At 45.9% G+C, this 72,089-nt stretch overlaps 1 long non-coding RNA gene across 1 annotated transcript; it reads left to right on the forward strand.

Annotated features, from left to right (window-relative positions):
* Positions 1 to 51,034: 51,034 nt before the first annotated feature.
* Positions 51,035 to 60,373, forward strand: LOC126510768 (uncharacterized). Its single transcript, XR_007594488.1, has 4 exons — positions 51,035 to 51,347; positions 51,520 to 51,719; positions 51,816 to 51,944; positions 58,315 to 60,373. It is a non-coding gene; the product is annotated as an uncharacterized lncRNA (long non-coding RNA).
* Positions 60,374 to 72,089: the final 11,716 nt, after the last annotated feature.

Genomic DNA, 72,089 nt, shown 5'->3' on the forward strand with positions numbered 1-72,089 from the left:
CCCTTCTCCTGGTGGCTGTTAATTGACAATAGTGGGCTGGGGCAGTTCCTTCCAGCTCCACGCCGGGATGCCGTGTGACTCGATCTTGCACAGTCTTGTGCCTGTTGTCACACACAGTTGCGCTCTTACCATCTCTCCATCCCTCTGCTTCCATCACCCCGAGCCTTAGGAAGAGTGGCGTGAGGTAGAAATCTCATTCAGGACAGAAAAGTCTACAGTCTGCTACTCTCTGTAGGTTGACCAGTTGTAGAACTCTATTCGTCACCACCTACTGGGAAAACACAGTACTATCTCGAGGGTCAAAGTTCCTATAAGGCAATAATATAAACAAAGTACCTTGGGGGTCTTTGGTGCATAGTAGATGCTTAGTAAAGGGCCGCCAGTGGGGGATCTCTGTATGTTAACAAGCCACGGGCTGCTATCACCTTATGTAAGTCTGCCTGAAAGTCCCTCCCTTCCCCCACAGCCCAGCTGGATCCTGTCTGTCCTGATAACTGTAAACATCGCTGAGAAACTGCAAATGATGTTCTTTGGGGGCAAATTTTTACTTCACCAGCCAGAGAGAGCTTTTCAGAATTTGTCTTCCGCTGTCTCCCGGGAGTACGGTGTTATTGTCAAGGAACTGTGCTTGGTAACAAGATTCCCTCATAATTAGGGAACTTGTTCATTTTTGTGATACTATTTTCCCAGGGGCTTAGTGCACCTGATTACACGAATGGGCTCTCTTTCCTGTCTTGTTTCTGCTATTATTTCTCATGTTTTTCTTCACGCAGGGGTGGGGTAAACGAAGCACACCTATGGACAAGACCTCCACGTTAGAGGCCAGCGTACAAAGCACACAGTACTCCTCCCTACGAGGTAGCCAGCAGATTGTCTGGGAGGATCCACCTCGGCTTCTCCCCAGTCGGAATAACACACTTATTTCATCAGCTGATTTTGTTGATTCTAAGCCGCACAAGGCACTAGAAAAGCTGTATTTTGTGGTCATCCCAGTTTGCCAAGGAAAAGCAGATGACACAGTTGTGTGGTCCTGACTCCTCTCACTGGGTTAGTCTGGAGGAGCGCTGTGTTTGTTTACTTTGAGGGAGAGAATGGCAAGAGAAACAGCAAACTGGGTGTGTTGTGAAGGCTTCCGGCTCTGTTGGAGGAGCTCAGGACACAGAAGGGAAGACACAGGTCCCCAGATGGTTAGGTGGCTTGCTCCCCATGCCTCCTGTGATCTCTCTTAACTTCCTGTTCTCAAGCTTTTTCTCTCTTTAGGTCCAGACCAACTGTCCTCAGGATGCGAGGAGAAGGTTGGGGCCTTGTTGACAGCCATGGGGGCAGATCTAGGTCTTAGGCAGATGGTTTCTGCCGGGGGAGGGGAGGGAAATTCCTGATATAAAACCAAGATAACTAAAAGAGAAAGGCAAGAGCCAAAATCATGCCCGGAATGTAGGGAATTCACAGGGACGAGAAAGAGGGGCGCAGACAATGTACAGACAGATGGAACGGGCCGGCTCCCATCCCCATCTCTGCCTTATTTACTCGGCACAGGAAGCCTCCTCTTCCAAAAGGACAGTGGCAAGCCCTCAGGCAATCCTGGCCACCTCATTTCTGACTGACCGTGAACTTACAGGATCCTACTGCCCGTGTGTGAGAACGTGTGTGTGCTTTGCAATTAAAAAGGAAGTCGGGAGACCGAACAAATCAATGGCTACCGATTCATAATAAGTTCCTCTCTATATATTTATTTATTTTCCCTTTAGCCACTAAAGGAGCAACAGCAAACTTGCAGAGAGCCGTTGTTGCCAGAGGGTGAATCATGGCTATATTGATTTGATTATGTAAAAGCTCAGAGGAACCTCAAGCCAGATACAGAAATATCTCATAGCCCTGAACCCTACGGGACACACACTGGTAAAAAAGCAATCTTTATATTGTTCCTGATAAAAGCATCATTAGTTTCCTCATAGTGAAACCATTTCTCTGCTGATACAGTATATGGTTTTCTTTTTCTCTAGAATCCACTCAGACATAATTAACACCCAGTTACTAGACTTCAGGCTCCCTGGAGTGTCCTGCTCACGTTAGGGAGGGGCTAGGAGTTAGAGATGGATGGAAAGAAAGACTGAGACAGGGTAGGAAAGGAGGGAGAGAGGAGGGGGCTGGGGGGAGATGAGGAAGAGGAAGAGGGAGGTCGAGGCGGGTAGAGGCATAGTCAGGAATCATCCCTCTTCAGTGGTTTTTAGCATCCCCCTGCTTGGTTTGCACAGCTTGGTGAGCGCCGGCGCGGTGGCGCCCTCTGCTGGGCATGTTCATTCTCCCAGCCTTAGAGGCCCACGGCTGGAAAAGCCATATGCCGAGCTATTCTGGTGGAACCCCCTTTCCACACTTCTGCTCTTAGCTTGCTTAAGAATATCACGGCAGACATCGCTTTCCGGGGAGAAGCCTTGACTGGTACCTCTGCAGACACACAAAAGCTGTCGGCTACAGCTGCAGGAGTCCTTGAAGATTCAGGTAAAGCCTCTGCATGAAGCATTCCTGGAAACCACTGGGCAGAGTTTGATGGGTCCTGACATTTTAAGGGCTGAGGAAATGGTAGCTTAGGCTACGAAGTCTCCAGCTTTTAGGGCTTCGTAGCACCCACCTAGGGACCACATCCTGGCCACCTGCAGGCGTGAGGCTGTGACCTAGGAGACCACATACCAGACAGCTCCGATCTCTGCCTGGGCTTCAGCTTCATGAAGAGAACAGAAACGCCTGGTGTGTTTGTCAGCCTGGACACTTCTGAACAAATAATGGCCCTCTCCCAGAAAGAAAACTGTTGATTTTAAACTCTTGCGTTGGAGGGTTTGAACATACACAGCAAGCAGAAACCAGGTCCATTGGAAGTTTACCCTCGCATCCTCTGTTTATGTTAGAAAGCCCAGGCAAGCGCACACATACACACAGTGGCCATAAAAGCATAAATAAATGAATGAACACTTTTCACACATAGGGACGCAACCAGAACCACGTGGCGACAGACTTCCAAACACCAGCGTGTCTTAACACAATCCCACACAAATGGCAGCTTGCTTCTTAGCCTCTGCCCTTAAGGGTCTTCTTCCTCAGTCCCGACAAAGCTGGGGGTGTTTTGAAGTAGGAAATCCCCAGAGTATCTGAAAGGGACCCCATTGTTCAACCCTGGAGGCCCAGCCAGATGTGGCTTCCCAGCCCAGCAAAGTCCCTATGTTCTCAGGGACACTTGTGCATTGAGGAGTCGGCACAGATCACAGGGGATTAAAAAGAAACTTCTCGGGAAGCTTAAGATGAACACTAAGAAGTCTGCCAAACTTGGTGGACAGCAACAAGGGTTCTGAGTCACCAAGCCTGGGGGGGGGGGGGGCTCAACTCAAGTGCTGGTAGTGGGGTGGGCTTCCATCTTTTCACTTGCAAAATAACATTGACAACAGTTTCTGCCTCATAGTCCTTAGAGTCATAAAGGCAGGTTAAGGGTTCAGCAACTTTTAGAATTGTATTGGACATGACAGCCACTATGTGAATATTTGTCAAGTAAAAGTATACGGTCCAGGTTGGTTGGGTAATTCTCACCAATAATCCTGGGGGCCTCTCCTCACATCCCTCACGAGGTAGAGTGGAATGATAGGATGTGCACGTGGTCCCTCCTCCTGTGGTCTTAGGAGTCCCTTCCTGTGTCGCATTGACAATGACTTGCTGGATGTCATACTCATAAGAGACTTAGCCTTTGGAAAGTCAGCTTGGATAGCAGGCTTCACCTGGGTTGCCCTTACACGATTTCCAAGATCTCACTGAATTATGCTCCATTTTTAAAGTCACACAGAGGCAACATTCACTTGCATTTGAAAGGACAATTTCAAATTAATAAATAAACCTATTTTTGCCCCTTTTTAACAATTAGAATTGTAAAGAAGGCCAAACTCTTGACCAATGTAGTTTTTTTTTTTAAATCCTTTTCTTATGGAGGTAACCCCAAAGAGAAAATAGAAGTAAGTAGGTCAAAGGGCGTGGTGAGCTAAATTGGCCAGCAAGTTCTAAACAACCATTGCCCGAGGAGAGAAGTCAGGCCACTGGACGGCAGTCTGCTTGGGAAGCCCAATAACGGTCGGTCTCTTTCCAGCTTGAATACCCTAATCCATCTACTTGATATTCTTGAGAGGTGTGGAGGAGGGAAAATAGATGGCTAATAAAGGCACAGGTCTTCTCCTTGGTCTCTGGACAATTCTGCTCCGCCCTAAATTTGCATACAATTTTCAAAAACAAAATCCTGTAACCAACCAGATTTATCCTTCTTTGAAGACACAGAATATAGAAAGTTGACATCACCCCCACCCCCAGAGTGAGCCTGGGGTTTCCACAGAAAAACCTTGTTTTCATTCTTAACCTCATGCCTCTGAACTACTCTTACTATGGCCCTTAAGACCTTGCCTCATTGCTGAAACCTGCAATCACTTCCGGGTCTTCGTGGAAACAGTAACACAAGCACACATTTATTCTAGAACCAAAGTCTTCCTTACTAGATGGTAATTATTTGAAAACTGTAAGAAATGTATTACCTCCAATATAAGTGCTAATTAACTAAATTATCCAATGACCCACCACCAATTTACTTAATCTCAACAATCCACATAGAGATTTGCTGTGGCCCTGAGGTGACTCCTCCACAGAGAATGGCCCCTGTTGCTAAGATATGTGCTTTATAGCTAGCCGATCAAAGTGCAGAGAGTGTCTGCGAAAAGCTTAGCCACAAACAGAACCAACACGCCTCCACCTCCAAGAGTCCAAGAGCCAGAGGTCGTGGAGGAGAGTGCACTGGAGCTTTCTGGGCAGGATGCAGCCCCCGCGCTCCTGGACACACAGCAGCTGTGGGTGCCTACACATGATCGAGCGGGTCAACATCTCAGCGGAGAGGGAGGAGGGCCGCAGAAACCCCACAGCTAGCCGGCAAATGATTGACAGATGGCGACTTCTGGAGGAGGAACAGTCATTTTTCTTTAAGGGCATGGTCTTTGATAGGTCCACCATGCTCCAGTGGATGTCCCGTCACCTACGAGATTGTGAGGTGGGAGGAGGACTGGAGGTTGATTGGAGGTAAGGGCTGAGAGTGGTCTCTGCACAGAGTTAAAAAGAAGGAAGAATGGGAAGTTAGTATGCTCGAAATGCATTGTATGCGGGTATAAAACTCTCAAAAAGTACCATGTTTTATTGTTTCAAAGACTTGCGCCCCTTATCCCCAGTAAAGAAGACAGAGTTTACTATCTAGAGAGTGACTAGCTAGACATACCTGTGGGACAGGAGACTGGAGGTGGTTACTTCAGCAGGCATCAGAAGAAGCAGATCAGACCATGTGGGCCATCCACCTTCTCTGAGGCTAGGCCCAGGGAAGCCGTGGGCATTTCTCCCTGGCCCTCCCCACTACTATCCCTCAAAGGCCAGTTTCTTCAGGAACTTTCATCTGTGAAGGACCAAAATCTGACTCTTGGTATGAGCTGTGCAAAACTCAGACAGAAATAGTCCATAAAGCCCCATTTCCCAAGAGCGCTAAGAGATTTGTGTGAAAATGCAGTAGCTGTGTGCATCTAAGCACAGTCTTCCTTGTACCTCGTCCATACGGTGTTCGCGCATCTCTTCTACCTCGACTGTTTGGAGAACTCCAGTTCACAATTCAGAGTCCCACCCTCCTCCTTTAGGATGATTTTCATGAGTCTCAACGACCACCCAGGTAAGAAGAGACCCTGTGCTGACCATCCCAGCTCCCCATTCATGCCTCTCCCATCCCAGCTTTACCAGTTACCCTCTCTCCTTGTGTGTGAGATAGGACATGGTCTATGTCCTGTCTCCCAGTTTTGTGAGATGAAAGCAGAGCCTTGCGAGTATGCAGTGTGCACTCAGCAGCTCTTGGCTGTGCTGGCTTGGGCTCTGGTGTAATGTGCTTCTGCTAGGGTCTGCCTGTTGCCTCTGAGATGGTGTACTCTTTTGCAATTCCCTTTAGTACTCCATTGGAGCGGCTCTACTCTCTGACTCCCGTAGGTATGTCCCTGTAAGAAACCTACCCACCAGTTGCATTAACTGAAAGCTGTTAAAGAGTCACAGATTTCTTAAACATCATCACAATCACTCAGTACTCTACTGGCCCTCTGGCGTGGTTTTTAAATATGTAACAACGTATGATATCTTTTATGTCCAGAAGTACACCTGATTAGCACCCCTAAGTGGGAGGGGACTTGTTTCTAGCTAGTGGAAGAGGGTCAGAAGTGACAGCAGGGACTTCCTCTGGTAGTAGGATACCCAAAATGTTATGGTTGCTTCATCGTGCCCCTGCCCTTGATCTCCAGGGACATCTGCTACCATGAATTCAGCATCCTCGCAGGAGGTTCCATGACCAAGAACTGAGACTTTTTTCCAAAGTGGAGTCTTCTCTGCCTGCTGGGGAATCAAATCCTGCCCGCTGTCCAACACACCATCAGATGAGGTGGCCTCTCAGACCCTGGTCCCAAGCCACGAGCTAAGCTGCTCCTGAGTTTTCTGACCCACTGAAGTGGAGACAAATGATGCTCATTATCTTAATCTACCATTCTGGGGTGCTTCGTTAGGTACAGAGGATGACTCCATCTGCATTATATCTTGGGTCAAATTTCTATGTAAAAGCAACATGGGTAGAGAAAAAGAAAGCCAAGAACAAGAACGGACGTTGGACGTTGGGCAGTTTCCTTTAAAATTTTATGTTTAGGGGGACAGGAACTCATGCCATGTCTCAGTATAGTGGGCTAGCTTATCCCCTCCTGGAGCCTCCCATCCCAGAGGTGGCTTGGTCTTCAGAGGGCAGGATGGGTGTTGTCTGATTCTCCCCATGACTTGCTTGCTAAGTTGACCTAAAGCAGTTTGTGACTTTCTCCAGTGCATAGGGCAGAAGAGGTCACTCAGCCAAGGATCTGCTCCCATCTGGACTCTGCTCTATATCCTGACCTGGGGAACGCCATAAACTCTCTCAGAGCCGCGATGATTTTCTTAACTAGTGGAGGGAACAACACACATAGCCTCCCTTTGTGTTGCTTTGAAGGACAAAACGAAACAACAGATGAAAAATTTCACAGGCTGTAGATCTGTGCACCTATGGATATGTCGGGGTTTTACTTTGCTCTGCCCACAGCTCCTACAAATGCCCAACATTTCCAATGTGCTCAGAAACCTCCTGCTGCCACAGAGAATGTCATCTGTGTGCATGTATACAGATCCGAACGTCATCTATGCGCGTGTATACAGATCCGAACGTCATCTTCCTTAGACTCTTGCCTGGCCCTATTTGGCTGTCTGTCATCTCCCACTTCAGTTCTCCTTGAGGGCTCATTCTCCTTTCTTGGCCCATGGAGATCTAGGTTAACTCAGCTCATATTTTATGGCTCGTGTCATATTGTGTGCCCTGGCTTCTTTAGATCAGTGCACATCCTGGGTCTAACCAGCTAGCCTGAGACAAACCATATGATATTTTGTAAAATACTGCTTAAGAATATCTTTCAAGCAGGAGTGGTAGGCAAAGAAACTTCTTCAAGAAGGGGTATGCACATAGATTGGGTAGTCTTAGTGCTGCCCAAACATAACCAAGGGGTGTTTGTTAGTCAGGGTTACTATTGCTGTGATGAGACACTGTGACCAAAGCAACTTTGGGGGGAAAGGGGGTTTATTTGTCTTACACTTCCAAATCACAGTTCATCAGCAAAGGAAACCAGGGCAGGAACCTGGAGGCGGAAGCTGATGATTCAGAGGCCATGGAGGAGTGCTGCTGACTGGCTTGCTCTTTGTTGCTTTCTCAACCTGCTTTATTATAAAACCCAGGACTGTCAGCCCAGAGGAGGCCCCACCCACAGATGACTGGGTCCTCCAGCATCAATCACTAAGGAGGGAAATGTCCTATAGGCTTGCCTACAGCCCAATCTTACAGAGGCCTTTTCTCAGTCAAGGCTCTCTCCTCTCTAACGACTCTGGCTTATGTCAAGTTTACATAAACTAGCCACTACACAAGCTGAGGCAGGTGGCCTCGAGCCAAAGGCATTTAAGTTCCCTTTGTTATCATCATATTTTTTTTAAAGAAGACCTTTAAACTCTCCTAAATTCGGCTTTTCATTGAGCCATGGCATTGTATCAGGGTAGAATGTAGCAAATTGGGAGTCTGTGCTGGGTAACACCAAGCCCTTGGGATGTATTCAGCATCCATGACCAACCACAGGAGTGCCCAGGACCCAGAACAACAACAGAACTTTCCGAGATAGCAGCCGCGTGCCTGCCAGTCAGCGCGACATGATCTACGGATTTGCTGAGCCGGACACACCATTTGGGAGTGGGTTTTTTTGTGTGTCAGGTGATAGGGTCATGCTTTAGTTTGGAAACTCCTTGAAGCCTTAGCATACAGGAATGATGTCACAAAGAAAGGCAATTTTATAACTGTCCGACAGATGATGGAACGGTCAAAGGAAACCAGCTATGCAAATTGTGAGACGTAAGTCACACTTCCATTTGTGCTGTGACAGTGTGAAAATTGGAATTATATTCTGTCAATATGCGGCGGGAGCCAGAGACCACATGTAATGTCTGACGTCCAAATTATCTGCACTGTGCCCCACGACACCCTGGATGTTTCTTCTCACTTAACCTTCAGCGTTGTGTTGAACTTGATTAAAGAATCTAATAGAATTGAAGTGTACATGTGACCATTAATAAACACTGAATTGGCTAATAATGGAGAAATAAATTACATCGCGTATTCTGTTGGCCATCGATTGATTTAATTCTGCCAATTCCACCTCAAAGTCATAGGAAATATTGGAAAATTAAATTTAAAGTTCCAAACATGCCACTATGAAAGAGGTACCCTCAGCCAAGAGACCCAGACTATCATGTTGAATTGTAGGCTTGTTGGGCAAAGTGGTATAAAACTACACGATTAGAAGATCGCATAGGGCTTCCTTCACTGGGAGAGGAGCACGAAGCCCTGCCCTTCACTCAGGAGCTTGGCCGTGGATGCTGCTGGGACACAGAGAGTCGTTTTTCTTTAAGAGCATGGTTCTGGTAGGTTGGCCACTCCTTAGGGTCGACCCTAGTCCCAGCAGTACTTGGGCAGCACAAATTGGGGTCCATGGCTTTTTTTTAAGGGCATAAAGTTGGGTAGGGTAGGGAGAGGAGAGTGGATCTGAGAAGAGATGGGGGAGTGTATTGAATATGACCAAAATACGCTGAATGACAATTTCAAAGATTGTTAGAAATGCTCTTTAAAGCGAACAATACTAAAACATCTGTATCTCATTTTATATCATTTTTAAATTTTTCTAAGATTTTAATTACATCATTTCCCCATCCCCTTTCCTCCCCGTAACCATGTACACCCCGTTTCTGTCATTCACATTCATGGCCTCTTTTTCTTTAATAATTGGTGTGTGTGTTTTCCTAAATATATAAATACAACCTGTTCATTCTGTATGTTACATGTATATTTATATCTTCAGGGCTGCATATTTGATATTGGATAACCAGTTGCTGTGCTCTTTCCCGAGGAAGACTTTTTCTTCCTGCTCCTTGCATTCCTTGGTTCCTACAGTTTTTTGGTTGTTGGGACTGGAGAGATGGTGTAGTGGTTAAGAGCACTGGCTGCTACAGCAGAGGGCCTGGGCTCAGTTCCCAGTACCCACATAGTGGCTTCCATCCATTGCCAGCTCCAGTTCCAGGCAATCCAATGTTCTCTTCTGACCTCCAGCACCAGGCACACACGTGGTGCAGCTACTACATGCAGGCAGGACACTCACACTCATGAAATAAGACAAATCTAAATAAAAGTCAAGATTTCTTCTGTCAGCGATGTAACAGCTCTCAGTCTTAGTTTGTCTATACATAAGACACTGATTTTGACAACTTAGTCTGGAACTTTTGGAAGGATTTAGCTAGACAAGGCCTGTGATATACTTAGCACAGTTCCTGGCACACAATAACCACCCTGCATGAGGCATGTGTTATTATTTTACCTGTTTTTCCTTTTGGAAGGGAAAAGCACTTAAAGAGCAGCATATCTCAGAGGTAGAATTCAAAATATAATAAATAACACAACCCTCCAGCTGTTATTAATCACAGCTTCATTTTACTTTAATTCAGATGAAAAATATATTTACTATTCTCCCTGAATCTGAATGGTAGACACCGGAGGTTTCCCAGGATGGCATATTGGGCAGCCAAACGCCTCACACGTCAGCAACTTGCTCCTTTGCAGTTACTGGTGGAAAAATAATAGCCCAACAGCAGCTATAGAAGCCGCAATAACCTGCTTGACTATTGATCCTTATTACGGGTAAGGATTGGTTTGCCTTCCCAGCCCCTTTCTGGAACGCTTTCCCAATCCATCCCCAAGGGGCATAAGAGTGTCACGGTCCATCAGCTTGGGCCTATGGAGATTCCTGCAAACAGGAATTTGCATTGGTGCCCTGATTTCAAAATTATAATGTGTATGGAATTTAAAGTCTTTATTTGTATTTATTGTGAAATAAAATAGTATTCGTCTTTGCCTTCCATGATCTGAGCATACTAACTGAAACATCTGTTCTAGTTAGAAATGGCTTCAGAAGCAAGGGTCAGAGTGCTCGGCTCCAGTGAATTAAGCCATCAGTGCCTCCGTTATCACTTAACATATGTTAGTGGCTCATCCCTATCACCAGGAACCCGATTCTTCCTGTCTGACACTGATCCACCTTCTTAAATATATTGGCTTTCTGTGATGGTCTCCTTTGATTCATGATCACAGGATGACTTCCGTTGCTCCAGACATCATCTCTCATATAATTACCCCCCCCCCAAAATGAACAGCAAGGGAGAACCCCTCCAACACATATACATTTCATCCTTTTGGCCAGGATTTGTTATGACCCTCCCTAGTCACAGAGTAGCTGGAATGCGTGTCCTGGCAGACGGGAATGGAGTTTCCATGCCCGACTTAGACTGGTCATGACTCATCTCCTGGAGTTGGCTAATGGGGAATGAACATATGGGACTATCTAGAGGAAAATAATATCTATCGTCTGCATTCAGTTTGAAAACACCGAGATAGGAAATGTTACTTTTCCTGTCTCTTTGGAATTCTCTCTCACTACAACTCGTAAGTCAGAAAGGAATCCTGTTACACTCCTCTATACAGAAAAAAGAAAGCATTTCCCTTCCCAATAGACGAGCCTTAGCACTAAACAGTGACTCAGAAGTTCCCATAATTCCAAACCAATTATACATGAAAGGATCTTGCTTTGAGATTCTGTATACACCCTCTAGCGAGGGAGAGAGGTCTGTTGCTAGCTCCAAGAGTCTATAGACAATGGAGATGCAAGAAGTGGTTCAAATCAAAGGCCAACCACGGATGGCTTTTATGAGGCCTTCTATTGATGTTATTGGCCCATACTGAGGCTATGGCTCAGATGGTTGGTCTGCAGAACCCAGGGACAAAGACCACTCTTTTTTTTTTTGACTCTTTGAGCAAGACTGGCTATCTGAAACTGAGTGTCTTCACCCCTGGCCCAGGATCTAAACCGGCCTGTATGCTGAGCTTAGCCTTCCACAGTGGCTGGCTGCCTCCTAGATCAGTTACAATCTGGAATGAACAAGACATTGACTTGGGGACAACATATTCCTGGAGGGAAAAATGAAAAAAAATTAAATGATATAAAATGATAATTAAATGGAATAATCAAAGGACATAAATGTTTTTGAGATTAAATATATAATTTCTAAATGTTGAAATAAAACAGAAAAAATGAAATGTAGGCTGGAACATGGTGAACACTCAGCTAGTGATGTGGAAAATGAGATGGACAAAATGTATCCCAAGACAGAGAGAGCATACATGACAAAATGAGAAAAAAGAGAGAGAGAGAGAGAGTGTGTAATGGAAGATAAATTCAGGAAGCCTTGTAGGGAAACGGTGGCTGGGAAAACAGAGGTACAGTCTGAGAGAACGAATACAGGAAGAAATCCGCTTACTTTAAAGCTTGTTTGCACTTGGAGGTTGAAAGAGCTAAGTGCCTACCAGGTTATAAAGCGATTCTTCTCTTTAGCAGAGAGCAGACACATGGCTAAACACACCTGGCTAACGTTTCTGAAATTAAGTTCTTTGTAGTGAAAATGACTTACTTACATAGACAATAGCATGAAGACCCTTGTTGGATGCCCAGAATCTACTTTAAAAAGCTAGATGTAGTAGGACACAGTTGTAATCCAAAGGCTAGCATTTGGAAGGCAGTGACAGAAGAGTCTCTAGGACTATGGCCATCTCATCTTGCCTGACCTGTGAATCCAGGTCATAGTGAGAGAATCTGTCTCAAAATCAATGTGGACAGCTCCTGAGGAGGGATGACACCCAACATATGTGTGTATAAATACATACATACATAATGCTACATACATATTTCTACAAAAATATTATCTGTGACCATGGCACATATATATATATATATATATATATATATGATACACAGAAGAATTTTTCTATCAAAGAAATAGAAAGAAATATTTAAAATACTGAACTTCGAGAAATATTTTAAGTAAGAATCTTAAAGGGGGAATTTATAAAAATATAAAAGATATGTCAAACATACCAGAAATCATAATTAATATGAATTATTTTCTTATTAATAGACAAAGAAAGGGACAAGGAATAAATATGGATAGGAACAATTAACACTAAGGGCCATTTGGGAAGTCATATAGGAACCTGCTATTGAAGAAACTTCCTAAAATATATAAATATATGAAAGAAATCTAAATGAAGGCACCAATATCAGCGTAGACAATGCCCCAACTAAACATATCATCCCACCAAGGAAACTTCCAGTGCCAGCAATGAGAAATATCTTATTGAGTCATTGGTAAAAGAGACCCCATGGGCAACCCCAAACATCCCAGGCTACTGCCACGGCTATTGGTGCTCTCCACAAACTAATGATAAGACCCTATTGCTGAAGACAACACTTATATATGCCATTGGGCACAGAAAAGTCAAGCTGATGCATTCCTACAGGCTCACCCTTATAGACTAGCTAGCATTCGTGTTACTAGAAGGTACTCTGCATGCTATCAGAAAAGATAGCATCAACTCAGCTACAAACCTGTGACCAAAAACAATGTCCTGTCTGAGAAAACTGCTGTTGCAATAGTGGCACAGACATTATACGAGTAACCAACCAATCTGATTGGATTTAGGGCCCACACCAGCAAATGGAACCTATACCAGACAGTGCTCTTTGGTGGCCAATAATCTGAGACTAAATAGGTAATGGACCTAGTGAAAAACCAAATACTATTGCTCTGCTAAAGGAACATAACAATAAAATAACTCCTGATGATATTCTGCTTTACCCATAGACCAATATCTCACTCAGTTATCATCAGAGAAACTTCTTCCTGGAGTAGATGAGAAAAACAAGGATCCAGAATGGAAAAATGTGCAGAGTAAGAGACTCTGGAACACTCAGTCCTAAATGAGTCTTCGTTAAACCTCTCCCTTAAGACTCAGGAACCTATGTGGAAAAGGAAGCAGAAATGTTGTAAGGGTTAGAGGTTATGGATGACTCTAAACAGTGTCCTACAAATACAATAGGACTAAGAGACAGAGACTGTGCAAGCATGCAAGTGTTTACACAGCTTTAAGTCAGGTGGGTTCACAGCATGGCGAGGAAGAAGTGGACATGGCTTCACACCCCTAACCAAGAAGCTATCTCTGATTCGTATCCACTTGCAAAGGAAAGCATTCGTTTTCTCCAGTGGAGTCCCATTGGAGACTCAACCACACTTCAGGGTAGGCCTCATCCCCAGAAGTGGGGTCAACACAAAACAAACTCAATGGTACATTTGTAGGCTTTTTGTCTCATATTGCTTTTTAGGCTTTTTTGTTTTGTTTTGTTTTGTTTTGTTTTGTTTTGTTTTGTTTTGTTTTTGAGACAGGGTTTCTCTGTGGTTTTGGAGCCTGTCCTGGAACTAGCTCTTGTAGACCAGGCTGGTCTTGAACTCACAGAGATCCGCCTGCCTCTGCCTCCCAAGTGCTGGGATTAAAGGCGTGCGCCACCACCGCCCGGCAGGCATTTTTTTCTTATTGGTCTTTTTTGCTAGTATAGTTTTTTTTTTCTGAGTGAGGTGTGTGTGTGTATGTGTGTGTGTGTGTGTGTGTGTGTGTGTGTGTGTGTTTCTTTTTAAAGAGAGAAAAGGGCATGGAGTTGGGTGGGTAGAGAGGTAGGGAAAAATGTAAAAAAATGAGGGGAGAGGAAAAGTATGATCAGAGTATATTGTATGAATTACTGTTTTTCAATAAAAAGGCAAACAAAATAAACTTTTAAAATTAAAAATAAGATTTTAAAAACAAAGATTAGTTAAAGTTGGAAAAACAATCTAACACAAAATCTCAGAATCATGATGGGTACCATTTATAAAAGATATACCTAGGATAAATAAATAGATAAATAAATAAATGGTAGCTATTGTTATATAGGCTAAATACAGAAAAAAAATTGAATCTTGCTGTTGTTAGACCAGCAAAATTAATGTCAGATAAAGTGGTACAAAGCGCGACCAAAGCATGATCACAAGTAAAATGGTGTGCTTTGAGTTTTTTTTTTAAAATCAGTAAAATAACATAATACAAAACTCCTATCCATGTGAGAATAGTTTTATAAAAATCATAACTATAGTGAGGAATTTTAGCTCACTGTGATCCCACAAATCAACTTTGGCAGAAGAGAAATCATAATAGAAAGGTCGATGGGAGAAGTGTGTTCTCTCAAGCACACAGTGTAAGACATCCCCATGTATATCAGAGTATGCGCTTCTATAAGATGGGCTACAAAGTTTGTTCTTCTCTTAATCTCATTAGTTATTTATAAAAACTTGGCTTTTTGGCAAAAATACAAGGCAAAAATGCAAAATGTCAACCCAGATAGATTATAGTTTCTTAGAATAGTGAGAAAAGCCTATAAACAAGAAGATAAAGAACAAAATTTACTTTGGTAATGCAAAGGAAAAATATCAAACACATTTCCTATTATTTCCAACAAAGAAAACAGTAGAATTGAATGAACAGTAGCCTAGAAATGAACAGAAAGTGACTCCTGAAGACAAACATTTCATATTCCAATGAAAATATAGTTTTCTTAAGAAGGAAATGAGCAAGGGGCTGTGAGGTGGGTGACAACACCTGCTGTCAAGCTTGAAGATCCGAGTTCAATCCCTGAGACCCGCGAGGTAAGGGGAGAATTGAGTCCTGCAAGTTGTCTTCTGACCTCCACCTGAGTGTGTCATGGCATGTACACCCCACACCCCTGTATCCTCATATTCTCCACGAACACAGAATAAATAAAATAGGACTTTTTAAAGGAAGAAAATCAGTGAGCTAGGTAGTGTAATGGCTCAGCATGTAAAGGTGCCTGCTGCCAAGTCTGATGAGTGTGAGTGTGAACCTCAGAGGACCTGCATGGTGAAAGGAGAGAACTTACTTCTGGAGGTCATAATCCGACCTCCACATGTGAGCTACGTACATATACACAGGTACACACACACACACATACACACACACACACAAATGTAATGAAAATTTTATTTTTTTTAAAAAAGAAGGAAGTTAAACATATAGCTTAAGGAAATAGAAAAATACATATAAAATCAACTAAAAAGTTGGATTGGAAATTATATAAAAAGCAAAGTCAAAGTTAGTTGATCTTGCAAATTTATATGACACTACAAATAACTTGTAAAACCAAAGTAGGTTTTGAAAAATATAGATAGAACTGGCCAATCTCTGGCAGTGTTAGGAGCAGAGAAGGAACCAAGCCATGGTCAGGAGAAATCCAGAAGAGAGGGGGCAGGTGCTGAGGACACTAGTGAGAAAGATGGATGCACTCGGACCTCAGCTATTGCTACAGTCTTGGGAAATTTCAAGTTCACTGCCCTAAGAGTAAGTCTATAAATTTGTACTTCTTCTGGAATGAAATCTTTTACAACTTCAGGAGAGCAAACCACAGTGAGTTTAAATAGATCAATGTGAGGAACTTATTGCATAAGTTTATAAAACTCTGTCATAAGTGACATGAGTCTTCTAGAGAGCTTCAAGCATAATCAAATGCCCCAGTAGGACTTGTTTTGGAAGGCAAATCAACACTCCACTCTTAAACACAAACGCCAGCAGTTTAAATCTCCCAGCCTTCACAGTGTTCTTCAGTTGTTTCTGGGAGTTCTCCAAAGGCTTGACTTCTGTGTCCCAACCTGGGGCAGCAACTGTGGCTCAAAGAGTTGGCCCTGGGACTTTCTGCTCTTCGATCTTGCTTTGTAGAGAACGGCCAGCCGACTTCTCGTTTCTTCCAGGCATTTTCCATAATCTTCTTCCCCAGGGGATCTTTTCCTCCCAATCCTCATACTTAGGGAGATCTTATGCTTCTCCTGACTTCAAAAGAAAATCTGGGACCTGGGCCTGAACTTCAGTCCACTCATTCCTGGGGCCATTTGATTGGTTCAAGATGGTAAAGTGATCCAACCAAGGACAAGATACAATGGTATTTTTACTGAGCATCCTGCGGGGAAGAAGTTAGCATCCTTTCCACTGGGCCTGAGTTACTGGCAGACATTTTGATGCCATGTAAAATCAAGTCATGAAAAGTGGATCCAAAGAAGAGTGACTGTGATGTCAACTGGATTCCTGCAACAATCTTAAAGCTAAAACTGGTCTGCTCTTCAGCCTTTTAGTCGTAAGCTCTTGACATCTGTCAAGTTCTCACTACAACAAAGAACGGAATTATTTGATTGGCAGGGCAGTGAGGTGGTGTCTGGGTCTGAAAGCAGTTTGAAGCTTATGTCTACCAATATCCCAGCCCTCCCTGTCTCCGTCTCTCCCTCGCTCCGGTTCTCTGACAGTTTCCCCAGTCATCAGGGCTCATCCAGATTCCATCTATATATTTACTACTACCACGTGACCCAGAAATCTATCTTCCGTGTTTACTCAAATGGAATAGAATCACCACTAGTAAGATATCTTTGTTTCCATAGTCACCAAGTTTCTTCTGAGCTGTTCTGACGGCTTTTGTCTTTACGCTGTCTTTCCAAAGAATTTCAAACTTCCCCCGAAGGTCCCTGGCTCCTCCTTCCAACCAAACTTTGCTTTCCACTTTTTCCAGGGATACCCATTGCTGTCAGAGCTTCGCACCGCTGTACAGAGGAACCTGGTGAATGAGGGCCGTTGGGCAGTGTCTAGGCTCTGCCAAGGCCAGCTCAGGTTCCCTAATTCACCATGTTCTATCTTGTGAGGCGAAAAGGCTGTCTCTTTAGTACTAAAGGCAAGCACCTGCAGAATGGCTTTACAGCAGACAGTAAAACAGATAGGGGAAGGGAGAAGGCCTTTCTGCACTCTCACTGATCATTTTGGTTCAAGCTACACATATGCATTTTTAAGACCTCTAATTTTTTTCCCCAACATTTAAATGTTCTCATCTCACTGACTCAGACGTCTTAAGGATTAATAAACCCTTGCAAATCTGTTCTTGTCGGCCATTTTAATAGATCTGTCCTGCACACATCTTATCCCCACACCCCCCCTCAAAATAAAACAAACCAAACAATAAATCAAGACCACTGAAATGAAACCCAGTCTTACATCACAGAACAGCGGTTTTATGGGTGGAACGTGTGCTTGCTAATTTCAAGAACAAATTATTGTGTTTCATTTAGTGCAGTTCAACTTATACACTTTTAGCTACAGGAAATAAAAAATAAAACCCACAGGCCAGTTTTAATTTGGCCCATTTTTTTCCTTGCACGAGCATCCCCGTGGTACAAGAAACTGGCTAATATCAAGTTCAAAAACCCCTCTCAGTCCTCCTGTCTGAGAGTAAACAGAGCCACTCGAGCTGAGGAGTTAAGTCACCTCATGTCAGAGCGCCTTATGAAGCTGCGATATTAACAAGACTCCTACCTGGCAAAGCCCACATCAATATTTAATAGATTTAGGCTCGCTTTAGCAGCAGGATTTTTTGGTAAACCTGACAAAATTAAACCCAGTATGCAAACCAATCAGGTAGATTCCAAAATTACAAAGTGTGTGTACTATAAATATGTATTGCTCATAAATGGTGAGGTAATGAATAAAAGGAGATCTGGCATCCCTTCATAACCATCTAACTAATCTTCTTTAGTTGAAGCAATTCTGAGTAAATATTAAATCTTTATTAAAGAGTTATGATTTTTTGTTTTTTTTTTACAAAAAGAACCCAACCAAGTGTCTTTCCTTAAGCTGGGAAATATGAGCAATGTTTTGCTGAGTAGAATTTGCTTGGACTCAGTGAGAAGAAACTCCTCTCTGTTCTCTAACCACTGCTTATAAAGAGAAAGGGGAGGCACGGTCAGAGGAGACAGCGTACAGGAAACCGAGGACTCACTAGGTTGAAGTGGTCACACAGAGGCTCACACTGCTGGATCGAGAGGCATTCCATTCCCCAGGACTGGAGAGATAGGGCACTGACTGCTTTCCAGAGGACCCAGGTTCAATTCTTAGCACCCACATGATGCCTCACAACCATCTCTAACTGCCACTCCCAGAGATCCATTGCCCTCTTCTGGCCTCTTTGGGCAATGTGTGCACATACAGACATGCAGGCAAAATATCCAGCTACACATAAAATAATGTTTTGTTTTTTAACAAAGATGAAAAGCTGGGGACCACCATTGTCTTTTTTTTCCCAGATGTCTACTGAGCGGTCACTGGAGTGGCTTTTGTGCATGCCTTCTAAAACTGGCCTCCAAGGAAAAGTCACTCTGTTTGAATCCCTGTGCTGGGAAGAAAACTCCAAACCCATTGTTCTGGTAGCAAAAGATGGTACAGTATAAGTAGCTAAGTCACCTCTGCGCTCAGCCTGGAATGTGTACTTGAGGCCTCCCTCACAAGGAGTAGGCAGATGGCATTGGTCATTGTGATAGTTAGAATTTCCTTGTTTTTGTTTGCTTTGTTGTTGGTGTTTGCTTGATTTTTTTGTTTTGTTTTGTTTTTGTCAAGTTGATAAAAGTTAGAGTCAATCTGAGAAGAATGAGTTGAGAAAACTCCATTTAGTTGTAGACTAGTTTGTGGAGCATTTTTTTCAGTTAATGATTGATATGGGGGGGGAGGGGCTGGCCCACAGTGAGCGGTGCTCTCCCTGAGCCCGTGGTTCTGGGTTGTATGAGAAACCACCTAAGCAGGTGAATAAGCAGTGCTCCTCGGTGGCCTCTGCTTAAGTTTCTGCCTCCAGGTTTCTTGCTGCCTGGAGTTCCTGCGTGGATTCCCTTTGTGATGAACTAGAACTGTAAGCTGAAGTAAACCCTTCCTCCCCAAGTTGCTTTAGTCATGGTATCTATCATAGCAATAGAAACCTAACTAGGGCAGTCATTGTAAATATAGGGGTGTTCTAGAGCAAGACAGCTATTTCATAGATGGGAGTTATCTATGCACAAGTGTATAAGGACCCTCGGAAAAGGTCGGTAAAGGCTAAAAAAACTCTCTTAAACTCTTATTTATTTATTTATTTATTTGTATTTTGAAGCAGGACCTTACTTCATCCATGATGGTCTGGAACTCTTTCCTGATCCCCTGTCTCAGCCTCCCAAGTTCTATAACACCATGACAGGTGCCATTAGCCAGCTTAGAACCCTCTGAAGCAGCGTGAGCATAAAGACCTGTTTCCTAGCCCACCCATCAGCCATACTCTTTGGCTTCTTCCCACCTCCTGGCTGTTAGACAGCGTTGGCTCTCCTTTCATAACAACAATTGGGTATTACCATTTCAGCTTCCCGATCACACTCAGAAGCCAAGGATACACAGTGGTGCCTGGAAACTCCAGTTATTCCGCTATTTGGACTAAAGGGGTCCACATAGCAGCTGGTGCAGTGGGGACTTCCCAGGGCCAAAACAGAGCTGTGCATTGCCTGGGAGGCAGTTGAGGTGAGGCTAAGATAGCAGTGTGTGTGTTCCCTGTCACACTGGTCTCTGTCTCTCACCCCTCTGCTTGGCCTCCTCCTTCGCTCTAATTATGTCTCTGACATGTCTTCCACAAAGCATGGCTTTTATCTGTTGTCATCCAAGCCAACCCATACTAACTAGATAAAAACAGTCACTTTCTAACAAGTTGGTCCAAAGAAAGGACTGGTTAAGTGAGTGTCAAGTTCCCTACAATTCCACGGAGACTCTACTCACTCCTGTCCCCACACTTGGCCTCTCTGGACTTGCAGTCAATTTCTTAAAGGGAAATTTACACCAAAAATACAAAATCAAGGAAAGGTACCAAGACATACACAAAGGAGGTCAAGTCCTTCGGAAGCAAGCCCTTTAATGTTTACCTGAGCCTGCTTTTGGGGAAACTGAAGTCACACAGAGAGACCACGCGGAGCCATCCCCTTGTTCTCAAATGCTTCAAGGACTTTTCAGCAAGGGTGTCTTTGTACATTACAAAAGGTCAGGAGGTCTCATTGGGAGACAGAGCAACTGCCAGTATTTCAGAACCTGCTGTGTAGCTGGGATATTTCTTGGTGACTTCTGTCTCTTGTCTCTTGGGACATTGTTCCTCAACCAGAATTGACTGGTTTCGTCAAGTGAGTCACCTTTCTTTGAGTTGCCGTCTCATGAGAAGTGTAGTCTTTGGCTGATATCCTGTCTACCACCCGCACAATCCACAGCAGTATCCCTCGGCTGTCTGGGAGACAGGTGGAAATGCCAGTCTTCTTGTGGTGCACGCGCACATAACCAATGTGTCTGTCCTCTCTTGAAGGGCACACACGGCAGGTACTATTATTGCTATTAATAATATATTATGTAGATGCAAAAGTAACTGCAGGCAGAAACAACAATCAAAACCCCAAACCAAGGAAAATTAACTTTGGACCTTCGCGGGGCACCATATATCACATTCACACAACCAATTAAAAGGGCATGTCATCTTGTTTGGAAAGCGTCTATTGATTTTCCAGCTCATCAGATCAGGTTGATGTGTCTTTCGATGGCCTCGATGACATCATCAATATTTTTCTATTTAGAATAATGACTTATTTTATATGCCAACAGCTATAAAGAAACAGTCCACTCTATATATTTCCACAGACACCAGCTAGAGAGCCATCTGGTTTCTCTCCTTAACATATGATATTGGTAATCCGGGGCAAAAAAGAAATGCTTTGGTCTTGTCATGAGACTCATTTAGAGACCACAGTAAATTTGTTTAGTTTAAAAACCAACCACTAAATCATATTTTCTCTATTAGCGGCTGATACTCTCCACTGTATTTGATGTCCAAATTACACTCATTTTATAGTGAATTACATTCATTTCAGAAACAGCCCCCAACTTCCTTCTCTCTGCTGTCCAAGAAGGCAATAGAGCCACCAGCTGTGTGATCTTTGGCAAGTGACTTAATCTCTCTGAAACGTCTCTTCTCGTTTATCAAGTTGAAAGAGTACTAGGTGCCTTATACATATTACTTCCTTTGACCTTCACGGTAGCCCCGCGTGCTTAGGACTGTTACCAAGCCTGTTTCATAGGTGGGGAACAGGCGCTGAGAGGCCAAGAAATGTGCCCTAAAACAGTAAATTCTCATGTGATGAAGCCCTGTAAATGTCTACAATGTTAATGCCCAATAGTACATTGGATGGGTACTTGACAGCTCATCAAAGCGGGGAAATACCAACCCAGACCTCTGCCGACTGCCAAAAAGGCATTATGGAAGAGGGTTGGCAACATGCCCCTTGACTTAAATCCCAGGTTTGTCCTTAATGTCTACATGACTTTGGTCCAAAGACGTGACTAGGTGTGCTTCAGTTACCTCTTGGTAAGCTGGTGACCTTCACAGGGCACACTTTGTAAGGAGACAATGAAGCTAAAATGCTTACAGCACAGTGCTTAGACAAGTGGCTGGCACAGCCAATGCTCAGTAATGGCAACTGATGTTAGCAGATGCTCCGTAAAACCTGTGCATCAAATATCACCTAGTCCCACAGGTGTCTCCAGCATGTCACCCTCTACTGTCGTGGTCTTTGGGAAGAACCCTGCTGAGAGAATTTATCTCATCTGATCAACAGACAGCATTGGAAAGTGAGAAGGAGCTAGGATTCTTCAAGCTTTGCTGTCCAAGTCAACACACAGCCTCAATGAATTCATAGAAAGGCCGGGGACAGAGCGTCCTTCAAGGGCCTCTTTGATGCTGGATGGTAACATGATCCAAACTGGAAGTGGACAGAGTTGGAAGCTAGCTGTGGTCTTCACGGTGTGTTCTGCTCGGGCTTCTCTCCTAGGCTCTAGGCTCTGTGTTCCCATCTCAGCACTGCCTCCACAAGCCAGACCAGCAGCACACCATGGAACCTTGAAACCCTTTCCCAGCAGATGCTCTTTCTCTTCTTCTTCTAACCTCCATGAAGTTAATCTAGAGGGCTGTGTGGCCAGGGTCCTGCAGCTTTTCCGAGTCAGAAGTGTTTCCATTCCAACAGAAGCCTATGGAGAGACCAGGGCTTGCTGCAGATGTGACAAGGGGGTTTTCAGAATAAGAACCAAGCTTTGGGTATGATATTTTAGGTCTATTTTTTACATCTTTAAAAGAAAGGAATGGCAAAGCCAGGCCAAATTTCAGGAAAGAAGGACCGCTTACCAGTCCGAAACATTCACAGGCAAACTCTTCTGTAGCCTTCTGTAGGGCTGTCTATGTGTGAGTCTGACCAGGAGCTGAGGGTTTGGCCATTCCTCATTGATGTGGGAATGATTTCTTAATAAAGAAACTGCCTAGGCTCATTTGATAGGCCAACCCTTAGGTAGGCGGAGAAAACAGAACAGAATGCTGGGAGAAAGAAGCTGAGTCAGAGAGTCGCCATGATTCTCCCACTCCAGGCAGACGCAGGTTAAGATCTTTCCTGGTAAGCCAGCTCATGGGCTACACAGATTATTAGAAATGGGTTAGGTCAATATGTAAGAGCTAGCCAATAAGAGGCTGGAACTAATAGGCCAGGCAGTGTTTAAAAGAATACAGTTTCCGTGTAATTATTTCAGGTAAAGCTAGCCATGAGGATGGCCGGGTGCCGGGGATGCAGCCCTGCCGCTCCATCAACAGAGTGGCACCCAACGTGCTAATGAACTCCACGTAAAACCTGAGAGGGCTTAAAAAGGAGAGAGAGAGAATTTAAGACAGCTTTTTGCTGTTTGTGGGTTGTGTGCCACAAAGAAATTGTCCTGACTCGGCAGCAGGAAAAAACTGGCTGTTTTAAAATGCCAGCTTTCTGGGCTGTGTCGCCATTGCGATCTCTGTCTGGCTCCTGCGGGAGACAGAGCTTTTGAATGGAGCATTTGGAGTAAAGCTTTACGGCTTGCTTGATGGCAATGTGGACTGCTGTGTGCTTGGAACTGTGTGTGGCTCAGGGGCACCAAATGGCCCTGAGGCAGGAGCAGCTTGGCTCAGCTCCTCCATGCTGAATCTTGCTGACCTCAGGTGGGAACTACTGTAGTTACTGTAATAACAGTGCAGTTAAGAGTTAGACTTGGCAGGAAACAAGCGGTACCATATTACCCCTATGTGGCGCAACTTAAGTTTTTAAGAAGTGCTTAACATTATAAAAAATGCTCCTGGATAGTAAAAAAATTACAGATTCACAATAAAACAGATTCAGACACTGTTGGATGAATGTACTTAGGCTTGGGAGAGAGAAGAAAAAGAATATAAAGAATAAAGTTAATGTCTTTAAAAAAAAAGGTTAAAGTCTTTAAAGAAACAGAGTACAGAGAGTTAAGAGATTAAAAGAAATAAAAAAAAAGCCACAAAAAATGGAAAATTCACAGTCTGGATTTTTTGTATTATTGTGTTTTCTTTAAAATTTTTGACTGTGAAGGAGCTAAGTACAGAGAGACATTTCATTATACGGGCTGCTAAGCTGAACCTGCACATATGTTCTAAAGGTATCTTGACTTGAGAATTTGGATCTAAGGTTATAATGCTTTGGAAAAGTCCTTCTTTTGTTTTCACAGAGGATGAGACCCTGTGGATTTCTTCTATCCCAATTTAATATGATAGACCACACCCTCCTGAAAGGTTGCTGTGAACACCCTCAAAAAATTACTTCACTCAACTGCCAACTGAGATGAACCTGGCACACAGGTTACACCCTAAACTATCTAATTAATGACGCCCCCATTCAGCAGGAAGCAGTTTGGAGAGAAAAAACTGCACCCATGTTCCCAAAATATTGTTTATAAATGTTCTTTTACATTTAAAGGGGGATATGATATAGATATAAATAATTTGCATTGGTATGGATTTTAAGGTCAATTTTGTTATATGTATTTCTGATCTTGATTAAGGTATTGTGATTGTGTAGTTCATTTAAAATTGTAATGTATAATTAGGAAATATAGGTTGTTAATGGATAATCATCGCTAATAGTTAAGCTTGTAGTCATGTTAATTAGATTTTCTAGATATATAGAGATATATTTCAATTAGATAGGCATTCTTCATATCTTTCAAAGACTGCAGAATATGGCATTTTAAATGTTTTAATAACTTAGGGCTTTTCATGACAATGAGACACGTCTGCTCCTGGCAGCACCAATCTACTTCAAAAGGAAGATGGGCATCGAAGAGGATCCTTATGGAGTTGGTTAGCCATTTGGGCAAGAAACTGTTCTTGCCTGGACTGTTGCATAAACTGGACACAGAACCCACAGAAAGAGGACTGCTGAACTTGCTTAAAGGTGAGATGGTCTTTCAGGGTTCCTGATTCATGAAAGAGTCTGTGAGACATTCTGCAGGACACAGCAGAAAATGACTGAACTGTCTTTGGAATTTCCTGCTTGATGAAAATGTCTGCTGGATACCATGGGCCTGTAGGCTGAAGATGGATGCCCCAACGGTACAAAAGAACTTTGAGTGACTGTCCAGGCAGCGAGATGTCTCTGTTGTTTATTTCTTATTTGCTTAGGTAATAGTATATCCTTCTGGAGTCTTTGATGGAGTTAAAGAATGGATAGTTATAGTTTTCCTTAGTTATGATAAAAGATAAAGTAGATATAAATATTGTAACTGTAATTCTTACTTGATAACTGTTTTGTTATATGTAATTTTACTATGTTAAAGTTAAAGCCTTTCTTTTTTATTTAAACAGAAAAAGGGGAAATGATGTGGGGATGATTTCTTTTTTTTTTTTTTTTTTTGGAATGATTTCTTATTATAAAGAAACTGCCTAGGCCCATTTGATAGGCCAACCCTTAGGTAGGCGGAGAAAACAGAACAGAATGCTGGGAGAAAGAAGCTGAGTCAGAGAGTCGCCATGATTCTCCCGCTCCAGGCAGACGCAGGTTAAGATCTTTCCTGGTAAGCCAGCTCATGGGCTACACAGATTATTAGAAATGGGTTAGGTCAATATGTAAGAGCTAGCCAATAAGAAGCTAGAACTAATAGGCCAGGCAGTGTTTAAAAGAATACAGTTTCCGTGTAATTATTTCAGGTAAAGCTAGCCATGAGGGTGGCCAGGTGCTGGGGACGCAGCCCTGCCGCTCCATCAACACCTCATATCTTGTATTGTTTTCATTATTTCATTCAGCTGTCTTTTCATCCTCTTCCTTAAATGGCTATTCATATCCTCTTAAGGCCTTTGAACATATTCATAATTGCTGTCCTTGACTTGCGCTTCAGCTAAATTGGTTTTCTCAGGGCATATTACAAGGCTGTTTTCTGAAGGAAGCATATTGCATTGGTTATTCTTGTTTGTGGTTCCATCCTTGGAACTAGGCATCTGGAGTTGGGACATTTGTGATGGTTTTTGGTGTGGATATCTGGTCTCACCTTAGTTGGGTGGGTGTTTTATTCTTTGATGGCTGTTACCTCACCTGACAAGTTGTAAACCAGCAGAATGATGCTTGTTTTTCAGTCTTGGGGTCATTCTGGGTTCAGGCTCCAAGATGTCTTAGATCAATGTAGTGATGGGGTGAGTGAGGGGTTATCAGACCTGAGGGACTTGATCCTGGGGGGTCTCTCTGGTGGGATCAGAGTCTGAATCTATAGAAGGCAGCAGAGGCAGACCTAGGGGTACTTTAGAGAGAGGAAAAAGGGACTAGGTAGCCTGCCTGGGATCCCACCAACCCAGGTGGCTGTGAGGTTCCTGGAAGAGAACAGACCTGGGGTCAATGGGAGTCACAATAGGATAGAGATGGACTAGGAAGAATGACTAAGGAAGGTAGTAAAGGAAGAACTAGAGGAGCCTGGGTACCAGGAGTAGAAGCTGAGTCCCAAGGGGATGGAGTGGGCTGGCAGGACTGGCTGATGGGCACCAGTGGCAGGTTTAGGAGTATCTAGAGAACCAGAATGGGGGAGGAGAAGGAGGGCACAAGTAGCCTACCTGAGACCCAACCAAATGTGGTGGATATGGGGTCCCTAAGAGACAGCATGTCTCGAGATAAGCTGGTTTAATGATAGTCTTGGCACTTTTCTTGTGGTAGCTTTTCTTGATTGACTGGATTATCAGTTCGTCTTTCTCCCTCTTCTTTTTTGAAGTCTAATCATCAACAATTCAGAGTTTGCACCTACCAAAGTAAATCCAGCTGGCCATTTCTCTTCTACCAAAGAGTGGAGGGAAACAAAGTCAAAGCCCTGAGGCCTTGGGAAAACATTGTGGGAAGGAAATCCAAAACAGAGTAGTGAGGTCTGGAACCTCCACCTGAGCTCAGCCTCCATTGAACCAGGGCACCCTGGGGCAAGTCTCTCTACCTCTTTGAGCCTCAAGTCCCTCCTCTCTGAAAAGGGGAGACAGACAGCACTGTGGTCTTTGGAATGTGTTCCGCTAAGACTAGTGGCCACAGCAATGCTTAACAGGCACAATGGACTGGGACCGCAGAAAAATCAAGTAGCTCACGGTCATCCTACTGAGAGGTTTTATTGGTGTATAGAGTAGTTTTATTTTTCAGAAATAAAGAGATAGCTGAAATTTCAAAGTGGGGTATTTAAACTAATAGAATCAAATTTTTAGAGAGCTGGGGATGTAACTCAAAGGATGGGTGCTTGCCTTGAATATAATACCACTCCAAAATTCAGATTTTACCTTTATAGTTATTTTAGGTTCTGAGTGGAATTGAGCAGACAGTAGAGACTTCCCGGGTATTTCCTCTCTGCTTCTTCATCTCTTCTCTCTCATTAGCATCTTGCATGGGTGTGCTATCTTATTATAATCAGTGAACGCATGTTAGCAGATTAGCCCAAAGTCCACACTTTGCATTAGGGCTCATCGTGTTGGGCATCCTGTCAGTTTTGAAAGCAGCACTATGTGCCTACCCCTGCCACATCACCCAGAACAGCTTTCGTGTCTTAAACAAGCCCTCTGTGCCCTGCTACCCGAGACGGGAAGTCAAGGGCTTTCACTGTCTCCACTTTTCTGTCTTCCAGAATGCTGTGTAGTTGAGTTAAGTATGAAGCATTTGCAGATTGGCTTTTTACTTAGAAACAGGTATTTAAGTTTCCTCCAGTCTGTCATGGTGTGTGTGTGTGTGTGTGTGTGTGTGTGTGTGTGTGTGTTTGGGAAATAATATTCCTAGTACTCACCTGCTGGAGGACATCCCGGCTCTTACAAATGTTGTCAGCTGTAAGGAAAGCAGCTGTGAATACTGTGAGCAAGGGGCTTCTATCTACATAAATTGGATTGGCAGTTATCAAGAGTTACATCATGCTGAGTCTCTTGGATTAGTTTATTTTCTGTTGCTGTGATAAAATACTCTGACAAAGCGCCACTCTGAAGAGAAAGAGCTTGTTTTGCCTTACAATTCCAAAGGGACAGAGTCCGACTCGGCAAAGGCAGGGAAGGCATGGATGCAGGAGCAGGAAGAATTGGTCAAGCCTCACGACACACAGGAAAAGAAAACAGCAACAGCAAGCTATAAGACATCAGATCCCAGCCTGGGGTTGCACTTCTCTGCCAAGGCTCCACCTCCTGAAGGCTCTGTAACCTTCTCGAGGAGAGCCACCAGTTGGGGGACCTAATATTCAAACACATGTGCCCATGGGGACATTTCTTTTTCGAACCACATCTCCGTCTCATTCATATCGTTCATGCTAATGTCTTCTTTAATGAGGTGTCTATTCAGATATTTTGCCTATTTCTCATTTGTTTGAGTTTGTTTTCTTATTGGTGAGTTCTTCATATATATTATTCTTGAGTTCTGTATTAAAGGTATCTTAGAAAGTCTTTTCTCTTGTCTTGTATCATTTTCTTTTATTTTCTTACCAGTTTCTGCCTGGGATCCCACGGAGACTATGAGGATCACAGGAACATGGGCTCCGCCCTTGCAAACAGGAAGCCATTTCGTGGCTGCCCCTTCTTTACCCAGACCCATTCTTCCCCTGAGGTTACAGGATCAGACCTCTCCCACTTCACTTAGTGAGTGACCTGCCAGCCCCCAGGGGTCTGACTAGATGGCTGAAGGCTGCAGGGAGCTGCATCTGCTTTTGGCTCGCATTGAATAAAACTGTCTGCTGCTTAGAAAAAAAGAAAAAACAAACCCACTAACCTTAATTGATCTCTCATCTCATTCCAACCATTGCAGCCTCCTAGTTGATTTGAGTGAGAGATGTAGGATGTTCATAGATTGTCTGTGCTGTGCTTTCTGCTTCATCTGCTTTGCCTCGCTCCTACCCACGCCACACAGTGCGGTGTCTATGTGAGAGTCACCACCAACAATGCCACTGCTCTTGCCACAAGTGCCCTCCACCAGCTTGCCGTGAGGACAGAAATTAGAACTGTCTCATAAGAAATGATAATCCCACCTTCAAGCTGCCCTCGCCAGATGCATCTTTATAGATAGAAACTGCCCTTGCGGGGAAAGATGCTCCAATTGAAGACACAAGGGAACAGAGACCAAAAGGACACAGTAAACGGGACAACTGACTCCTGCCTCACAGTTCAGGCTGATTCTGAAGTCAGAGAATCCTGAAGAGGATAGGAGTCACCCGCAAAGGACTCTCCTTCCCCCCTGAACTGGTGCTACTGTCTTTCTTTAAGGAGTATTGTGGTGTAATTCCATTAGTACCATGGCAGCTCGTGGCCCCAGAAAGATGCTTCTTAGATTCTGAAGAGCAAATCCAGGGGACCAAGCATAGGACTTCACAAAAAATTGGGGTGAATAGATATTTTGGGCTTAAATGATCTCCAGGCTAAGTATAGTGTCCTATTGTGCACACTGGTTGAAGTTACATATATAAAGGCCTACACTAGTTTGTTAACGTATAGTAACAAAGTACCATACACTGGGTGAATGAGACAACAGGAACCTCACTTTTGGGGTCTCCAGGTTCTAGATCTAGGTGCCAACTATGCTGGTTCTTTCTCAAGGCTGTGAGGAAGGGTATGTCCCAGGTCTCTCTCCACGCCTTAGAGATTCCATCTACTTCCTTGGTCCCTTTATGTCACCTTCCTTCTCAGGGTACCTCTGTGCCCAAGTTTCTCCTTCGTACAGTATACTAGTAATATAGAATTGGGGCCACCCTTATGCCTTCATCTTGACTAGTAAGGTCACATTCTGAGGTCAGAGGGTCGGGCTACAGCTATGAGTCTCAAGAAGGACATAATTCAAGTTTTATGAAGGTGTGGGGGTTCCAAAAATCTCTTGTCTCCATGAATCAATCAAAAATAGACGGTAGTGAATATGAGTCAGTGAAGGCAGCCTGTCAGTGCATTCTCGGCGGTCTCCACTCCGGGATGTGTTCTTTTCCTGGTAAGTCAGACCTGGTAAAAACTAGCAGATGCTCACATTGAAAAGAGCTGGGGGAAGGTGCACAATGCTGCTCTGTCTTTGTAAAGACTTGTTCTAAAATGGCTGTACTATAAACAATCCCTTCCTGTAGCCCAAACAGAGCACGGAAACCAAGGCCATGTCTCCTGTGGCCTGTGTTCAGAGATGTCCCAGAGCTTCCTTACCAAGCTCAGGATCCTTGGAATTGCTGCAGGGTCATTCCCCTCTTCCCCAGCAACCTCAGCCACTTCCCCCACTGCTCTGGGACCCATAACTGCCTTTCCCACCCCACTGGAACCCAATCTTATATCCTGAGGGGTATCTTTAGGGTGTCTAGCTCCTAGGACATCGCATTTTTTGCACAGCCTCTCTGCCAGATTAAAATCTATTTTGTTTATTTTCCCTGGTGTCATAAGCATGCTATGCTAGAAGCACAGATAAACATGTTTGTTTCTTTCCATGATGTCAGACTTTATTGAATGACACTAAACTCACAAAGTATGGTGGCTTTCATGGGCAGCCATTCACCATGTTGCTCCACTTTTCTTGATAGCCTGGCTGAGGCGAAAGTAAGTTCTTTTATTTCAATCTTAATCACTAATGTTGACCCTCAGATCACACATTATACATCACACAGTAAATAAATCTCTATAAATGTACATGTGTAGGTTACAGAACGTATACAAAAGGTTAAAGAGGCCACAGCAGAGTTCATGGAGTTTCAAAGAAACCTAGGAGGTGAGGAGGTACCTGCAAGAGTAGATGCTGAAGCCAGGCTGGAGATCTGATGGAGATACTGCTGCTGCTGTTGTTGCTGCTACTGCTGCTGTTGTTGCTGCTGTGCTGTTGCTGCTATTGCTGTTGCTGTTGCTACTGCTGCTGCTGTTGCTGCCGCTACTGTTGCTATTGCTGCTGATGTTACTGCACTGATGCTGCTGCTGTTGCTGCACTGCTGCTGCTGATGTTGCTGTGCTGCTGATGTTGCTGCTGCTGCTGTTGTTGCTGCTGCGCTGTTGCTGCTGCGCTGTTGCTGCTGCTACTGTTGCTGTTGCTACTGCTGCTGCTGTTGCTGCACTGCTGTTGATGTTGCTGCTGCTACTGTTGCTGTTGTTGCTGCTGCGCTGTTGCTGCTGTTGATGTTGCTGCTGCTACTGCTGCTGTTGTTGCTGCTGCACTGTTGCTGCTATTTGCTGCTGTTGTTGTGCTGTTGCTGCTGGTGTTGCTGTGCTGCTGCTGAGTCAGATTACAAAGTGAGATCTGGTGGAGACTAGAGAGGTGAAGTGCAGGCCCAAGTCTAGGAAATGAATTGGCAGATGGATGGGTGTCAGCTCTGTGGAGCTAAGCAGATGAGGGGAGGGATGGCGTGTCCAGTAAACTGAGTCAAAGCCGGGATTGAGTCAAGCCCAACCGCGGAGGCACTTGGGAGTGTTAAAAGTGACAGGACAGTGGGATCAACACCATAACCATGTTAGGGGCCCTCCTCTTTATAGGGCCCAGTTGAAGGAACTGTACCTTTTCCTCAGTCTGAGTTGCCTGCGTTCTTCAGCCTGGCTTTCCTGATTCAATATTAATACATCCCATGCACCTATATTCCCAGTTTACTTTGATATTTGCTTTGATGTTCCCTTCCTATTTTAGAAGTAAGTTATTTCTCAGTCTGCGCCTAATAGGTGGTACCAACATACGGAGCTAACACATTTCCGTCGAGGGGTAGAGTCATCCTCCACTCTCAAAATGGAGTGCGAAGAGGGCTGGAGAAATGGCTCAGCGGTTAAGAGCATTGCGTGCTCTTCCAAAGGACCAGAGTTCGATTCCCAGCACCCCTATGGTGGCTCACAACCATCTGTAATGAGGTCTGGTATCCTCTTCTAGCAGGCATATATGCAAACAGAATATTGTATCCATAATAAATAAGTAAATTTAAAAAAAAAACTGGAGTCAGAAGTGACTTGTGAAGAAAATGGAGTGTCTCAGAGCCAGGCACAGACAGACAGAAATCGGTTTTACACAATCTGGAATGACTTAGGGGAAGGTCGCAAGCCTGGTCTGCATCTAGTAAAGTGATCAGGGCACAATTAAAGGCGAAATAGTGCAGAGGGAGAGGAAGAGGAGATGAAGTCCCGATGGGTTTGTAAGGTCAGACCAGCAGTTCCTGAGCGAGAAAAAGCCTCTACCTGTGTGGATTGTGAGGGAAGTACAGGCTTTGTCATAGGTGAACGGACTTGGTCATCTCACCCACACCGGACTGGCCCACGTATCTTTCCTACACGGGACCCTCCCACGCATCTCGCCCACACTGACCTGCATAGTTGTAAAATCATCTCAACACCTGCAACTTCTAGTGGGTACAGCTCCGGAGCCCTCCTCCTACAGCGAAGGGTTTGACTCCAGATTCCTTCTGGAAATTTCTATTTGAATGTCAGCTGGCACCTCTTACTCCATACGTGAAAAACTGACTCTGAGCCTGGCGGTGGTGGTGCACGCCTTTAATCCCAGCACTTGGGAGGCAGAGGCAGGCAGACCTCTGTGAGTTCGAGGCCAGCCTGGTCTACAGAGCTAGTTCCAGGACAGGCTCCAAAGCAACACAGAGGAATGCTGACTCGACAAAACAAAAAAAGAAAAGGGAACAGAAAAAGAAAAACTGGCTCTGAGGTTCATTCCTAAACCTGCTTCTCTCCAGTCTTCCCCATCGTGGTCAGATGGCAAGTCTGTTCCTTTCATTCTTTGAAAAGCTGTGCCTGATATCTATTTCTCTCTCATACTTCTCATTTTTTATGTTCAAGAAATCTCTCCAGCTTTGCCTTTAAACCCATCTCGATTTCTCCACTTCATATCATCCCTGTTCCCCTCACCTAAACCCGTCCCATCGCCAGGGTTACTAACAGCCCCGATATCTTTTGTGGGTGACCTTCCTGACATCCTCTCTATCTGAGGCTTTAAAACATATGGCAGGCTGCTGTGTCGCTCCTTCATTCAAAGGTGTCTGAGATGGATCCCTAGTTATCCCACAGCGTCTGCTCCCTTTGTTCCTATAATGCCAGACCCCAGGCCCTTCTCTGCTAATGGCTAATAACTGACTCTGTTTTCCAGCCCCTCTTGCAGTTGGTGTGCACAGAACTGGCTGGGGCACACGGGTTATAAACAGGAGTGTTATTACAGTTTCCTGATCTTGTACTGCATGAAGGGAAAACTGTCTTCCTCCCTTCCTTCACAATGGGTCATTGCTCACCATCACACCTCAGGGAAGGAAGCAGCAGAACCACCCTCACAAGTCTGTAATCGCACCTCTGGATGGTCCATGGAAGAGAACTAGAATTCCACTTCACTCAAGGGTCATGGAAGCTGGTGTGCTTAGAGATGTACCTGTCAGTGCCTTGCTTCTACCATTAGAACAAAAGCTCTAAAGCCTCCTTGAGGCTCACACACCATACGGCCTTGCTCTTGACTGGCTGTTCCACTTGGTTTTGTCCTCTGTCCTCCCTTTATCACTGCGTCTTCTTCCCCAGATTAACAAATTCCCAAAGGCTTGCTTAGATGTCACCTTTTCTGGAGGGCCTTCTCTGGTCAGCAGATTCTATCTCAGACTTGTTTTATTGTCTTTTCTGCCGATTTGTTTGCTGCCTGCCCTTTCCATGACCCTTGAGGATGTGATGTTCCCAGGGAAGGGGCATTGTGGTCTTGTTTTCCATCTTAAACACATAGTACTTTCTAGGGGAAATAAGCAATTGGCGGAATGAATAAACATGCTTCTCTTGCACATCTGTCTTGAGGGAGAATAAGGAGAAAAAGACACCAATGGCTTTGTGTGATGTCTTTCCCTCGGTGGATGGCCCATAGATGTTAGCAATACGGTTTAAGATGTTGCCTCAAGATTTCCTGGGTACAGAGAGATGCTCTCTAGAAGAATACCTTCCTATTTAAATCCAGAAATTATTTTGGTTTTCCCCAGAATCAAAGAGGTTCTCGGCCATTATTTCCTTTCATAATATCTCTGTGTGTTCATTGCTTCCTCTCAGCCCTCTCTTGCTTGTCTCCACTCACTGACAATATCCGTTTATTGGCTCTGTCATTGATCCAGACAGCTCTGAAACCGTTCTCATCTTCACTCTGATCATATCCGAGCCTGGAACGCTGAGAAACAAGAGTCAACCCGAGACAGCCATCTCGGGGGAGGCTCCCCGCTCCCTGTCTCTCTCATGCAGGCAGGGAGAAAGTGTCTTGAATTTCTCCAACTTGAATGCAGCTCTGCTGATTTAGCACAAATTTCCCATAAAGAGCTGGCCTCTGGGGAGCAGACACTGAACTTGGAAAGTTTTATCCCAAAAGGAGAATATGTCGTAAAGTTATGAGCAGCTTAAATGTGAGGGGTTGGAGCTGTCGGGAGTGGGGTTGAATGGCAGCGATTTTACAGCTCTGTGATTGTATTTCCTCCCATGAATGCTCAGTGATTCCCCATGCGCCACCCCTTCCCCATGACCCTTGGCAACCAGCATCCTTATCCTGTTCACCCGCCGCAAAGGGAGATTAGGATTGTTACCAATGAAGCTGCTTCCCATGGTAAAAGGGGCTGTTGCATCAAGTGTTCTCTTATGGTCACTGAAAATGACAATCCACTTCTTCTTCTCCAGCCAAATGCTGTCTCCAGATGTGCACATGTGGGACCCACTGAAGCCGGAGAGGCTTGGACACATTTGAAGTCTCTTTTGGTGGCAAGAAAATAGAGTTAAGTCAAGCTGAGGAGCAGGAATTCTCAACCTTCCCTTTAATACAGTCCCTCATATTGTGGTGACCCCTAACCATAAAATTATTGTTTTTCTACAATTATGAATCATAATGGAAATATCCACTATACAACCCAAGGGGTCATGACCCACAGGTTGAGAACCACTGTGCAAACATCTCTGTATCTGTGTGTGTGCTGGCCGGAAGCACTTACCAAGGCTTGAAATCTCTTTTTTGAGTCTACATGGCATAAACACAGATGGTCTGATTGCTCTTTGAATCCTCCATTGCCTCTGCAGAAGTGTGAGTGAAGGAAACAGGGAAGCCATGCAGCAGCAAACACCAAGATCATAAAAACATGAGGACTACAGATCAGCCGGTAGAAAGCCCAGCAGGTAACACGATGCCAACATACGTGTTTTGGGACAAGCAAAACAAAATAGTATTTAAATACAAGCCTTGCTGCCTCCTAGCTCCGTGCTCTTGGACAACTTTCTTAGTCAAGCTAAGCACCACCCGTCAAGATGGTGCACGTTCGACCGTCTGTAGAGACAGCTACATCGTGTCAGGGAAGCTATGGATGCTCCAGCAGCAGCAATTGCAATCTCAGGAACAGGAGGCTGGAGGACGTCATGTAACTTGCACTTGCCATCACCACGCTCCTGCACCCTTGCCCACACATTCACATACACACATGCACTGCGTAGACCCAACAAGTCCCTGAGGTAGGATATACTCTGATAAAAGCCTGCTGTCTGGCTTTCAAGTCCTTCTCGTTCACAAAATTGGACACCTTTACCACCTGTCAGGAAACTCCAGGCCTTCGGGCCAACAGCTCAAGCCGTTCAACGCTGAGCCATTCTCACTTAGAAGAGGTGGGTTCTCTCCTTCCTCCATTCTTGCTAGCCATTGTAAATGTCTATCCCAGCTTCAACAGGGGACCACGGACGCTTGTCCGCAGCCTCCACAAAGCTATAAAGGTCAAGTGCGATTAAATGACCCCCACACCTCCCTGGTCACCAGTGCTTTCGTGTGTAGCACCTGTGTTTGCGGTTATAGTCATCTGCGTGATAATCGATGTAGAATTCGCCTCCTCCATCAGACTGACTATTTGGCGCAGCTTGATTAGAACATTAGACTTGGGGTGTTTGTTGAGTGAATACAAAACAAGAGGTCAAAAATTGAAAACTGCAAAGCACATTTTAGTGTTAGCTAATAATATTATAAGACAGTGTGTAAACACCAAGGACTGGATTGCTGGTTTGTCCTGCTCGACCAATTTCTTGATGTATTGAAAGTTTTTCATTGTGCGGATAGGGCAGGAAGCATGTTGTTTCTTAAGAGTGGGTATTAGTGGTTCTAGTCCATGTCTATGGAAATTCGGCATGGACTCCTGACCCAGAAGTTTAAAATTTTTCATGTGGGGGCTGGGACTCAGTTGGTCACAGTCAGTGCTCTTCCAAGAGACCTGAGTTCACTTCCCCAAACCCTCATCGGGCAGATTGAAACCACCTGGAACTCCAGCCCAGGGCATCTGATACCCTCTTCCAGATTCTGAAGTAACCTGCACTTATCTGTGCATGCCCCACCCCATAAATAAACAGTTGAAAAACATTGAAAAATGTCTTCAAAATGTCGCAAGGTTGCTTCTTTGGAAAAATTAGAAATTGTCAGTTTTTTAGAACTGTGTATATGAGAGATGCCTATACTATCAACTTATTCACACATTAATGGACTTTTAATTAAATTATGTATGGCAGGCACTGTCATGGGTGCTGGGGGCACAATGCCAAGCAAGGTCGGGGATTCTGTTCTGCCCTACTTGTCTATTTAGGGCGCAGCCATGACAACATCACATAAGCAATAACAGAGGGGCCACACACGTCAGAGGCCGTACAAATCCAGGGAGCAAGCTCTGGCTTCTCACTTTGAACACATCCAGTGTTGCAGGAAGCCTTTCAGAGCAGACAACTGTTGAACACACGATGGATAAATGTGGACTTTTGAGTTGACCTTGATGAAAAAGATATATTCAGATCTTAAGGATAAAAACAGAAAGAAAATGAATGGGGTGGCTGAGGTCACAAAGGAATAAACGGAAGTTCTGCCACCTTAGGTTTCGGGTTTATGGATAATCCTGGGTGGAGGTGGCTGTCTTGAGCCCTGTTTTAACTCCATCTGCTGCCCAGGAAGCCAGAAAGAACACCTGGAAGCAGGGAAATACGAGGCAAACTTAGCGAGCGGACATCGCGAACGATTTCAGGCACAAACTACCGCTTGTGCACTTCCAAGAGGAGGATAAGAAAGCATTTCCAATGTCGTCCCAACCAAGTTGGACATGTCAAAATGCCACGGAGGACTTAATCTTCCGCAATGACAAAGTTCGAAAGCGCGGAGGGGGTGATAGCCATCTGCCTACTTTCCAGGGTGCACGAATGCACTTTGGCTCAAAGCAGGGGGCATTGTTAAAAACAGCATCGCTCTTCCAGAAAGCACAGCAAGTGCTTCTGAAAGCCTCTGGCTTCATGCTGAACATTTTGCAATCTATGCATTTAAAACCATCCTCTAAGTGGGGACAATGACACAGACGTCCATGGAACACAAGCTGCTGTGGATAAAGCTGGGCTTCCTGGTCGAGTTGAGCCGAAAAGTGCTGTTACAAGGTGTTTCCATAAAAAAAAATCCTTATTATTTTTAAAGAATTCTTGTTATAAATAAAAAAAGTTATTATTCAAGTGCATGCTGAAACGGAATCATGCCTTTCTTACATAATGTTTCATTGGATTGTTGCAACCCATAAAGAAATCCAATTAAATTCCCCTTGCAGGCACAGGCCTTCATTCAGTGGTCTTGAAAAAAGCTGGTTTGTTGTATTGTATGGCAGGTCGATGAATCGAGAAGCAAAAGGGCCTGTCCCGTTTCCCGTCCTGTGTGACAGGATGTGAAGAGAGTCCGCCAGCAACGTTTCAAAGAGCCGCATTATCAGACAACATAAAGGCACCCATCCATCCCGCTGCTCTGCGGCTCTGATGCAGAATGCACGCTCACCCATGTCTCCCTCCACCCAGCAGTTAACACACTGCTTTCTTGGGCTCAGACGCATTCACTGTTCTTATCCTGGAGACGTGGGACACGGGGTAGAGGTTGGATTGTGCCAGAGATAAGATAAGGTTTTTTGAAGACATTACAAAGGGACGGCCCTGGAAACCACACTATCCACATGTGTCTTCCCTACCTGGGAAGAAAGCAGAAGCCAATGAGTCAATGGTTATACTATCTTATGTTAATGTGCTTTTTGGTTGCCCTTTGGGTTGTCTGTGTATTTTCTTTTATTGATTTAAATACTATGCAGGGGTTTCAATTGTTTTCAAACATCCAGGATTTTTGTTTTTAAATAAAAAAAAATGTGATGAGCAAACACACAAAATATTTGCTCTGTCCCTCCTTATCATCCCTCCGGCACAGCAGAAAGGCCCTCTGAACTCATGCTGTGTACATGATATCAGCATTGTGGTGGGCGCTTCCCTCGCTGCCAGGCCAGGGGCAGAGAAGCTAAGGTTGGACAAAAACAAAGAGGAAACTCCAGTGGGCACCCGGGAGGAAGAGGAAGTGCTTGCATTCCTTCCCCAAGTACTATCTGGAAACAGATTCTATTCCCTTCTCCTGCTGACCTGTTTTGTTTGGGTGTTATTTCTCTTCTACCATCGTTCATCAGCACACACGAAAAGTTTATTCCACTGCAGCCGAGCTGGGGTTCCATAGCACAAGGCTGTGCTTTCGTGCACCTCCCCCTACAGAAAACAGGCATATCTCACAATCGAATTTTCAAAATAATTCACTTATGCTGTTTCCCTCCAGAAGAAACTGTAGGCTTGTATTTGTCTTGCTTTAACAGAGAGCAATGACTTGATTGGTGACAAGATACATAGGCAGATATAATTATTTTATGTGCGAGGATCCCCGGGGAAGAAAGCAACGGAAGTGTCGGATGGGGCTTAATAAGTGGGTAGCTACCCCAGCTTTTCCAGCTCTGGTGTTTGCAAATTAATTATGCATCAGAAATGATTCTTTCAAGTTCGGGTCCAGAGGGAGGTCTGGTGATCGGCACTGACACCCCCCCCCACGCCCGAGGAAGGGAGGGCACGGCTGGTGAAAAGGTAAAGGTGGGCTGCTGCCCACTCCTGAGGGTGCAGAGCGCTCTCTCCCTCGTTTGGAGACTTTAAGCTTCTTTCCTCAGACCATGTCCTCCTTTTTGTTAAGCACGAATCAACGCACAATGAAGACATCAGACTGAACTACAGTGCAGCCGGAAGAGTCTCTCCACTCAACCCTCATAAAGCCCAGCTACGCCAGCAGCGAATGCGTGGGATCTGTCCTGTGCGCGAGCCCGTGCATGGCTTCCTGCAGAGGAATCCTAGATTTCTCTGGAGGGCAAAAGTAAGACCTCCTTGTGTACCGCATCCAAATTGGACACAGATTCTCTCCCACAAACTAGCTGGGGTCCCTAAGAAACCAATCCAGACGAACTATCAAATTTGCCAGTCCTCAAGGGTCACAACCGCAAATCAGCCTGTTACTGAATCTGGCCGGGACTCAGGGTGTACAGCGAAACTTGAGCTCCTGAAAGTTGCTCTTAACCTCAAGTCTTGCTGTGGACATTCTTCCAAGATACTTGCAGCTTTGCTTTTTTTTTTTTTTTTTACCAGAATCCCACACATGCACATGCGCACGCACACACATGTACACACACACATACATGCACACACTCACGCACACACACACCAACCCTTGAGTCATAATTTCAGTTTTTTAAAAAGTCAACAGGAATTGGATTTCAATAGCCCTATCTCATCCTTGAGAAGAAGTGTAACTGTTGACTGAATTATTTTCCCAAGAAAAACAAGCCACATTCTGAGACCTTATTAGAAACTGAAAAATAGGATAAAGGTTGTTGCTCTTTGTAACACAATGTTTTTCATTTTTATCAAGTATCATTTGCAAAATGTCCTCAAAGTCTAGGAGAAATGGAGCATAGACTAAAGAATGGCCTCTTGCCTTGCGCACACGTGGGAGCTGAGAGGAATGAGGGCTCTAGAGGATGCGCCCAAACGGCTCCCGCGCAGCAAGACGAACTCCATGTCCAATCAACCCGCTAATCTGTTCCGAGGAATCTATCTGCACCTCATTTCCCCTTTTGCAAGCCAGAGTTCTCATCATCAGGCAAGAAAATTAAATTATCCCAAGTACCTGCAGCCATAGCGAGATCCAAGGGAGTTAGGGAAAGAAAACATCTGACGTCGAGGTGCGTACTCCCTGGATACCCAAGAGGCTGAGATGCCACAAAAAGCAGCAATCAAGTATCGAGCAGGCAGGAAGATGAGAGAACTTTCCTGTGTGGGCACCAGGCAAGCAGCGCTCTTTCGATGGGGAGAGTGTCCTTGGAAGGACATGGAGGTCAGAAACTCATTGACAAATGCAGGTGAGAGGTAGGCAAACTGGGGGCTCAAAGCTGGTTCAGATACAGGATTGGGGTGATAGCATTTTCTTGAGGGGAAATGTAAGGAAGGACAAGAATAGAACATTCTTAAAGATAGTGATGTTGATAGTAAATTGATCAGTCTCTCAATCTAAAGGGGAACTATGAAAATGGTATCAGGACTGCAGGAAGTTACAGAAGAATGGCGACACTGTAACAAAAGAAAAACATCTGTAACAAACTGTCGGTGAACTAAGAGCACAGAGAAAGAGTAGAAATGAGGAGGGCAGCATTAAGTCACCAATTCCTAGGAAATTTCCACTAAGAGCCAAATAATTTAGGAACACACACACACACACACACACACACACACAGCTCAGGGGAAATGTTGAAGTTCAGATTATAGCACACTCAGAGTGCTTTATTTCCTTTTCCACTCGAGAACCAGGGTGACTTCAGACCATGAGATGTCCATCAGGAAGGGCATGCTTGGCTGAAGGGTCTGGTTTCCGGAAAATTCTCCAGGCAGCCTGTGGCATTAAGTGTTCCAGCTACCTTCTGCCCCCCCTTCCCCCCCCCCCCCAGGGAAGACTCAGAAGTCAGACAGAAACAGCACGTTTGCGCTTCGCAAACATTCTCTTCTATTCAGGCTTGTCCGGATTTACACACGACCACAAGTTGTTCTGAGAGTGGAGCAGATAGAAGGAGCATAGGGCCACTCAACAAAAAGAATCATTTCTAGCTAGGCCAGATCTCCACGTGAGCCCCAACAAATATGGCCCGACAGACAGCTGCTCCTGCCAAGCAGTGACCAGACATTATAAGCAAAATTAGCCAATTAATGGGCTCTCGTGTCTCTTGGCTGGATTGCTGTGGCAGCGCCAGCACGGTGTTAGAGCACCTCCCCCGCCCCCCAACCCCACCACGGTGGACAGGCAGGACCTCCACCAGGTGGGCACCAGAAGGATGGTGAGGGAGGAGGGAGGCCAGATGGTCCAGCCTTGAGGAGCTGGGCTCAGCTTTCCCTCTCAACCACACCCTGCACAGCCTTCTGGAAGTGATTCCTGCTTTCTATGCAAGCTCCAAGCACCACTGAAATGGAGGATTTTCACTCGTCTTTCTCCTCCAAATCTTTGGATCGCTGAAGCAACCATTTCCTCCTGAGGGCTTGGAAACATTTGATGATCTTCTCTCACCCGTCTTTATAGCACAGCCACAAAGAAACATAGGGAAGATGGACACTGTCCCCATGTCATGGGTCAAAGGTGAAGAAGATGACCTCTCTAGTGGGCACGCTCATGTGGCAAGCTAGCGGCAGCCCCCTCTTCCATTGACAGACCCGACGGCGTATTCCAGCTGCGCACTCTGGGTTCTGTTAAAGGATGCTTTCAGGAGAAAAGAGGCAGAACTACTTTTCTCCTAAATTAAGACAAGTATATAGCTGCTTGTTCCGTACGCCACAGAGAATAAAAAGGCTGCATTTTGTGGCATCCGTAATGTGACTGATGTAGAAGTTGAATTGCTGCAACTTCAAAATATACGGCAAATATCATAACAGTATCATTTGCAATATTAATAAAAATAGTCCAATTAAGCTCCAGAAACCCGTGTTACATGCTGATGATTTGGGGAGGGGGGCAGGCACTGATATGGGCTTTTTAGAGATTCTATTTTGTCCTTAAAGGAGCTTTCTATTCCTTAGTATCTACAGGAGGAAGAAAAGCAAATACAGGCTTAGGAGAGGATGATCAGTAGCATGGTCAACCTCTTGCCCCATGTCCATCACCCACCCACCCAGAGTGAGGCAGCCAGAGGAGACCCAATACAAAAGCTTCATTTCAAGCTTCCCCTCTGTGAAGAGGTAGGAGCAGCTATGTTGATCAAGAAATTTACAGCTGATGTAACACCCGAAGAGCCTTTGATCTCATGGAAGATCCAAACAGAATAGGGTGGGAAAGAGTAAGAGGTGGTAAGAGACAGAACACCACCCTTCCCTCAACTGCTCCTGCTACCCACTATCACACCACTGACACCAGTGGGGTAGCAAACGTGCTGGGGGCAGATGATCCCTCAAGGCTAAGAGAGCCCCAAGGTCTGTAAGACCTGCAATTGCAGTTCAGCAGGAAAAACACCTTTGGCAGCTGTGGAGGATATGAAGGCTGCGCACAGCCCGGACGCAGGTGAACGACAGACACAGTCCAGCAATCCAGCCAGAAGTGCTCCACCTAATATGGGAACATGGAAACCCCGCAAGCAGCTCAGAAAATGAGCTACTCAACTAAACATCGACTTTGGCGAGTTTTTAATAAGCCAGGCAAACAAGGCGCCCACGACTTCTCATCCAAGTCCCCTGCTCAGCTCTCTGAGAGTCCTTCCCTTAAACAGCGGCCCCTTCCTGACTAGATATGTCATCCGAGCCCTGCTCATCCTGCTTGTTAGCACAGTGGTGCTATTCCGAGCATGGCTCACTTCAGGAATGACACTGATCCTCCTCATAAACAATTGTTTTGCAGCCAGACCCATCAGTGGTTCCCGTCAGCCCCTTTCAAGCATGGCGCCAGCCTTTCAAAATGTTGACAAGAGTTCCCCTCTGTTGCCTAGGACAAGCCATGGTTGTCCTTTTCGGAGCATGTAATTGTCTCCCTGGGAGAGCAGACCCCCTACCCTGTGGCCCAGCCACCTGCCTTTCCCATCTCAGCAACCAGTAGCTCAGACTCCAGCAAACACGAGCAAAAGCTGGGAAGTTCAGAGGTTGGAGGCAGAGTGGGGCGATGAACCATGAGAAAAACAGGACCAATTAATGCCACCCACTGGAATCTTTAAACTCCTGCCCTGGAGTAGGAAGCGGCAACGCCAGAAGGGTTTGCCTTTCTCTTTCTAGGGAGGGTCAAACTGCATCTCGCCAAGGGCCATCTTCCACCTTGTAAGGCAATGGTGTTCCAACTTTAATTTGCATCAGGGAAACTCGTCAAATATGCAAATTTATGAGCTCCAACCTCAGAAGTTCTTATTTAACAAACCTGGGGAGAAGCCCAGGAACTCCATGTTTGACAAGCTCCCCCATGATTCACAGACAAGTGGCCTTGAACTACACTCTGTGAAACTGCTTCAGAGTCTTAAGCAAACAAAAGTCCTTCACCTCCCTAAGGAACACGTCCAGGAATTTCAGCACAACATTCTGCGTTCCATCTATTCCTGAGGATATTTGAGACTAGCTAGAACATTGCTTAACAATAAAACAAAAGCATCTAAAGCCGAGGAGGAAGAGAGCCAGGTGTCAGACAGCCCACTCCCTTCACCCTCACATTCCAGGCCCCAGTTTCTCTAGCTGGTTTTCTGATGGAAAAACTCCTGGGGGGGGCCTGGAGCAGTCAGTCTGTGGCCTCACTGACCCCCTGGGAGAGGATGTCTCTGGAATTAAGTAGTCAACCTTTGAATGGCGGCCATAAAAGGACCCTAACCTGAAACCTGCCTGTCAAAACCATATTCGCCTCCTCTGCTTTACTTTTAGGATGGAGCCTCAGGTTTGGAGCTTTGGCCTTGGCTCTCAAGTTCTCATCATCCTGACCATTTCCTTCAACACCCTTGATCTCAGCTCTAGCTTGGGTAATGTTCTTGTCAGAGCCAGGGATCCCCTGTAGGGCGAAGAGGCGTGGTTCCTGCCCTTAATGCTGTTCACCATGACTCTCCAGCTCACCGCCGTCCTTCCCACCCACTTAGTAAGATTACGCTTTCTAGCTCCCTCAGGAATCGCGCGGTGAATGGAATTTATGTGGGTCACTTGTTAGATGGAACATTTAATTGCTGAAATAAGACCTAGGACGTTCTCTTTTTTCAGACAGGGTAGCTGGCAATATCTGAGATGGCGCCTGTCACATCTGCCTGTGCTCCTGAGTGACGCGGACACGCAGGTCCCATGTTAGAAGTTATTAGAGACATTTCTATGGCCCACAGACTAACAAACCGAGCAAAGTTAAGAACAACCCTCCCTGTCCTAGGTCATGATTCTCTCGTATTTTCTGTGTCGCGTGTGTCTTGACACCCTTCGGAGAGCGTGTCCAGCTGAAGAGCTGTGTCTCCCTGTGGATGCATCCCCTCAGCTCACACAATGACACCCAGAGTCACACTGCTGTTTCCTCATGCACAGGGTTGCTACCCTATCTGGTCAAAACTCTTTTGGAACACCTTCACGGTAGCCGTGGGCATGGTTATCATCGTGATTTCGAGACGTTTCTTCATCACTACAGTGTAGGGATAAGTCCCACCCCTTAGGGGGCGTGTTCGCTTCAGGCTAAAGTTTGCCTATAAATTTGGCGACCGTGCTCCCAGCCCTCACTTCTGCTTTCCTTGTCTTTGCAGGAACGGTGGTTCTGTAAGTCTATTCCTCCATTAAAGCTGTCTATATTTTGACAATCTGTCTGCACTCACTTACGCCGTTACACTACAGGTTTTGCGTAGAGATTGGGACTTTGTACAAGTATAACCAATTGTGTTGCCTCTGTTTTTCATGATGATAATGCAACTGCTAGAAGTAATTCCTTTCCAACAGCTGCCTTGTCTACCTCGCGTTCTGATTGCTAAGGACAGTTGGCAAGTGAACCTCCTCGGACGCAGGCTTTGGCAGCTCACGTGACCATCTGGTTTTGCAATGATGACAAATGAAATTACTGAAGGTCCTGGAGCCCCAGTCCCTGGAAACCATCAAGAGGATGACAGCTCCTCTTGGGCTTGTAACAAGCTCTTCCAGGCAACTAACCACCAGACAGGGGCTCTCTTCCAGAATGCACGGTTTTTAATCTCATTTTGAAGAGTTAATCGTGTGATCTTAGTACTGGGATTATTCCTCATCAAGAATTCCAAAATTGCAATTCAGTGTAAAAGGGTAATTATAATCCCAAAGATACAATGACTTAAACAATGAAAAAAATATGAAAGAAACAGCATGTTTAAATGCCACGTGATTTTATAACATACGCACATGTAAACAAATAATTTCTGACAACTTTTGTTGAAATTATAAAACATAAAACAGATTTAGCTAAAAGTTGGTTTGCTGGAAGTGCAAACCATTATTCTTTTTCTAGGACTCTTCTCTTGCATCTGAGCCTGGAAGAGGGCTCTGCATGAGAAAAAGGTGTTCAGTTAATGATTAATGAGCTTGTGTTTGATGAATTTAACCCAGATATACTGAAAGTTTGATTACACTGTAATAGGTGATGTGCTGTATTTGGGGCTTGCATAGATTAAGTGGGGGTAGATACATGTATTATGAAAAAAAGAAAAAAGATTTGTACATTAAATATGAATGCACTTGTTCTTCCAAACATAGCTATTAAGTGTCTACTATGTGTTATTATATTAACTTGTCTAGAGCTACAGACAAAACCGCCAGCCTCGTGGCATCCATATTTAAATGCAGGAGACAGAAAACAAATAACAAATAGGTAGAGCAATGCTATAGAGGAAAGTAACACAAGGAAATGAGAGGCTGAGGATGAGAACATCAGAGATCGTCTCTTTGAGGAGATATCTAGATGGATCAATTGGATAGAAAACATTCTAGAAAGATGAAACAGAATGCTCAGAGGCCAGGAGGCAAAGACTGTTTGGAGTATTAGATAAACAAAAATTTTCAAGCAGTTAGTGTAAAATAAAGGACAAGGAGTGTTGGGAGATAAAACTGTGAAGGTAGGTAGGGGTCAGGTCATGAGGGTCTTGGATGCCATCCACGGAGAGGACTTTGTTCAAAAGGAAGGAAAGCCATTGGAAAATTTGAGCATGAGGATGGTGTGTTCAGGATTAAATTTTGAACAAAAATTTAAAACAAATCCTCACTTTAGGATGGAGAATCATGGCTAGTTTGGGATGGAGAGTGACTTTCCAGGGCCTGGTTTCCCTAGTCATATACACTCTGTCCTTCATGCTTGAGACAATAGATGGACTTTCATTTTATTGAAAAGCGATCGCTGTGGTCCAGAACACTCAATTCTCACCTAGAGCCTTGCTGTTATGTGACCACCGTTTGTCTCAAACCCTCACCACAGAAACATCACAATAAAATCCAAGAACCAGGTTATCAAAGATGGTTCCAAAAGCAGCTGGGAATATGTGTAGGAATTCCTGGGCTCCATGGAGAAGTGTGGATGACAATATCATTCTCCAGTATCTCTACCCTAAATGCTCTAGAAAATGATGACAAAGGACCTCTGTCGCATCCTCTTTCTTGAGCACTAACTAAAGGTGACTCTTTGGGTGCTTTGGTTCCTTGCCCGTTTGAGTTGATGCCAAGCCATTTTCAAAGGAAAGATAAAATTTTTTACGAAGGCTCTCTCTTTCTCGCAGGGAAAGTGTTTCTTCTAAAAACTTTCTCGAACATTTCCCCCAACATAGACACACGTTTGAGTCTTCTATCAAGTCCAGAGTACCTTCAGAGCTTTGTCTTTAGAGCAAGAGGTGGTAGGAGAGAGACCAAGGAAGAGACATGAAAGGAAGGGAGGCCCTAGAAATGGTGGTGACCTCTGCAAGTTTTTTATGCTCTCCCAGGAAAATGAAGACCTTCTCCCCAGTCCCAAGTTGCAGATGGACTTTCCCAGACCCAGAGTTTAGGAGCTGCCTTCTCCACATGATGGTTTTAAACCATCTATACTTCTCTGACTTGGGCTTTTCTCGTTTGTTAAAAAGGAGGGAGATTGGGTTTGACTTGGAGAGCCAAGTCTTTGATCCCAGTGCTCAAGAGGCAAAGGCAAAAGGATAATGAATTCCAGGCCAGCCTGGGGTACATAGTAAACCCTGTCTTTAAAAAGCCAAAGGGCTGGGAATATAGCTCAGGTCACGGTGGTTGCCTAGTATGTGAAAAAGCTATGGGTTTGATCAGAGAGAGAGGAAGAGAGGGAGGGGGGGGAGAGAGACAGAGGAGATTAGTCTATACAAATTATCTATGATCACTTTGGCTTTAAATTCTGATTCTTAAAGTCACACACAAAGAATGCAAACCAGAATATTTAAGAGTGGTGACATCATCCTACAAATGAAAGCAGTTCAGAGGGGAAGATGTGGGGACATTATAATTGGGGTACAATGCTGTGCTAATCAGTTCTCTGATAAAATAATGACAGATGTCTTTTCCGAGAAAAGAGTCATCTGACTTATTCAGACCCAAGTGACAAACACTCACACACTGCCTCTGGTCTCTTTATATAATAAGGTTCTGTCTCCCATGTAACTTGACCATCTGGGCTCCATGCAATACTTATGGTAGTTGAACCTCATGATCCTCAACATTCTTTGAACTCTGAAAGCAGAGAAGCAAAATCGACCTGCCTTCCTCCCTTCCTTCCAGCTGTGGCACTGCTAGGCAGCAGCGCTGAGCCTGGCCACTTCTGCCTGTGTCACAGAGAGCCAGCAAGGAGGCAAACCCCAGACCCTCAGCCTGTGGGATTCATGGGCAAGCTCGGGACTTTCCCCTCTCACACAGTGGAAGGCAGATCCATTCCTCCGCAGCAGGGACGGCGGAGGTTTGCCGTGTCCTGCTATGTGCAGTCCGAGGGATGTTGGTGAATAAGAGACAGACTCATTTTCCTGACCTTTCTCTCTTGGCTTCTCACAAAAGTAGGGTCAGAGGACGGGCTGGGAGTGGGAAAGGAGAGGGAGAGGGAAAGGAGAGGGGAGGACTGTTGCCTCAGGAGCGGCCATGGCCACAAGTCCCTGGATCCCACCAGTCTTTCTTCCCTGCGTCACTCACTTCCTTGGATCTCCATCTTTCTCTCCGAAGCTTGAGGCTAAGAAAACATCCCCTTTCCTATTCATGTTCATCCTCCCTTAAATTCCTTAATGAGAATTCATACATTTCTTCCTTATCTCTCTTTGCCTTTGACGGTATGTTTCCAAGTCCAAGCTGGTCCCCGGATAAAGCCCTAGCTCCTGACAACGGTGAAGGCAGGTGCATGGTCCTCTGGAAGTGGACAGGCACCCTGGCTCCCAAAGGCTGAGCAACAGATTCTCAGACAGCCATGGTGATTGGTTGGAGAAAGCAGAAACCCCAAATTCAATTTGATGGCCTCTGGAGACTTCTGAGCGAGTAGGCTTCTGGGAAGGGGTCTCAGAAAGGCTGTACTCTGAGAAAGGAAGTGCTTTTGGAGCAAGCACAGAAAGGAAGAGTAGAGAAACCACAGTGTGGGGGGCACTGTCCCTAATGCAGGGTGTGCCCACTACCGCCAGTCAGAGGTGGTGCTCCAAGACAGGAAGCACTGAAAACCCCTGAACCGGGGCACGGGAGGGAGTATTTTCATAAGCGGCTTGGTTGCAGGGCTTCACTGGCCTTGACAGCTTGTCACAGACTCTCTAGGGTCCTGCAGAAGGCTGACTGAGGATTCCCAGTGCCCTGCCCCTCCCAAGCCTCTGTGTTTTTAACAGAGGCTCCAGCATGAAAGCCAGGGAGACAGGAACGCAACGCTGGGGTTGGGCTCCAGAAACAAACAATCTCAAACCCAAGGCCCAGCTCGGCCAATTAACTGGCTGTGTTATTTTTGGCAACTTGTTAATGCTCTTTATTCTCAGTTCTCTAACCCCAGTATAAGGGTTATACTACTTCACAGGGCTGTTGCGAGGATTAAAAGGGACAAAGCGAGTGTGATAGCTGATTTTATGTGCTCACTTGCTGAAGGTTGATCTCAGCTTTTTTGGTTAATCACCAGTTTAGATATCACTGTAAGATATGTTGTAGATAAAATAAATGTTTAGACCAGTATATTTGAGCAATGCAGATAACCTTTTATAATATAAGCTGGCCACATCTAGTCAGTTGAAGGCCTTAGGAGAAAAGATTGTAGTTCTACAGTGAGGAAAAATTGCAGTGTCCTGTGGTCTTGAGACGAGACTATACCAGCGGTATTTCCGTAGGTCTCTACCTTGCCAGATTTAGAACTTGCCATTCTTGTGATCTTGTAAACCACTTCTTAAAATTAGTCTTTCTCTTTCTCCACCTACCTGGAGATCCCCATAGGTTCTGCGGTTCTAATACAGCAGATACAAAATACCAAGTAACCCCACTTCTGGTCACAATATGAACTCAATGAAACTTTGTTCCATTTAAAGATGTTTGATTTATTCTTTGATAACTTCCTATGTGAGTACAATGTATTTAAACCACAGCCTCGCCCCATCTCACCCACACTACAACTTCTGCCTCATGCCCCTGCCTCATTCGAGCCCCAGCAGCAAAGGGAGCCAGCTACGCGGACTGAAATTTAAAAGACTTCAAAGTCAAACTCTTAGAAGGAAAAGGAGAATAACTATGTTTTAGACATTCTGGCATTGTGACAGGACACTTGACATAATCTATTTAAATTATTAAAAAATTTATTAGTTTTAGTTCATGGTTTCATAAATTTTATCTCATGGATGAACCTGAAAGTCTTTCTGTGCCTGGCTTTGTTTAACAGGTCTATCATGTTCATCCATGTTATTGCAAATGATGGGTTTTCCTTCTTTTCTATGACTGAGTAGCATTTTATTTTATATGTATGTATGTATGTATATAGTCGTCTAGTTTTTCATTCTTCCCTTTCTCTCTGGGTGAGCACACATTGTCCTGCTTCCCCTCTTCCCCTCACCCCTCAGGCCTGAGTTCATGACCTCCCCAAGAGCCACAGCTGTGTGAACTTAGCCTACTGAGCCCTGGGGACCCACTACCCGGTGTAGGTGGGAGAGACTGGAAGATGTAGCTGGGTGGGAAGGCCACTCCCAGAAGGTCACATTCTGTAGAGGAAGCCAGCCCCACCCGTGACTGATATGTCAACAATTCCAGAAGGAGCATTTGGAAGACGCGCTGCCAAAGGGTTACTACTGTTCCTCACAGAACTTGCTCAGTCACATAGGGGTTCTCTATAGAGTCACAGAGGCCCAATGGCTGAGAGGAGGGAGAAGGAAGAAGCATCTCTTTTAAAAAGGCCAAAGGTCCAGGGCACCCGAAGACTCGGCACTATTGTGTTTGGTCCTAATATAGTCCATTGGAACAAACAATAAAATAAAATGGGGATGATGATAAGGACGAGACACTGGGGTTTCTTACAAAGGGCTTTCAGTCTGAAGTTAGACAGCCTCAAGCACGGTGGCAGTGCCTCTGTTTTATGATCTTAAGCCAGTTGCTTCTCTGAGCCAGATCTTTATAAGATAGGGTGGTGGTACCTTTCTCATTTGGTTGGTCTAAGAATTGGGGAGAAGCAGAGCATCCACACAGTACCTAGAAGTGCAGTGATAAGGAGGCTCAGAGTCTGGGAAGCATCCCTTGACCACAAGCTCTGAAGCTGGTAGCTATGAGCATATTTTGTTTTCTATTCCTGGTGAAGGAGAAGGGGGGCAAATGTGCACTCTGTTAGGACTTCAGGGTCAACTTTACCTCTTCTCTGGTGACCCGATGTCCTCCCAAAGGGGACTCAGAAGAGGAAATGCCAGGATGTAAGTCACCAGCCCACTTCCTCAGAGCATCTAGATGGGCTCAGAGTAGTAGAGCATCCATTCTTTTGGTGGGCTCTGATCCTAGCAAACAGATCCAGCCCTACTTGGCTTCTACAATCACAAAGTGGTATGGCTAGCAGCCATGGGAGAGTTCTTTTCCTAAAGTATATTTTCTGTATAAACACAATTGTAAAATGAAAGCCAAGTGTCAGGGATGGCCAGTTGCACCCAGCCTAGCCCAGGGGTCAATGTGGAAGAGGAGAGGCCCTGTGTCCCATCATGTTGTCAGGATGCACAGACCCTCCTTCCCACACATTCACTTGGCTGGAGCAATTTAGAAAGGGTCAAGGAAGAAAAGGCAGTGGGGAGGAGGGGCAGAAGGAGGAGGAGGTAGAGGCAGCAGTGGTGGCTAGGGAGTTATGCTTAGCCGCTCCCTCTTCCAGGCTGCACAGCCTTGCTAGACTCAGAAAAATAATACTCCTTCCACTGACTTGTCATCTGACCCATAAAATGTACTGCGGGGGCACTTAAGACTTCCCCTGGGGCGGCATCTGTGCACTGCAGATTCAAAAGCACAGTTACTGACCATGGAGGTGGCCACACCATCAAAGAGCCCGCCGGATGAACTGGGTCCTCGGGATCCCTGAGCTCTGCAGCCTTGGCAGCAGTGTGAGGAGGCTCTCGCTGCGTTTCCACGGGTGGGATCAAGTGGAATTTTGGAAGGATGAGTGCTGGCAACTTAAGCTCTGACTTCTGGAAGGCACGGAGCAGGATGGAGGGACCTCTGTGAGTCAGGAGACAGCAGGCCCGGGACTTGAGTGATGGAAGTTCTTTGCTCCCAGAACCACTGTGGCTATGGCACTCCCTCTCTGACATCCCTGATGTTTCTGTCTGCCCATTCTTCCCTCCCCATGCCTACCACCCTGTGAGTTAAGCTCTTACTTAAATACTTGTCAAACATGCTGGTTCTCCCCACATTTTTGTAGCCCATGTCTCTCTTGGCCCTGCTTAAAAACGTTGGTTCTTCAAGGAGGGTGGAGGGCAGGGGAGGACATCCCAAGGTGTGACAGGCAGAGCTGGGTTCTGAATCCTTCCAGATGCCCTGTGGTCTCCTCAGAAGGAAAACTTAAGACTCGCAGCTGCACGGCTACAAGCGTGGGGATGAAGCCACTGAGGGCCCCCACGTATTTTCCTTGGCTCCTGCACAAGCTGTTGACATCATTGCAGGCTTCACCATTCATGGACTGCTGTTTGGAGCTTGTGGCCACGCGGGGCTGTGCTCCAGAGTCTGGGGAAGGTCTGATTGCAAATTGGGAGGTGGTGGTGGTGTGGAGGTGGTCCGGCCGAATTTGTGAAAACAAACAGATGCACTGAGCATGCCCTTCCTCCATAGGAATGACGAGCGAGGTGAGCCCCACCCACTGCCAGCCCACTCCTCTAGTGCACAGGAGTCCAGCCGAGGCAGCAGAGCCTTTGTTCTGGTTCTAAGATTGGGGGAAATGGTGACAAATGCCTGCTGCAGGTAAGAAAAGCAGAGGTTCCAGTAGCAAATTCTGCCACATCCTTCCAAATGTCACTTGGGCCTGGGCCACTCTGGGCCCATCTGCCTTTCCCTGCAAATTCCACATTGCAGGAAAAGCCTGTTAACAGTTCCCAGAGGCCCCAGAAAAGGAAATGGCAGAAGTCAGATGTGTAAATATTAGGAAACTGGGCATGAACATGGGTGAGTGCACTCTGTGTGTGAGGATTAATGGCCCCAGGCGCCAGCTCTTCTACATGGGGCTCCTGTGAGGGAGAGCCTCTTGGAGTCAAGCTCTCGCAGCGCAGCTCCAGGAAAGCCCCCTATTCTGTGTCAAAGTACAACCGGGAAGGAAATCAATGGTTTGGGAGAGCTTAGGGGAGGGCAGACCAGATGAGAGCGCCTCTGACCTACCGAGTCACTGTGGTGTGAGAAGGTGGGACACCCTGTCTCCCTCTAGGGACAAGGAGACAGTGCAGCTTACCCAGCCTCTGCGGCTGCAGAGCTGACTAGGAATCCAGGCAGAGTCACTGAACTCATGCAGCTTCCTCCTCCGACCTGAGGGCGTCTCTGGAGAGGGTCAGAGATAAAATGGCTACTTTCTTCTCCCATCCATCTCTCACAGAGGGGCTAAGGAGCCAATACAACTGCAGGGACAGCTATCCCAGAACCAGAGAATCCCAGTGACACCAGTTTTGAAAATGCTAAACAACCAGTATTTTGAGGGGACTTGACTTGATGACTGACTTGTGTTTCCCAATTTCTGTGGTGTAAATACTCCTACGGCTGCCAAATCTTTGGGGACATTTTTTTCTTAATCTCTTAGATTTATTTACGTCTTGTGAGCAAAGGGTCTGACAGCTACTGTTCCAGACTGTTGGTCAAAGTCTGCCCCCATCACATTCAAAACAGAAAATATAGAGTCCAGGTCCCCAGACAATGGGAGTATAGACCATAGAGGAATCACTCCTCCTGGGGGACGTCCCCAGGAGAGCTGCTGATCGGAGTCCCTTTATTCAACTGTGAATGAAGGAGAAGTGAGTTTTCCTCACCATGAGACGATGAGACTTGTTTGTTGGTGCTGGGTGCCAGTATGTTCATCCTGCCTAATATAAGGAGCCACCACAACTGTCTGCATGCAGAGATAAGGAAGTTGAGGTTTGCAGGTTCATGGATTAGGTACCATGGTTGGTAAATGGAAGAGCAGAAATCTATACCCAGTCCCATCAGTCTCCAAAGCCTGTCTCTAAGCTTTGATGTTGGTCAAAGTCTGCCCCCATCACATTCAAAACAGAAAATATAGAGTCCAGGTCTCCAGACAATGGGAGTATAGGCCAGTGTGGCAAGGCTTCTGAGGGCTGCGGGCTTCCCAGAAAGGGAAAACAGTCTCCCTGCCAGAGCAGGCCTGTTCTGTGGGATCTGCTACTTTCTCAGGGAAGTCTGAGAGGAAGCCTGGCCATCTGCAGCTCCCAGGAAGACAGATTCATTGTGCACAAGCCACTACCGTTCAGGGAGAATGGGATGCCTTTCCCCTGAAGAACTCTTACCCTGACGAAGGCTGTGCACTCAGGACAGCTGGTCGCTCCCTATGGCGAGGAAACACTCACACCAGGTGACTACTGCAGAGCTGAGATAATTTGCTGCTGCAGCATTGCCCTAGTTAGATGGGAGCCGCCAGGGTGCACAGCCAGGAGGGGACCCCGGAAAGCAGCTGCCTGGCATTGACTGCCTGAAGGTTCCAGGTAGCTTCACGCGGTCCCATCTGCTCGACACCTGCTGCGGACGTACAGCTGGGGTTACTACTCCTTACAAGCCTGTCTCAGAGACTGACAAAGGATTTGTTGTTCTGATCTCTGGATGTGTTTAAAAGACATATCTGACGAAAGTATTTGAACGAGGCCACATTTGGTTTGACATTTAATGAATCATCCATGTTGAAAAGGGGTGAAAAAACACACGAGTTCAGGACTGTCCTGCAAAACACCAACCATGGAAACGCGGGGTGATAAAACGAAGCTCGAGAGAGGAGGGGCCGCCTGCCTGATAGATGCCGCCTGTCCTGGCACGGAGGGAGGTCAGGAAGCAGCTGCGAAGTGTCTGACTTTCCTGTCGAGGTTTCTCTGAGCTATACAGTCATTCTCACTGCTTTTTCGGAAAAGAACCCAATGAGATTAGGTTCATCAGCAGGCGATGGTGACTCATGCTTGTAACCCTAGCACTCAGGAGGCTGAAGCAAGAAGCTGGTAAGTCTGCGGCCAGCCTGGGCTACGAAGAATGAAAGAGCAAGGCTGTCCTGAATATCAGGACACTGGGCCAAAGTTGAGTAGACGATGCCCCCAAGGTCTTTCCCAGAATGTTCGAGAGGCAAACTAGCGGCTCAGTCATGGACCTGGGTGACCACCCTCTGAGTCTGTGTCCCTGCGTCTCTCATCCTGACCCTCCGGAGGAACAGAACCTTGGCTTTGTCCCTGGCTCTCTTGGCATGAGTATTTCTCATCCACCGCCCACCCAGTAGGTCACCACTGTTCACAGCTACTTCCAGGCTCCCAGAGGTTCTGACGCAAACTGGAAAGCAGAGCCGAGGTGTGAGTGGATGGACATAAAGTAAGGAGCTGCGAGACTGAGGGCCTGTCTGCTGAGCCCTGGAAAATACAGGCTGCACAGACCGTTTCTCTCTCTGGGTCCTGCCCAGCTCCTCCCAAACCTTGGCACCCCACCATCCGAGGGGATGACTGGTAACTAATAATAGACATCGTTTCCAATAATAACACAGGACTCTCCTCCTGCTATAGAGTCAGAGGGCTTAAAATACTCCGTATGAAAGAAACTGCTTGTTTCATGACTCGACCTTTGGCAAGCATGGCCACCGATCCCCAGCCGTCCCCGGGCTAGCCTGCACAGGTGGAGACAGGGAAATTGCAGTCTTCGCATCACTTACAGAGCCCTCCCCTCTGCGGCTCACCATCTTACTCCCTTCCCTCCCTGTCTTGTCACCATTCTGTCCCCAACCTGAGCTTGCTTCTTTTGTCCCAAGACCATACAAGCATGTCCATCTCAAGGCTTAGACCATCTGAGTTCCCAGGTTATCTATGAATGAAAAACTTACTTAAAACATTATTAGGGTTTTTTGCATATTTTAAAACTCAGTTGTGCTATTCTTGATCGTGAATTTTGTAAATGAAAACATCACGTTTGTCATAATGTTAATGGCTGGATGTGCCTTTGCGTAATAGGACGTAAACTCCTAGCTCGATTGGTAAGATTGGTACTTGCCCTGTAAGCATGAAGGAGGACCTGAGTTCAATCCCTGGAACCTGTATGAAAAAGCCAGGCATAGTGGCGAGTGCTTACAATCCCAGCACTAGGGAGACAGAGACAGCTAGGTCCTGCTTTCCTGTAGCTCCCTGTCCAGCCAATCTAGCCTCTGTGGTGAGTGCTTTGCCAGGGAGAGACCTATCTCAAGAACTCAAGTGACTTCTCAGGAACAATACCTGAGGTTATCGTCTGGTTTCCACACCCATGCATGCACGTGTGTGTGTGTGTGTGTGTGTGTGTGTGTGTGTGTGTGTGTACCACTCTGTGATGGCTAACATCAGTTGTCAACCTGAGTACATCTGGAGTTAACTAAAATTTCAAGTCGCTGAGCTGGCCTGTGATGAATTTTTAGTTCATTGGATCATTTGTGGTGGAAAGACTCACCCTTTCCTAAGCCTATGTAAAGGACAGACAGCCAAACCTTTTCAAGGCAGTCTGTGTAAAGGACAAGCTAGAAGGAAGTGTGTGTTCTTGCCCTGCTTGCCCTCATTCTCGGTGCACTGCTGTTAGAGCCATTCTTTGGGGTTCCGACATATTTTGAACACCAACAAAACACATGGCTGTGTGGACTAAACACCTACTAGATTCTTGGACTTTGTGCTGTTAGACAGCCGTTTGTTGGACTAGCTGGACCACAGCCAGGAAGCCACTCTAATCATCCCATTTGCATATTCTGTCAGTTCTGTTCTCTAGAGAACCCTGGCTAATACTATGCACACATTTCAATAAAGGGAAATTACATGTACCTGAGTGCCTAGGTAGCACATATAAAAGCTGCTAAGTTTTGATACACAGAGAACTATCTAACACCTCTTTAAGATTTCCACGTCTCTAAGAGCTCCCACAACACCTGGGGTTTCACGCATAAGCAACTGCTCGTCTCATTTCTATCACGATGAAAAAAGTTGTCTCCCTTTGAGTTTATTTAAAGGACTCATATAGCACACACGACTCTTTGGTCTCTGTCTCCTTTCATATAACAATGGTTTTGGGGCTTAGGCAAGCTTTCACATATATTGGCAGTGCATTCTTTTTCTTGTATAAGTAGCATTCCATAATATGAATATGCCATGCTGGTTTTAGTGACTAGATACGTGATCTTTTTGTGATTTTGTGACTATCCACGCTGTTGTGGATAGTCTAACACAAGTATTTATACTGACATATTTTTACTATTCTTAGGTAAATGGTACCTAGGAGCAGACTTTCTGAAATGTAGGATAAGCGTGGAACTTCTAAGAAATTGTCAACCTGTTTTCCAGACTGGGTTTGTCGTCAGACACCCCACCCATGGCGTAGGAGAGTGGGACATATTGTTTTCCGGTCTCTGCCTTCCCTGTTCCCATGCATGCAAAGACCTCTGGCTGCCCCGATTCTTGTCTCATATGCCATCCTTACCAAGCCACATGATGTCTGAAAGAAATCACTAAAAATGCAACATATCTCAAATTCAACTGAAGTTCTTACCATTCACAGTGTCCAAAGGAGTGGAAGGGAAAATACCTTTTGCTGTAAGGATGGCCCAGAGGTGGCCACCACTCCCTCAGCCACCATTTCACGATGGGAACCCATCACAGCCTCACCTGGAGCCAAGCAAAGCTGAACAGTTTAGGGACTAGCTTGACAGATGCATACCAGTCATGAGACAGAGGAGGATGGGAGGGGAGCACCCAGGTGCATGAGCCTCCCAACCTCATCAGGAGTTACAATCATCTCCTTCTACCAGAAACTGCCGTTGGCACAATGTCTGTGCCTGTGGTCCATGTGGAATGAATTCCTCCTTCCTCCATACATACCCGGATCCTGTTTGTGGCTCCCCTTCACAGCTTAGAACGATTATTTCTGTGCTGAGCATTTGTCCAGTATATGGCATGATCTTGGAGGGCTCTGGGCTCTGGTTATCTTGTATCCTGAAGTTCCGCACCTACAGGTGTGTTTACTGAATTATTTGTGATAGAGACGAGCCATGCCCACCAGCTTTTCCACTTGGACACACCAGTTGTCCGCATGTTGCGGCTCACCAGCTTGTTAGCACACTTACTCAGGGATCAGGCCACTTACAGGCAGTAAGGAGTGAGAATGCTGTCCCATATTCTGAATCTTTCTTCCGCCCATCACCTGCCACTTGACTCCATATTTTCAAGGTGGGTACCTTGCACAATTTATCCTGAATGCCATGTGGAGAGGAACCCCCTGCTGCCTTCTGGCTGAGATCTGGGCCCTGACAACTCAGTTATCACATCCCATCGGACACCGTGTGAACCAAGGCAACTCACAGAAGGGTGGCCAGTCCCTTGTCCTCCCATGGCCTTTCCTCATGTGCCGTGAGGTAGCCGCGAAGTCTCTGTCTTCACACTCAAACGGAAAGTGGTGTCTAGATACGGTACCCAGGGTGTATGTAGCTTAACATGCTAACGAGTCACAGTTTCTTGGTTTATTGATCTGAGCAAGATCTCACTATGCGGCCTTGACATTCTCTGAGCTCTCAGGCTTCCTGTGTCAGCCTTCTTACAGGTGTCTGTCAGCTTCCACAGGCTTTATACATTTCTTCCGTGCCCTGTTTGATGATAAGCTCCCGGATGTCGTGTGCTAATTTTTCCTCTATTTGTTTAATTAAAGAATAATTACTGAGAATCTGCTGTAGGCCACTCATTATTCTAGGTGCTAGAGATAGGACAGCGACAAGAAGAGCGGCACTGCCCGCAGGAAGCCTGCAGTGTTACACTTGTGTTGTGACAAATATCTGAGAGGCATGCGCTTAGCACGACCCTGCATTGTTGGGATCATGGTTTCCATGGTTGCCAGCCTCTGCTGAGAACCACGAGCTTAACATGACCGTGCATTGTTGGGCTCATGGTTTCAGGGATTTCATTCCATGGTTGCCTTGCATCTGCTGCTTTGGGCCTGAGAGGGGGCCCCAAACATGGTGTCAGAAGCAGGCGTCAGAGGTTTCTCACTTCAGAGCAGTCAGGAAGCAGAGAGATAGAAGACACTAGAACGAGAACGTGGCACTGGGAAACTCCTCAGTGACCTACTTTCAACCTCTGACTTTTTACAGCCTCCCGACGATGCCCTCAGTCTCTGAACCCATGGAGATATTATTCTGCTGATGAAGACAGAGCCCTCAGGATCTGGATCTCAGGTATACGTTCCCAGGCCCATTGTTTATAAAGTATTAAGTGCTGTGCATGTTTTCTGCACCCCACTTGACTATAAGTCAGGTATTTCCAGAGAGCTCATCAGCGGGCAACCAAACCCTAGCCATTCTTCCGGGGACATTCCGGATTTAAACCACAGTACATAAAAGGCACAGACATGGTGAGTGTTGAAACAACAGAAGCAGAAACCCCCACGTTTTCGCTCAGACAGCATCCTTCCTGCCCTTCCCAGAAGCCCATTTTACCCCTCAGTGTGCTCCCCTACTGAGCTCTAAGACTCCCAGGACTGGGGCACTGCAGTGTTCTGGCCCCTGGAATTGTGCTGCCGCATAGCGAACACTTCACTAATGTTCATGGATAATGCATAACAATGTCTACCTGTTAGGTTTCTATGCTGTGATGAAACACCACCATCAAAATCAAGTTGGGAAGGAAAGAATTGTTTGGCTTACACTTCCACAGCACTGTTCCTCATCGAAGGAAGTCAGGACAGAAACTAACAGGATGGGAACCTGGAGGCAGGAGCTGATACAGAAGCCATGGAGGTGTGCTGCTTGCTGACTTGCTTCTCACAGCTTTCTCAGCCTGGTTTCTCATAGAACCCAGGGCCACCAGCTCAGGGTACCACCCACAATGAACTGGACCCTCCCCCATCAATCACTAAACAAGAAAATGCCCTAGAGGCTTATCTACAGCCTTATCTTACAGAAGCATCTTCCCAACCAAGGCTCCCTCTCTCTCTCTGAAGACTCTAGCTTGTGTCAATTTGACAACAACAACTCCCCCCCCCCCAAAAAAAACTAGCAGCTCATGATTACGATGTTTGCTATTAAGATTATTATTAAAGTATTATTAAGAGCCCAACAACTTTAAGGGACTGAGAGTTTGCACTTACTGTCTTAACTAAGACAGTAACATCCTCCCCTCAAAGTACTCATTGTCATCTGTTTCGGAGAAGCTCCGGTAATTGAAGTGACGGTCCCTGATGCTGCATGGCGAGCAGCAAGAGCCAGAACCAACCCTGGAATTCACGCACTCTCCTCAGAACCACGCTGTGACCCACAGGGATTTGTAATGCCCCATATATTCTGTTTCAACAATGAGGAGCCACAACTACAGTCCACCATTCCTGAGAGTTGAGCAATTCATCCCCCTCTGCCATTTGCCCTGGCCAGCTCTGCTGCCTGCCCAGCAGAAGGAAGGTGGGGGCTTGTGGTAATTACAGACTATGTTGTCCTTTTCATTTATGTCTTCACAATCCAGCCTGACACCGTGTCATAAAAGTTTATGTACTGTGTTCTCTCCGCTCCTCACTAATATTCGCCGGCATTCTCCCTGGCCATCCTGAATCAATACCGTCTCTCCCTCTCTCAATAAAGAAGGGAGCGGTGAACAAGGCCCAAATGTGCACAATGACTATTTGCGGCAATTAGACGTCACTCTGAAAAATGACCACTCTGGAGGAGAGTGCACAAGATCTAAGGACTGGCACAGCCCTAATGTCCCTCACCAGAGACGCTGAAAATTGCGTGGCTTAAAAAATATCTCCCCTCTCCTCACTTCTTCTCTTTTCTCCACTATCTTGTCTTTCTTTCTCGCCAGAGATATGGAGAGAGAAGAGCATTCAAATTAGGGACCCCGGCAATCGATTTTTACTTGCAGTTGGTGGATTGTAATCAATGTTAATTAACCAGGTTCTTTTTCAGTCCAGGTTTGGACAGGAGAGTAACTGCACAATATTTTTGACCAAGACAAAGGATATTAATGGGCTTTGGTCAGTCAGAGGGCAAGATGGGGAGGAGGGCTTATGTTGAGAGAGTCTTGGAGGAGAGCGAAGGCTGGGGCTGCTCTCAGGTGGCCCTGTCCGTGACCTTAGCAGCTTTCTTGAGAGCCTTAGCATGGTGTATCAGCTGCCTGCATGTCTGCAAGTAAGAAGCAGACCTTCTGTCCTAGGTAGGGTACGTGTCATCCGTGAACAGCTCCCACAATAAAATCCTCATGAGGGAGATGGTGTCTTTGGCCACCCTAAATCAGAGCTCACATCTGGACACTGTGGCCATTGGAAAAAGCAGGGAATTTAACCCAGAGAGCACTTCCTGGCTGTGGAATTGTCCCTTGGTTTCCTTGTGCACCATTATCAGGACCATGGCCTCAGGATGCGTCTGAAGAATGATTCTACGCAGAGGCACACTGTGACATGCCAGGGGAAGGTCAGAGGTGCCCTCTGAAAGGTGCCTTGTGCTTTGGGATGTGTCAAGTCCCTGGTGTTGTGACAGATAATGGCTCCTCTTCACCCAGGCACTTTTGGGAGTCTTCCTCTTGAGAATGAAACTAGAGAAAATCTTGGGAAGGAAGTGGAAAGAATGTAGGAAAACGAAACAGAAGGTGGCAAAGACTTACGCATCAGAAGGCAAGCTCTCTGCTGCATGCTGGGGACCAAAAGGAAACTGTTGTCTCTTGTCCAAGGTGCTCACAGAATTCTGAGTTGGGTGGGAAGGAGGCAAATGGCAGATAGCATGTTCACCTGGGGGACACACTGGTGGGTTCAGGATCCTGCTGGGAAGGAGCCTCCACAGAAAAAGTATCTTCAGCAAAGAGAAGCAAAGAGCAGGTGGACAAGGGGTGGAGGGAGAAATTGGGTGGTAGCTCACCCCAGGAGTTACATAAACAGCTTCTAGGCAACATTGCTTTCAGTAGTAAAATTTTCATTTCTGGAATCACTGACTATGAGACAACCTGAGGAGGCCCGGTTAGTCCTGATCAGCTGAGAGCGAGCTCAGAGTTTGGCTAGACTAATATCTGTTAGGAACGAGAAATCACCCAGGTGCTCCAGAGGCATCTGTGTAAGAGGAAGTTTTCCAAACAGCACCCTTCCTTTCAACAGGGAAAAGTGCTATAATTTGATAACTAGAGCCAGAAGCAGCATCCTAGTACTCCTCCTGAAGGTCGCATTCCTTCAGAGATATTGACTTCACAACTTTGGAGGGGTTCAACATATTCCCAAGAAGATCTAGTCTTGAGGATGGGTCAATTAAAAGAGTTGGGAGGTGGGAGGTGGGGTCCACACTGCACTCCTGTGAAGCAGAGGGAGGATGCAGAAGGTCCTTCCACAGGTTCATGCAGCAAGTGCCTGGGTCAGACAGTGGAGTGTTGGGATGTGTAGTTAGTGATTCAGGAGCTTGTGCTTTTAACAACGTTTTGAGAAAAGACCAGGATAATAAACATTCTGTGACTCTCCTGCTTAACTCATTTCAGTGGGAAGCCCTGGAGGTAGACCAGTTGACTGTTTTTGTGTTGCTTTCTTCTTTGTCAATTTGACATGACTTTAAACCATCTAGGAAGAGGGGACTTCAAATGATGAATGCATCCATTAGACTAGCATATAGGCAAGTATGTGGGGGCATTTCCTTGATTAATCACTGATGTGGAAGACCCCAGTCTACTGTGGGCAGTGTTGCTCCTGGTCAGGTAGTCCTGGGGTGTACAGCAAAGCAAACTGAACAAGTCAGGTGTAGCAAGGCAGTAAGCAGCGTTTTTCTATGGTTTCTGCTTCCGATCCTGCCTCAGGTTTTCTACCGTTCTGGAGTCCTGGAGAGTTGCCTAAAAGTGTAAGATGGCATAAGCTCTTTCCTCCTAAGGGTGCTTTTGGTCATTGTATTGATCACAACAATAAGAATCTAAGTAGGACAGATGGCTGTTAAAGCCCCTCTCAGATTTTTCCGTGCTTAGTGGCATCTGTTGCTCAGTCTCGAGTGTGGGTGGAGCCTCTAGCTCATCCACCTCCAAGACTGGCCAATAAAGAAAGAAAGGGAACAACCATGGGTATGGTTGATGAGCATGAACAAGAAGGTTCAGTTTGTCACACCATTTCCATCCAACTCTCTAAAGCCTGTTCAGCACAATTAGGTAGTCACTGGAGCTGCTGCTAGCATCTTGTCTTTCCTACCTTGGAAACTGATCCCAAAGACCCTCCCTAAGAAACACCCCAGATCCCCTAGTTTGCAGGGGATGATGTTTCCATTTGATGGCTCCAAATGACGTTTCCATGAAGTAGTAAGGAGGCAGAAGTGCATCCTGCATTTGACCATGCTGGAAAGCATCATGTGTGGTGGTCAGTAATGGAGACTTTGTGGATCTACTATTAAGATCTTGGTAGAGCGTGGTGAGCCCCTAATCTATTACAACTGGTATCATTTAAGGAGAGAGACAAATAAAAATGATAATGGGGTGTGAAAGATAAAGAACACAGCCATAGAGAGAAGGGAAGACAGAAATAGAGACCAAAGTGGCATTCCTACAAACCAAGGACTGCCCGGGCTGGGAGAGGCTGGGGGAGGTGAGAGTGGTCCTCTCCTGGAACCTTTGGCAGGGCCTACTCTCTCCTGGCTCCCAGAAGCATTGGGGAATGAATCACTGCTTGCTGCATGTCATGGGGTTTGCAATGCTTTGTCACAGTGGCCCAATGAGATAGAGAAAGGAAGTGGCTTCTTTTCCAGGATGGGGCTATGGTCTCTGTACTGGGAGGGGAGGAGGAAGTCTGCTCCACCTGGGGAGGGTGGAAGGTCTGTGTTGGGTCATCTCAGCAAATGCCTGGGATGTACATGGATCAGGAGTAAGCTGATGTTGGGACTAATGAGTCCTGGCCTTCAGCTGCTCTTCCCTCCTAGAACCTTCTAATTAAAGTTACTAGAAGCTGTGCCTAGCTTAGAGGATGAGAGGATGGGATTTTCACCTGTTGGCCATTGACTGCAGTATATTTAAGCCTACATGATGCTAATAAAGGGGGGCTTTGATATCAGTGTTTGAAGGTCTGTCTCTGTGTCTGTATTCTCAATCTCCAGCCCCTTGCCCGAAGCTCGCGAACTGGGGTCTAATGCATAGAACCCAGACCGGGGCCACAGTGCGCAGCAGCTAGGACCTCGTGGTCCTTCTAATAAAGGGGTCCCAGCTGCTGGAGAAGGGTAGCCCCAAGGGGGAGGGTTTGGGAAAGGAAAACTGAGAGCTACAGCTGTGGAGTTGTCACTTTCAAGAGGCAGGAAAGAAAGAGGTACCAGAGAGACAGCAACAGGAGAGAAACTGAAAATCAAGTGAAGGCAACGGAGAGCAAAGTGTTATAGAGGATAAATATAACAGCCCCAGGGCAGGGCTGCTGAGGCTGCCTCTGCATTAGCGCCATGGCAATGGGGAGAACAAGGAGGCAGGCTGGCCTGCTCTCAGGACACTTGCAGTCTCCTGGGTAAATGGAAGGTCCTGGCATACCAGACTCCTCAAGGTCACCGCAAACACAGTTGTTTCATTTCTCCTGACACACGAGTGTCACAGCACGGTCGAGGCACTGGAAAAACTTCTGCTACATTTTTGTTTCCCTTTTCTTACTTTTTTATGTGCCCGTGTATATGGTGTGTGTACATGTGAATGGGAATGTGTCTGACTGCATGTGTGTGGGCACACATGTGTGTGCAGGTGCATGTGGAGGCTCACTCCTCTACCTTATCCCCTTGAGACAGGGTCTCCTAGGTTCATCAAACAAACTCAGTTGAGGTAAAGACCAGGGCATGAGAGGGAATGTAGGTGGGAGAATCTGCCCAAACACTGTGAAGGAGAAATGGGACTAAAGAACTACTGTGACTTCTCGGGAGCTGGGGCTTCCAAGAGGTCAAAGGGGTTTGTCCACATAAGTAACGTCAGGCATCCCCACCACACATACACACCCTGTTCTTCTCCACATCCCCTAGCCCTAGTTCACCTGGAGCCCTTTCAACGGCACCGTCACCTATCACCAACATTGGTCATGGTTTCACCTATGGAAAAGGTCAACAAATTTAACCAAGTCCCTCACCTGTTGGTTTCCACAGCCAAATCTCATGAGTTTCCCAAAGCCACATGAAGAGCCTCGGAGAGCCTTTAAGTAGGAGTTTAGGGCATCATGTTCAATCTTCTTATTTCACTGTTGAAGGGAGACCCAGAGAAGCCATTCTGGACAAGTGGGGAGCTGAACCAACTCCTATTCCATCCTGTAAATCTCTATGGGCTGTTGAAGTGGATGGGTTATGTCTGAGGCCCCAGGCAGAGGGAACACAGCAGACCGCTATGAGTTTCTTATTCCAAGAAACTTCACACTTGAAGGTACTTTGAAGAACACATATTTCTGAGACAAACTAAATATTTGGACTATGTCTTCCCATCCTTTCTTTCCCCTCTAAAAGCAAAAACAAGTCTCTGTAATTTGGCGAAGGAACTGACTTGGATGAAAGAGAAACTCTAACTTGGTAACCACACACAGGATGGTGCCCCGAAGTCCTCAGTTCCGACACACATCTTTGGCGGTATCCCCAAGTTTCCAATGAATCACCAAGAAAGCACAGCTGATCCCTCCAGTGACCTTGTGGTTGCTATGTGAAAAGGTCACTGCGATCCACCCTCTTCACACCACAAGCTAACGCTTCAGAAAGCCGCGTTAGGATGGCATAGGAAACCATAGAGAGAGTTCCTCCATGTATTAAATGGTAGCTACAGTCAGCTGTTATGGAGCGTATATATTTGAGAGGACCCTGAGATGTGACATCAGGATCTAAATTATGTCTGAGTGCCTGTGCCCCCTACTGACTTCCTTCCCAAACAAGTCATTTAGGAGCCCTGTTAAGTTGTCTTTCCATAATGTGCCCCTTATTCCCGAGTGTCCCTCAGGCTTACTGGAGAATCTGATGCCCTCCATGCCTTGGTGGCTCGCATCTTCTCCAGCTCTTTCATTCCTAGATAGACACAGTAGAATGGTTCATCTTCATTGACAATTTTGAGTCATACAGGAGACATACTTCTGGGTTTATCTCTGGGGGTGTTTTCCAGAAAAAAAAAAATTGACTAAGAAAGATCCACCCTGACACATCTTTCTCTGGGTCAGGAGCACATTGCTTCACCAATCAAAAGTTGTCTTACACTGGGGTGTGTCCATAGGTCATAGAACATTGATGTAGAAGGTCAAAACCAATCTAAAATGAACCAAAGACCTTAGCGTAAATACAAAAACTCTGAAACTGTAAAACATAAAGAAATAGTATAGTTCTTGATATGGACAAACACCTTCAGAGATGAACTCTAATATCAGGAATTAATGACTGTGATCATATGAATTCTTTTACACAGGAAAAGAAACAATTAATGGAGTGAAGAGACAGCCTGCAGAGTATGTCAACATCTTCGCTCACTGTCTATCTGACAAGTGATTAGGACCTGGAATAGGAGGAGTCACAGCTCAGTTGCAGGGTTTATCTAGAGTAAGTGGAGCTATTATTGCTCAGGGACAAGGTGCTCGCATCAAATGCACAAGACCCTGGGTCCAGTCCCTAGCACAGAGCCCAAACCAGAGAGCTGCTAATTGAGTCATAAATGAGCTAATGAAACAATTCTCAAAAGATGACCTACGAATGACAGATAGACATGAAAAAGTGTTGAACAAGACTAGCTATCAGGGACATGCAATTAAAACACTGAATTCTATCTCACCCAAGTCAGAAGGGCTACCATCAAGGAAACAAACAACAGCAAAGAAAGGAAGGCAAAGATGTAAGGGAAAGGGAGCCGTTATGCATTGTTGATGGGGATAGGAATTAGTCCAGCCATTATGGAAGCCAGAAGGAAGGTTCTTACAAAATAAGATTTAAACAGAGTTATCATGGGACCCAACTATAGCATTTCTGGGTGTGCATCCTAGGGATACTAAGTCCGCATCAACAGAGACACCTCCTTGTTCTGCGTACTCGATGGTCACAGCACTGTTCCCAGTAGCCTGGCTGTAGTGTCAATCCAGCGCCCATCGACAGATGAATGAATAAAGAAAATGTGGTGTGTTACATGAGGGAGTTCTACCCAGCCATAAAGATGGAGGGAGCTGTGAAGTTTGCTGGGGAAAGGATACAACTAAAGATCGTCATCTTAGGATAAATAAGTCAGACACTCAAAGATAACACATTTTCCCTCATCTGAAGCTTTTAAGATCTTTATACAGATACATAAAACCATTTATATATATACATGATATGAAAGCAGAGGGAGACAAGGAAAGTGGGGGTGACTACTAGGAGAGAGGAATGGGGAAGCTAGAGGAAAGGATGGGAGCATCAGTATGGTCAAGGACATGGTACACTTGAGACTGTCTTTGTGAAACAGCACTGTAAACACCGACTAGACACCAATGAGAAACTAAATCTGAAGCCATGCCTCCTAGATGCTGTAGATGCCCTTGATGCAGGAGCACATACCCACCTCACCTCTCCCTGAGCAGCTCCAGCTCCAGACGCTCATGGGAACTAGACAAAGCCACGCGTAGATTGTGGATTTTTGCTTTGAAAACATCATCAGGTCCCCACAGAGGCACTGGTCCACCAGGATATAAAATGTGGAGAAACACCAGAGGACAGGTTTGTTGACTCCCAGCCAACTACTACTTTCTCTTGGTTTTAAGGTTTTCAAATATTGTCTCTGGGAGACACTGTGTTACGACCAGGGTCGAAATCTATTGCTGAGCCAAGAGCCGCTCTCCTGAAAGTGACCGTGCAGAATGGCGGCTGCACGGGGCTGCTATTTACCTCTCCCTAGTTGGCCATCTGTTGGGCTTGGTGTGGATAATTTAAAGTGGAGCCCTTCGCCCTTCTAAAGGACAGCACACAGGATGCCAAGGGCCTCTCGGCAAACACAGACACACCTAACAGCAGTTCAAACACAGGGATGTCTGACAGACCAAGGAAGGAAGCTGTACTCTGTTACCACCCATTGATAGCATCAACACACCTAATAGCTGCCCCATATCAGTGCGTGGTGTCACTTCTAAAACCTACACCCACACCCCAAGAATTTTTAAATGCTAGCTCCACCCACATCAAAATAGCCCTTGAGAGGCTTGACATCGTCAAAGTAATATGCAGGGCTGCAATTTGTAGAGAGATTACATTCATATTCTCAACCGTTAGCTGTCCGTATAGCTGGCACAGCACAGAACAGGGAGGGAGTTGAGAGCTACCCTCCAGGAACAGGGGCAAGCCACAGTGGTCAGCGTGAGCAGAAAGTGTACCTGGCTAGTGGTAGTCAAGGCTTCAGGGATGGTGCGTTTGGAAGTTATTGGAGGGCTCCCAGGAAACCTAGCGATGCTGAGAGTTGTGTGGGATTGCAGAGACGGGGGAAGGCCCAGGAGCTATGACTCAGATTAGGTAAAGTGCGATTTCCAGTGGGAAAGGGTGTGAGACAAACAGAACAGACTACGGGGCAGGGTGGGGGGTACAAAGAAAGGTGACAAATCGGGATAATGAGCAGGCAGGCGCCGTTGACGATTTCAGTCCTACAAATATTTGTGGGGGGTGCATTCCTGTGTAACAGGGATCAAGGACTCTCTGGGGAGAGGGGAGCAATCTGACAATCTTGAGCAAAGCAGATCCCCTACCCTTACAAAGCTCGTTCTTTATGACGACAGATAAGACAATTAATACCAGATGCTGCTGATGGGAGCCAGGTGCAGGCCCCGGAGCATCCGTCCAACAAAGAAGTCCTGAGTTCCTAATCCACTAGGAGGATTGGGAGAGAGAAAAGGGAGAGAAGAGCTTGAATTGGACCGTCTGAAGCCCTGAGAAATTCACCACACACATCACTTTCAGGGCAGAAGGAGGGTGCTCCCTGGGGCTTCTGCCTTCTCTCTGTCCTGCGGGCTTCTTACTGGCTTCTCTTGATGCCACAACGCCTTACACAGAGAGAGGGCTGCAGCAGGTTCAGTTATGGCTTTTAGAGAGGTCACCTCAAGAAAGATGGGCATGACTCCTTCTAGAGGATTCACTTCTTGAAGCCCCAAACAAACATTTTCTCAAATCTCATTGGCCAAAGTCAACACACCACTTTTAGTGGGCATGTGCCATAGCTGAGCGCTATGCCAGGACCAAGAATGAACAAAAGTCCCTGATGTCGAAGCTGTCCAGCTGACATACGGAATCATTTGTACTCGACTCTTAGGGCACTCTAGAATGGCATTGAGGAAGAGAGATGAAGGAGTGGTGTGAGCTGGTCAAGGACAAGGACACGGACATAATCAGTAGCAAGAATTCTATGCATACAAGATTCCATGAGTCCTGGTCGGGTTCCTGCTTTGGGCACTGTTGCTATGGTAACTTCCGAGCCCTTGTCAAATTAGCTGGGAACCTAAGGCTCTGGGAACATTGTGGAAGTGGCCAGGTGAAAATGAACAGAGCCAGAGATGGGGATTTTTCTGTGAGATTGTGTCTCCTAGTAATGTCTGAAGCTACACCCATAGAATCTCACCAATATTGAGCCAAAGACAACACCAATGGACACACCAAAACGAACAGCAAAGGCCCATTGTCAGAGCCCATGTGTGACTCAGTTTCCATCTGGACTCCATTCTGACTAACCCTAACCCTAGTCAGAATGGACTCCAGATGGAAACTGAGTCACACATGGGCTCCCACAACCCATGAGGCCTCAACCCTCCAAAAAGCACTACAGGCAACTGAGGAAAGCTGGTATTCCCAGAAAAATAGTCTTCCCTGGGGAAGAGCACACCAATTGGCTGTCCAATACAAAATGGTCAGCCCTGAGAACATACATATGAGTAACATTGCATGGACTGATCAGGTATAATAGGAATATATATATGTAATAATGATTAATAAAAAAAGAGGCCATGTATTTGAAAGAGAGCAAGGAGGGTTTATTGGGGCAGGTTGCGGGTTGAAGGGACACAAGAGAAAGGGGAAATGATATAACTATTATTGTTTTTTGTTTGTTTGTTTTTTCTTTACTCTTTGCTTTTTGGGAAAGACCTGCCACCCAACTCCCAAATAAATACACAGAGATGTATTCTTACTTATGAGTTCCCAGCCTTAGCTTGGTTTATTTCTAGCCAGCTTTTCTTAAATTATTTCTTCTACCATTTGCCTCTGGGCTTTTATCTTTCTCTAGGCTGTATATCTTTCTTTAGTTCTTACTCTGTGCCTTGCTGTGTAGCTGGGTGGCTGCTTCCTGATGTTAGTATTCAGGCATCTGTACTGGCCTACCCTTGGGGTCCTGACAGGGTGCACCCTCAGTTGCAGCCACTAAGAAGCACAGCAAACACAGAACCCTGAATTTGCTAAAGCAGGCCCTCCAGCACCGGGCTACACCCTCAGCCCCAGATCATGCTTTTTACAAAAAGATCAAGCTGTTGTGTGGTGGAAGAAGATGAGAGACAGATTAACAAGAGTCTGGAACTCTAAAGGTAAAGGGGTCTGGGGCCTCGGCTGTCACTGGCAGCAAGCCTCCCACCACAGAAACGCAGAACTCCAAATCTCTCTCCCCACTGCCTCCACTTGGCAGGAAGTCAGGGGAGAAAACATTCTCTGCCTTGAGACTTCATGGGTAGCCTGGCAATGACATCTCCCCAAGTCCCTTTGGCATCAACTTAGAAGAGAACTCTTGTTGGTTGAAACAGATATGACTTCACAGAGATCGCTAGCCTCTAGCACAAGGCATTGTTTAGGGCACCTGTTTTTGTTTGTTTGTTTTTTAACTGTTGGGGTCTCTTTCCTGAGCCTGTGTCAGTCGGTGAGCATGGGGTCAGCCCAAGGGTCCTGCCTCCAGTGGAGGTCCTTTCCTATCCAGCTCTTTTCTGCCCATTTCCTGCTCCACGGTGCGGCTCTGGCTGCAGCCAGCATATTCAGACTCATTGCTCTGAGCTGTCTTTTCCTTGTCTATTAATAAAAAATGGGAGGGGGGAATCAAAACCAGATTCAACCTCCGGGGTTTGTTGGGGGTGAAGAACATCCTGTCTGCTAGGTGCTCCAAGCTCTCAGAAGAGCAAGAGAAAAGACACGCTATTCATGCAAGAAGATGTTTTCTACCTCCTCCCCAGGGAAGGTAGAGGGTCCCCCCCACACACACCCTCTCAGCACTCTCTCCCTACATCCAGCCTTAGGGAGGCTCTGATGGGGAATAAATCACCTGTATCCCAGGCCTGCAAACAGAGGAGTCACATCACAGGTGCAGTGTGGGCAGTCCTGGAGCGCCCACCAGGCTCCAGGCCAGCTGTGATGGGGCCAGGCTGGGAGGTAGCAGCTCCCTGGGCCCAGCCACTCCAGGGAGTGACCCTCTCCTGGCCAACCATTCCAACTTCACACAGGCCCCATCTCCAAGCCTGGGTGGAACGGGAGGCCCATTAATAATGCCTCCCTGGGCCACAAATTCAGTTCATGAGAGTAATAATGAGGGGTTTTATCCATCCTGCATTTTGGCCTGTTTTCCTTTTTGCTACAGTCACCACCTGAACGGGATTAGAGAAAGCAAAATACGGCAGTCCACCAGAGATCGCATTCCGCCTCCCTCGGTCTTTGCCTCCACTTGCTGTTAGAAGACAAAGACTCAGTAGGAACTGTGGCTCTGGCCATGCAGAAGCCCGTGCGATGCAGCTCTGGAGGAGGGTGGGGGCTCTGCGGCATCACATAGGCCCTAGCTGCAAGGCTGCACGCACCTAGTCACCTTCTGAACCCGAGGAGTGGCACTCACAGCTGAAGGGTATGTCAGCAACCAGAAGGCTTGTATGGCACCAAAACATCAGGGCCTTTGCCTTGAGCGAGAGACCTGAGGGAAGAGGTGATGTGTTCTCGGGGACAACTCATATTGCCTTGTGTGTTTTTAAGGGGAAACCAAAGGATCGGAAGACAAGGGCCAGCTCCCTGCTCAGCAAGCAGCTCACCCTCCTTCCTTCTGCACCCCTTCATCCCAGCCCTTCCCTTCTGATTAGGGAAAAGAATTTGATTATCTGTTTTTGTGGGCACTCCATAATTGTTTGGGGGAAATTCCTCAGTCTACTTCTTGTCCATTCTGCTCAGTTAGGGAGCTGTGGCAGGACACTCGATAGCGTGTTTGTTGCCTTAAACACAGCAGCGCCCAGCAGGACAGGGTCACGGACTTCTTTTTGGCCAGCGTCCCCTACCATGGTGTTTTCTTTGTCTTGGAGAATTAGCTAGGTCTAATGGGTTGTTGCATACAAAGAACTGACAGGAATTCAGTAATTTAAAACACACACATGCACACATACCCGCGCACATGGACATACACACAGACACGCATACACACGCACACACAGACACACACATGCACACACATGTACACACATACACACACGCACATGCACACACACACATACACACACATACACACATATACACACGTGCACACACACACGCACACACAAGAAGAGGAATCAGATGGGATGAGCGCATGTATAGGACCCTGCCAGGAGGAGCCATTCTCAAACCTCGTCAGGGACTATTTCCAGATACTCTCATAGGGGGCAACCTGCCATCACAGAAGCTGTTCTCTAATAGCAAGGTCGTTCCCTTCCTCCTCTGTGCCTCAGATTCACTCTGAAGGTCTCCTTCTAACCCCGTGATACCACTTCTCTGGCCTGTGATCCCTGGGAAGTGATTTGAACAGACCCCTCTCCTATATAATTTCCACAGAAGGATCTCATTCCAGAGAGTTTTTCTCCCAGGATGTCATAGCAGGATCTCACAGCTCTCAGACACATTGGATCCAAGGAAACAGGACAATAAGTACACACCTTCTCACCCTCACGTATCCATGGCATCCCTCTGCAGGTTCAGTAACCAGGGGTCAACTGAGGAGAGGGGCTAGAAAA

This window comes from Alexandromys fortis, unplaced genomic scaffold, assembly GCF_014885135.2.
Source record: "Alexandromys fortis isolate MF-2015 unplaced genomic scaffold, M_Fortis_MF-2015_v1.1 scaffold_64, whole genome shotgun sequence".
In the NCBI taxonomy this organism is placed as follows: domain Eukaryota; kingdom Metazoa; phylum Chordata; class Mammalia; order Rodentia; family Cricetidae; genus Alexandromys; species Alexandromys fortis.